Source organism: Triturus cristatus, chromosome 1_1 (assembly GCF_964204655.1).
Source record: "Triturus cristatus chromosome 1_1, aTriCri1.1, whole genome shotgun sequence".
Lineage (NCBI taxonomy): Eukaryota > Metazoa > Chordata > Amphibia > Caudata > Salamandridae > Triturus > Triturus cristatus.
In genome coordinates this window covers 23,409,793-23,481,458 of record NC_140579.1, presented here as the reverse complement: position 1 = coordinate 23,481,458, position 71,666 = coordinate 23,409,793, and the positions used below count along the sequence as shown (strand labels likewise).

At 49.0% G+C, this 71,666-nt stretch overlaps 2 protein-coding genes across 4 annotated transcripts in view; one reads left to right on the top strand and one right to left on the bottom strand.

Moving 5' to 3' along the window:
- The window catches only part of LOC146869197 (olfactory receptor 6M1-like), a 25,895-nt gene extending 24,957 nt beyond the window's left edge, over window positions 1-938 (top strand). The window contains exon 2 of the mRNA XM_085632473.1: window positions 1-938. This exon is cut by the window's left edge and continues 2,335 nt beyond it. The gene's annotated coding sequence lies outside the window, so the exon portion shown is untranslated.
- Window positions 939-34,185: 33,247 nt separating this feature from the next.
- On the bottom strand, window positions 34,186-71,443 carry LOC146869196 (uncharacterized). 3 transcript variants are annotated; one of them, XM_085643099.1, is made up of 2 exons: window positions 69,218-71,435; window positions 34,186-34,851 (listed from the first exon to the last, which is right to left on the bottom strand). In XM_085643099.1, exons 1-2 carry the CDS (start codon window positions 70,616-70,618, stop codon window positions 34,825-34,827), a joined length of 1,428 nt encoding a protein of 475 aa, XP_085499225.1. In that variant the 5' UTR covers window positions 70,619-71,435; the 3' UTR covers window positions 34,186-34,824. The 3 variants fall into 3 exon arrangements, with proteins under 3 accessions (XP_085499225.1, XP_085499231.1, XP_085499235.1); XM_085643105.1 differs by having other exon boundaries at window positions 69,407-71,435; XM_085643109.1 differs by having other exon boundaries at window positions 34,190-34,851; window positions 69,563-71,443.
- Window positions 71,444-71,666: the final 223 nt, after the last annotated feature.

Here is a 71,666-nt window from a genome sequence, read left to right as displayed (position 1 = left end):
GTGGCGAAAATATCACCTCTGTGCTCACATCTTTTGGACATGGAAAATCGCAATAGACAATACAACCTTCGCATATTTAATTTACCAGAAGAGGTTGAGGGAACTAACTGTCGACTATACTTAGAGAACTTAATTCCTGGTCTTTTAAATATCAAATTTCCGGAAAAATGTGAAATTGATAAGGCTCATAGAATTCCTTCACGTCGCAATCCTCAACATACCAAGCCTAGACAAATGATATTTAAAGTTCTTTGTTACCATCATTTGGTTCTGATCAGAAAAGCAGCTAGAGAAATTCCTGCATTGATGGTCAATGGTCACAAAATCTTTATTCATCAAGATTTTGCTAAAGAAACTGTTGCAATACGCAAGGGATTTACTGATCTTCGCCCACAAATAAGAAGCCTTGGATACCAATACGGCCTTTTTGACCCTTCAACAATGCGCATTTGGAAAGATAATTTTTCAAAATCCTTCCAGCGTCCTGAAGATCTGCGACTTTTTCTAGATCAACAATTACAGCAAGCTATGGACACTCACGGCCCTACCACTTGATTTTTTCCTGTATGATCTTCTTTGACAGATTTATATAACTCATAATATTTTGGGCTCCAGCGGTTCCGGCCATGCTTGTAGAGCGTGTGCGCGTTTCAATGTTCATATTTATGTATTTTGTTTGTCTTTTTTACTATGTTTTATTTCTTCCTTTCCCTTTTGTGTGTTCTGGAGCTACTTTCTTCTTAACATTTGTGTCTTTTTCTGACTTTCCTCTTTCTACCCCTTTTCTCTTTTTATTATGTTATGGCTAATATTAAAGTAGTGTCATTGAATGTTAAAGGTTTACGCCATCCTGTGAAACGTACAAAAATGTTGGATTATTTGGGTTGTTGCAAAGCTGACTTTTGTTTTTTTACAAGAAACTCATATAGATGATAAAATCTTAGATTATATGAAGAAAAAATGTGTTGACAATATTGTTTCTTCTCCTGCTAATGGCAAGAAAAATGGTGTAGCTATATTATTTGCAAAAAAATCGCATTGCCAAATTTTGAGCAAAATTACAGATATGGATGGGAGATATTTAATTGTTAAGGTTAAAGTTCATGATTCAAACTTATTTCTATTAAATGTTTATGGCCCTACTGCAGATGACCCTGTTTTTTTGACTAATCTTTCAACTGAGGTTGTAAAAATTGGTAATGTACCTTTAATTGTTGCAGGTGATTTTAATGTCATATCTGATCCTTTATTAGATGGATTATCTCCTACTAAATTCCATCCCCCTAAGGTTTATTTTGCTTTTAAAACATTTCTTCAAACCACTAAGTTAGTTGATATTTGGCGTCTACACTTCCCTACAGAAAAAAACTTTACTTTTTTTTTCTAACCCACACAGTTCTCATTCTGGGATCGATTACATATTAGTCACAAAACAGCTGATTAACTCTGTTAGTACCCCTAAGATTGGCAACATTAACGTCTCTGATCATGCTATGGTTTCTTGTATTCTAAATTTAAATTCAACCTTTACTAACCAGCCTAGATGGAGAATGAATTCTGATATAGCTCTTAATGAGCATAATAAACCAAAGCTCCTCTCTGCCATTCATGATTTTTTTCAGTTTAATCCTGAAGGTACTACTTCATTGGTTAATAGATGGGATGCGTTTAAAGCTTATATTAGAGGGGTTACTATTTCTATTATGGCTCACGAAAATAAGACCTTTAATGCCAATATTAAAAAGCTAGAAAAGCAAATAGCGGAATATGAACGACTTTTTATTAAGTTTAATGATCCTCAATATAGAGTTAAGTTGCAAAAGCTTCGATATGAATTTAATACAATTCTTAGTAAAAGAGCTGGCATTCAGATTTCTAAAGCCAAAGCTAAATTTAGTTTTAATGCAAATAGATCTGGAAGACTGTTAGCGAATTACATACGTATCAAAAAAGACAAAACTCAAATCATCTCTATTCACGGATCCAATGGTAATATTGCTTTATCTCATAAAGATATTGTTAATGAATTTTTGGATTTTTACTCTAAGTTATATGATAAACCTGATTTTCATAATGATTCTTTAGTTGATTCTTTTTTATCTTCATGTGGTCTACCTAAAATTTCTCCATCAGATAAAATGGGGCTTGACTCTCCAATTACTAAGGATGAAATTTTATCCGCTATAAAATCTCTTAAAAAAAATAAATCTCAGGGTCCTGATGGTATCCCGGCGGAGTTTTATAAAGAGTTTGAGTCCCATCTTTTACCTTTACTATTTCAACTTTTTACAATGTTTGGCTCTACGGGAATTACTTCAGGTTCCTTTACTGCAGCTTTAATTATCGTTCTTCCCAAACCCGATAAAGACCCCACTCTTGTATCTAATTATCGCCCTATCTCTTTAATTAATCAAGATTGTTAATTATATGCAAAATTATTAGCCACACGATTATCCCCTGTATTAGATTCTATTATACATTCAGATCAATCTGGTTTTATGAAAAATAGACACTCTGCAAATAATACAAGAACTTTGTTACATGTCATTGATCAGGGTCATGCGTTAACTACTCCTTCAGGAATTATGGCTTTGGATGCTGAAAAAGCCTTTGATAAACTGCATTGGCAATTTTTATTTCATGCTTTATCATCATTTAACTTTGGCGACAATTTTATTCGTATGATTTCAGCTCTATACTTTGCTCCTACTGCTCGTCTTTTTATTAATGGCCAAGTTTCAAATCAATTCTCCCTCTTTAGAGGTACTAGACAAGGGTGTCCCCTTTCACCGCTATTGTTTTTAATTGGCATTGAACCTTTCCTTACCTCTATAAGAAAATGTGATAATATTAAAGGAATTAGTATTAATGAGATTATTATTAAAACTTTAGCATATGCTGATGATGTACTTTTATCTATTAGTGACCCCTTATCCTCATTTCCTTCTTTATTAGAGATTATAACAAAGTATTCTGTGGTTTCTGGCTACAAATTAAACACTAATAAAACGGAATTTTTCCCTTTAAACATTTATTGTACTCCTGATATGATATCCATGAATGAAATTGTTTGGCAAAAGAATAAATTAAAATATCTTGGTATTTTATTTTCCTCATCCATAAAATCTACAATGACTTTAAACTGTAATTTTGTCTTAGATTATATAAAAGATAAAACGTCTAAATGGGCATCACTGCACCTTTCATGGTGGGGTAGAATGGAATCTATTAAAATGAATATTGCTCCAAAAAAATGTTATACTCTTGCCATGATTCCTACTCAATTCCCATTAAAATTTTATAAAGATGTTGATAAACTTCTCTCCAAATTTCTTTGGAATAACAAATCACCTCGCATTAGTTATATAAAATTAAAAATGTCTAAATGTAATGCTGGATTTGGTATCCCAGATTTTTTTCTTTATCACAAAGCTTTTATTTTAAAACAAAGTGCCATATGGTTTAGTCATTCCCTTTTACATAATCCACCTTCTTGGCTCCAAATTCAAAAATCTATTGTGAAGCCATTTCCATTACCAACTCTGTTAACTATGTCTAACAATTCATCATTTTTTCATAAATCTGTCATTCTCAAATCCACTAAAATGATTTTTAATGATCTAGATTCCATTTTTCTATATCCCATGTATAACACTGTTGAATTATCATTATGGTATAGCAATGTCATTAAATTAAATAGGAACATTAGTTTTTTGTTTTCGTGGATTAAGACTGGTATTTTTTATCTTAAAGACATTTATTCCAACAATACTTTTATACCGTTTGAGGATCTACAAACAAGGTTTGGTTTATCTCAATCTGATCTTATTAAATATGAATATTTAACTAATTCAATTTTAGATTCCTTTCGCAAGCTATTCTGACTAATGTTGCAGCTGACTTATCCGTTTATATTCAAACTATATCGATGACAGCTCATGGTGTTTCTATTTTATATAAAAAATTATCTAACACTCTAGGAAGTAACATAAATATGATTGCAACCTTCTGGAATAATGAACTGTCACTTACATTGTCTATTGATACATGGGAAATTATATGGATTAGAAATATATCTGGTTGGTTACCTGTCTCACTTTATCAAACCAATTCCTATATTTTATTTAATTCTTTATGGACTCCATTACTTTTATTCCAGGCTAAACTTCTTCAATCTGACACATGTTGGCATTGTAAATTACACCCTGGCTCGTTACGACATATGCTTTTTGATTGTCCTTTAATCTCAAAATTCTGGACAGAAGTTTGGGATATCATTAAGAAGTTGTTAAATATACATGATGACTTATCATATAAAATGTTAATATGTAAATCAGTTACATTATCACAACCTCTAAGTAATCTTGAATGTAGGCTTTTTGATTTTTTGATTTCTGCTGCGTTAAAATCTATTACCTTTTGTTGGAAAGATGTTTCTAAGTTATCAGTTCATGCTTGGTGGTCATGGGTTATCTTTACAAGAAGAGGTGCTCAGTTATCTTTGCCTGGGGTTAATCATAATTCTATTTCCTTTCACTCTTTTTGGATTCCTGTTGATATTTATTTTACATCGTAAAGGTATATTTCTATCTTGTACCACTTTTTACGGTTCTTATATTAATCGATATGTCATAGTAGCTCTATTTATAGCTTAAACAATAATTTGTTACAAGATGTTTCCCTCCCCCCCCCTTTTTAGTTTTATAAGAATATGACTATTTTCCTCTCTATTGAAATGAATATGAAAATGATATTGTACGTATTGTATTAGATATTTTAGCTTATTATTATTCTTTTTTGTATGTCTATGTTTTGGTTGTTCATTATAAAATTTCAATAAAATATTTTGCACACAAAAAAGAAAATACAGGACAACATGAAGGAAACCCAAGTATCCCCCTTCACTGTCCTCAGCCCACTCTTATCCTCACATTTCCCACCAATCTCCCTCATACTTACACTCCACGGAGTTCCCTGCATATCTTGCCCTCCAGCCATTTTACTCTCTTTTAAATTGTCTCTCTCCTCACTGGTGTACTTCTCGGCAATCTTTGCTTCTTCTCTCCTCTGTGAAACTCTTTTTAGCTCAGTGGAAGCAGCTCCATCCTCTTCGCTCCTCTCATTCCCCTTCACTCCGTGCTGCCCCTCTTACAATGTCCACTCTTGCCCCCTGGGACGCCACCACTACTAATGCCACTGAAGACCATTCTCACTGCCTCAAAATCTTCTGACTGGCTCTTGTTCGCCGATGACGACTCATCCATCTCCTCTATTTCCTCAATGTAAACTGCTGTGCAGTCTTTGGCTGTCCTGTGACTGGACTGTTACGGCCTCCACTCTCCCCTTTGTGCTTGCCAGCTTTGAATTCTTGAGGTTAGGGTCACTCTGCACACCTCCACATTCTCTGTACTGCTCTTGGTAGCCATGCTCTGCCTTGCCCCGATTCCTGTTGTATTGGAAGCAGTTAATCCGCAATCCAGCCCTTCTCACTAAAATCCTGGACCAAAAGAGGACCTGTGTGTCTGTTTCCATGGCCAAGTTGCCACACCCTGTGCCCGGCCAATCTGCCTCATAACCCTAACTCCTTTTCCAAATCAACTGTTTTGTATTGATGCGTCTCCAGGGCCCTCTGTGGCACCTTTTTGTTCGTGGTAGTGGGCGCACTTTTCAAAACCCGTATGCCTCTTCTTTTCTGGCTGGCCTGCCTCTGTCTGCTTCAGCTATGTCAATCTCAAGTCCTCTCCTCCTGGGAACTGTCAGGAACCCACCTGCACTGGGTACTCACCTTCACAGCCTTTTATTCCTTTTTTTTTGCTCAGGGACCCATGAGCCGTACATTCAGGGGCATATCCACTTCTTCGCCACATGTCATAATGATCACCTAGACCCCTAGGAATGCTGTGGTGTTAGGGCTACTTACATCCCCCGGTGGGAGTCTCCTCCACAGCTGATGGCAACTTTTCTGGTACCCTTGTTATGCATACATTGAGAGTTTGAGTTATCCCTGGCATGCTTGCATGATGTAGCCAATGGGAAGCCCATCCACGCCCACACTGTGCCTAGGACCCAAACACCGGGATTCAATGAGGTTGAAATCCTCTCTCATATCCCTTCTACTAACATGGAACGATTGCGCTTGTAGTATTAAGGTCTGTAAGATATGATATGTCCTCATTATAATTGCACTTCACAGTCCAGATGTTTGATTTGCAGTTTTACGCCTATTACGCATCCAGCAGGATGCTCTCTCCTACCTGGGATCACAGGATTGGGCGGACCTAATAGCATCCTATGCACTGGAGACTCCCGAAAAGCAGCCACCGCCCACAGCCGCTTGTATGACTAAACAACTACCTCTTATACAACGAATGCCTAAACCACGAAAATTTATAATTTTTCACATTTCCTGAATTTTTCATATGTTTTAATACATCGCATGTTTGAAACACGTATAACGTAATTTTTTTTATTTTTTGGAAAATTTTCAATTTAATAATCTTTTTTTACACGTGCTGTTCGAGCATGCTTGCCCCCACCAATTGATTGTTCTTACGGTCAGTCAGCGATGCCAAGCCTACTACAAACCTCTCCCTCAAATTGTGCAATTACGCTTATTACTCATGTGGCCAAGATACTCGCTCCCAGTTGTTTCTTTTTCTACTTTTACAACCTTAGTTATGTCTCATCGTGCACTGATCTTATTCACATCACTGTAAAACAAACCAACACTGCCATCTACTGGCCTAACACCCCAAATCAAAACAAACTCTAATTTTTCAACATCGTAATTAAAATCCTGATATGTACAAATGAAAATAACACATTCCCAAATTAATAAAAATATCCCAAAATCATCATCCCAGGGAGGCTCAGGCTCGCCAATTAGAAGAGACTCTAACCGAGCTCGGCTTCTCCCAATTAATTACCACTCCTACTCATACTCATGTGCAGGGACACACTCTGGGCCTGGTCTGGTCCACCATCCCTTCTTTATTACTTAAAGAAGTCATCCCATGCCCCTGGTCAGATCACTCTTGTATTCATTTGTTACATCCCCTTACTGAACGCACAAGGCCACCCACTGCGACCTGGAAGCTCGTGCGCACCTGGTCCAAAATAGAAGGCCAGACGCTTCTAAACGCCCTCCGCGATCTCCCTCCCATAAAATGGGCGTCAGCGGATTTAGAATCTGAGGACGATTTAGAAGGGGGGGTCGCTGCCTTTTCCGATCGACTCTCTGCAGCAATTAACACAGTAGCCCCGGAAAAGAAAATTAAAATCTGCATTAAAGGCAAAGGGGCCCCGTGGTTTTCGGAAGAACTTAGGACTTCCAAACGAGTTCTACGCCAGCATGTACGACTATGGCGGAAACACTACAATCCTCAGGCACTGGCAGACTACAGAAGAGAACTAGCCTCATATAAAAAAGCGCTGCTGCGTAGTAAGGCAATTTTCTATGAAAACAGAATCCTGTCTGCCCCCAATAAACAAAAAGATCGCAGACCACCCCACCCAGCAAGGAACAATGTAATAACTTCCTCACATATTTTTCAAAGAAAATCCAGGACATCCTGATGGAGATCGGCATTTCTCCCTGCACACTTCTACCTAAAGTAGTGGATGACTCACAGGTCATGACGGCCGAGTCCCTTTCCTCCTTCCCACTCCTTGGAATGGATGCCCTCCGAGGCCTGGCCAAAAAGACTAAATCTGGCTCCCCAGCCGACCCCTGCCCGCCTAGGATCTTTAACCTTGCATTCCCAGAAATCGAGCACGACATTCTGGCTCTTCTCAATGCCTCCCTACGCTTAGGGAAGGTTCCTAACGGCTTCAAGGAAGCTAGAATTACCCCCCTCCTTAAAAAACCCGGAGCTGATATATCCAATATGAAGAACTACCGCCCCATTTCCCAACTCCCCTTCCTCGCTAAAATACTTGAACAGCACGTGCTGCAGAATCTTTCCAGATTCCTTGAAGATCACCATTTCCTGGGGGATAGGCAAGCAGGCTTTCGGGCCCACCATAGCACCGAACTGGTAATGCTATCGGTCCTCGACGACATCAGACTAAATGCTGACAAGAAGATGCCTTGCGTGTTGATCCTTCTCGACTTGTCGGCAGCTTTCGACACGGTCAACCACGTCACTCTGCTGGAAAGATTACGCTCACTGGGATTGGTAGGACCTGCCCTACAATGGGTCGCCTCCTTTCTGACAGATCGCACCCAAAGAATCCAGATGGGCGATTGGGTCTCGGAGAAAGGCCCTATTACCTGTGGAGTCCCGCAAGGATCTGCACTCTCACCTCTTCTGTTCAACATATATCTCAGTCCTTTAATCAAGGCCTTATCAGATATGGACTGCCAGATTTTTAACTATGCAGATGACACGCAGCTCATTCTCCACATTGAGAACTCCCCCCATGCACAAGCCGGGGCAAAAGAGATTTTAAGTTTTACGGTCAACTGGATGATGGCAAATTCACTTAAAATTAACCCTGACAAAACCGAAGTCCTGGCAATGTCAGATGACCACAATCCGTGGAACTCCCTGTACTTGCCCCAGGAGCTGGGTGAGGCCCCTGTCCCGATCCCGGTGGTCAAAAGCCTGGGCATCAAAATAGATGACAAGCTTACCCTGGCCAACCAAGTTTCCACGGTCTTTGGCACCTGTGTGGGACTTCTCCGACTGCTAAGGAGACTGTCCCCCATTCTCTCATTTTCTACTATGAGAACTATTGTTTCTGCCATTATCTTGGCCCGGCTCGATTATGCCAACTCCCTGTACATTGGTCTCCCTGACTTCTTGGTTAAAAGACTGCAGATAGCAATGAATGATGCCGCTAGGCTCATTTTCAAATTACCGAGACACACTCGAGCCTCGACTCTTCTCCAACGCCTTCACTGGCTCCCGGTGAAACAAAGGGCTAAATTCAAGGGCCTGTGCATCGCCCATAAAGCCATTTATGGCCAAGCTCCCTCATACATCAAACAGCGCCTCACAAAATACGTACCAGGACGTGTACTCAGGTCCTCCACAGGGAGTCTGCTTCACTGTCCCAGCTTCAACTATGTCTCCAAAGGAGGGAGCGCCTTCTCCTCCGTTATTCCCACTCTCTGGAACAAGCTTCCCAGCCAACTTCGAGCTGAAGACCGCCTTCTCCCTTTTAGGAAACAACTGAAAACCATCCTGTTTGTTGAAGCCTGGGCTTAACATAGCGATCAAGTGCACTGCTTGGATTCTACGCTACTCTTCTTCTATAGCGCTTAGAGACCTTTTCGGTATTAAGCGCTCAACAAATCCAATTTAACATAACATAACATAACATCCTGTTCCAAATTATTTTATTATAATTTCACTTGCATTTAAGATTAATTTTTTACATTTTCACACTTTCCTCTTGTTTATTAAGTTGTTCGTGTGCAGTAGTGGTTAATGAGTTCGTGGTTCTGGTAAAGGTCGTGGTTCAGGATTCCTTGTTTGATACACTCGTTGTTAAGGATTCATTGTTCAGACTGTTTCCCCCCACAGCCAGTATCAGTACAAATCATGACATGGCACAAGGAAATGTTAAAGAAATTATGTCTAGCAACTCAATCTCACGCAAAAACTCTCTAATTCCTACTATGACTTCAGGCTCACCAATCAAACCTGGGAAACAGCCATCGAACACATGCGACATTTTACTAAATACAATACAACGGACCGTTGACGTACTAGAATACCAGTCAGACAAAATGGATCTGCAGTTGTCACTATTAGATACTCTGGCCCTCTTGGTGGGGGGAGTAGACAAAAAACTGGGCCAACTAAACCTTTTAATCAGCAGAGCCAAGCCGGAAGCAAAATTGATCTGCAGTTGTGGACCCATTATCGACAAATTATCATCACCCCCCTCAATTGTCTCCACTCTCATTGACGGCCTGCCACAGCGCCCAATCACAGAGAACTCAAAGGCAATCTCAAATGAAGCAGTGCCCAATGAACCACCGAACAGGGAGCCTTTTGTTGAAAATTCCTGACACTAGCATCTCGATCTGTCATGAAGACAGCCCGCCTTCTAGGACCCCTCCATTACCTAAGGAGCGAACACCGAAGCAGAACGCCAAGCGATGCCGCCAGCTCAGGAGAAAAGGTTGAAATAAAATACCATCTCCTAGCCTCACAAAAGTGTATCCGTTATTCATAACAAAAAGACCACAGCAGCAAACGCAAGAACAAACAAAAACAGCTCACGTCTCCGAAGCTGATTGAATGCCATATCAGCCAAGGGAAACCCACTCTGTGGGAAGCAAGGATAACACAAATAGGACAAAAGTGGAACCACCACCATCGGGGGCAGTATGGTCTTCACTCAGTGGTCAAACTGACTCTAAAGGAAAAAGAATAACTAAAGCCAAACGGAAACAGGACGACAGAATCAATAGCAGAACATCACAACCAATGGGGGCAATGGAGCCCACTACGAACCACTGTCCAAGCCAGGAGTTGAACTCAAACGCTACATTACATTTACCACCTCTACTGGGCGCCGACCCTAATATGCTAACCCTGCAAATCGAGCAGCCAGCTCACACGATCAGCCAGGGCCCAGGTAAGGCATCAGGAGAAATAAACCAAACAAACGATAATGCAATTAGAGCATGTAATGAAGCACAGAGAGCCCCCAATGAGGCGAGGATTGTTACAATTGGGCACTTGGGTCTCTCTTTAAATTCAGATCGAGGCCTAAAAGGCTCAAGAGCCCTTAATTCCTGATATCTCCATTGCATCGACTCCGCAACCTACAAACTGCTTTGTGGAAAAACACTTGGGGCCAAACTCAGTAAAATATTCTCTAACTGACCAAGCAATGAGCTCTGCCATCACTATTTACACCCCAGAATACGAATCAAAAGGTCCCTTCGATATCCTGAACAGAGGGAATATTCTCCAACTCCTAGGCATAAAACCACCATTGAAAGGCATACACTGTGCTGATCTTTCCTCAATAGAATTTGCTAAGTTGGACAAAACACAAGGAATGGAATCCACCAGAGCCACCTGGAGGACCACAAGGATGGCAAATAAAGTCCTGGAAGAACAGGAAACCTTTAAAGCCTGGGAGAGCCAATCCACAATGTTTTACAATACTGGATACCCATTCCCTTTCCTTAACATAACAAGAGAAGAATTTACCCGCAAAAGCCATAAAACTTCGTCCATACTAAGGGGAGCCCGAGGACGGTCGTCTCAAGAAGAACATACATCGAACATACAAATGAGCACAGAAGATAATAATGTAGCTACCCCTGTTCAACTTCGGATCACTAGAACCATTACCACATCCGGTCACTTACACTGACACAGAAATCTAATGAGGGATGGTGGAAATTCAAGTATATTACCTCTGAGGATATGCTCATGGAACATCAACGAGCAAAACAACAAGGCGGCAGACGCTGAATTCCTTGGTTATATAAAAACATTCGACATCATCCTATTGCAGGAAACATGGCAGGAGGAGCCCCTGCAAATAGAGGGATACACCTGTTTCCTCACTCCTGCCTTAAGGAAAAGCAACTATGGCCGTCTATCAGGCGGCCTGGCTACTTGCATCAAAATAACAAAAAATCATAGTGTGCAGGAATTATCTCCTCTACTCCCAGCTGTAAACACCACAAAGGTTCAATTAGACCTCTGCGGGAAAAAGGAGGAGGTACTGCTAATTAATATATACATCAATCCGAAAAAGAAAAAACAGGACTCAAAGACACTGATTGAACATCTTTACCAACTGATGAGTACACACACTACTCCAAATCTCATTCTGTCAGGTGACTTCAATCAACACTTACTAGGTACCACCCCAAATGAAGACATCCAAGCACAATCTTTTCATTGGAACATTCCAACTCAACTGTATATCCCCCAAGGGAAAATAACTAAGGGCGTCCCGGAGCTATAAATTGATCTGGAGAACATTGGCCTAAGGGTGTTAAATGGCAGATTTGTAGACGATTCCCCACCGGCCGCCTCATTTCACTCTGGCCATGTGACCTCCACAATTGACTACACCCTAGTGTCTCTCTCACTTTTCCAAAATATAAAAGGCTACTGCCTAGGAGACAAAGGGGGCAGTGACCATCGGCCTCAGGAAATTTCAATTCATGCACTACCGGATAAATCAATCCCAAATCCAGTTGGAATGCAGACATGCCATACAATAAACCTCAAAAGAATCAAGTAATCTATAGCAAAGTCCAGGGAAGTGCTCATGGTAGCAAAACCGCTATTAAATTAGCTTAATCAAACTACGGGGAACCACATATACATCTGGGAAACCTTTACGGCCACGTTTTCAAATTCCTAATCATTTGTAGTTCGGCACTCCCTGCCCAACGATCCAACAGTAGCAGGGAAGGCCATGAGCGCGCAATGGGCGACCCTGAAAAGTCTAAAAAAAGCCATAAACAAATCATTAAGGACATTGAGGCTTCGCCGGGGGACAAGGTTCTACACCAACAGCTCCGCAAGGAAAAGGCCGAACTTAGGAAATTTAAATGGGATATAAGAAAATCACAAGAAAACGAACTTCCAAAGGAAATAACAGTGCGCGTTTTTGGGCAAAAATAAACAAATTCATGCAACCCGCACATGGTGGTCTAACATCACACATAACAGAAAACAACTGGACATCCTTTTTAGAACATCACTTCAATCAACAGGTTCTTGGATTGAAACACCAGCATGGATAAACAGCCTGTATCTCGATTTCATACTACGACGACTGACGAGGCCGAGGAAATTGAGATCGACGCCGACATGATCAGGGAACAAATACGTAAAGGAAGGAAGGATGGTGCACCCGGGCCCAATGGGATCCTGACAGCTCTTTTTAAGCAAGACCCAGAATACTGGTCAGAATCCCTAGTTCCTATCTTCAGCTCAGCTAGGCAAACTGGGTATCTGCCCGCATCATGGAAGGGCTCTATTATATCACCAGTCTATAAAGTGGGGGACAAAACCCTACCAAGAAACTACCGCTTAATTGCACTACTGGATGTAGAGGCAAAATTCTTTGCGGGGAACCTACTTATTGAATTACAGGAATGGGCAACAGAGCAAAACATAATCCCCCCCCCCAGCCAAACAGGGTTCTGTAGAGATACTGGAACAACCAACCTTTTAGCCATGTCATTACTTATCGACAAAGCAATTTTAACCAAACAAACTCTCCACTTTTGCTTCGTGGATTTTAAGGCGGCGTTTGACAATGTTAACCGAGCTAACCTCTGGAAGAAGCTGGCCCACTGGGGGATTCCTCCATCCCTCCTGAACCTTCTAATAGGATTACATTCCAACACGTGGATACAGGTCCAGCTCGGCAATGGCTCCCACCTGTCGAGGCGCATACAAACAACTAAAGGCCTTAAGCAGGGGGTGCGTCCTCGCACCCTTTCTCTTTAACCTTTACACAGCAGCCTTGACAACAGCCCTTACTGCTTGCAATGCACAAGCCCCCCGAATAGGAGGAAAACCCATTTCCAGCATGTCTTATGCGGACAATGCCGTTCTAACTAGCCACACTCAAGGTCTACAACGGCTACTCAACACATTGCATAGGTGTTGGACTTGGCCCTTCTGGCAGGTTCACCCCGAAACTTTTTGCGTTCTCCTAGCCATTTTTTAGTAACCTGGTGTTGGTAATTTTAGGCCTCTGAGCACTTTAGCACTGGGGTCCTGTGTAAAGTGCGTGCGCTCTGTGTATGTTTTAGTGAGACTGACCTGCCCTCCCATTGGAATGCAGGGGGGATCTGAGTGACCGTGTTAAGTCCTGATGTGAGAGGAGTGCAAGGTCGAGTTTGGTATGTGCAAACTCGTGAGATTGAATGCTGCGCGATGATGTGTGCGGCGTTACGGTGTCTCGTGTAGAAGTGCCACTTCTAGAAGCTGGCATGTCTGTGTAATAAACGTGCAGTGACTGTCTGGCTTGTGATTGGCTGGTGTTTCTGGCTCCAGGAGTCCGGATGGGTCTGCCCCGGTGGTGAGTGGAGAGATCTGCATGCTGATGGCAGGGAGGAGTACGCCTGGGACCTGAATAGGGTTGGGCTTTTCCCCACACAATGCTGGCTCCGCCCCCTGTGGTGCGTCTGATGTCCCTGGCCTGTCCTGTGAATAGGGAGAGGGGCTGAGCAAAACAAAGTGCTCAGGAACCAGTTGCATCTGGTTCGCCCCTTCCCTGCACCTTTGGAGACAAAGGATTCTGTGTATAAAAGAGGGGCCGTGACCCCATGAAAATGTTCTTGTTCTGGATTTGAATCTACCAGGGGCGTGCTGCTGCTGGGGCTCAGGGGAAGGCTTGTCTCCCTGGGCCCTGCCCTGCCCCTGGATGCCTGGAGGACTGTTTGGGACCCTTTTGCTTGCTTAGGTCCCTTGGTTTTGGCTGCAGGTCTTTGTAATGCCTCCAGCGCCTCGTGTGCGCTTCCTGTCCATTTTCCCCCAAGAAGAGCGTGTGGGCTGCACCACGTTGTTGCTGCATCCCGCTTGGAGAGGGAATCCCGGTGTGAGGGATTCCCTCGTGATGCCTCTGAAAGCGGGTGCCCACTCCGCATTCATATTATGCCTAGCGGGAGCCTACCCCGCTTATTTTTTTATTAACCGATACTGGTGCCCACCCCGCTTATTTGAGCCTTTCACGGATGCCCACCCCGCTGCATATTTTTAATCTCGAGGGAGCCTAACCCTCGTTTTCCGCCGAGATAAGGAATCAACACCACGGCCCGTAGGGCCGAACCGAAAGTCAGGCGCCCTTTGCCTGGGACATGGGCGGGGCCTGAAATCCGACCGGAAGAAGGAGGGAGTGCGGCCCGGAGCCTCGGAGGCTCCATGACTAAGCCCCGGGTCCCAGGAGGGGGCCCGGGTGAAGTAAGAAGTGGCGGCAGAGGCCGCCGATGCCGGGGCAGGGCTCCCGTGTGGGGTAAAGAGCTCGCAGATGCCGGACGGGGCTCCCGTAGGGTAGAGGGAGCCCCGTGTGCAGAGTGACGCCCGGAGAAGTTCCTCACGCAGCCAGAGAGAGGCTGCACCAGTGCGGAACAGGGCGAAGCAGGAGATCGCCGCCGTCTGGAGAGCCCGGTAAGTTTGGGCCTCTCCGTTGTGTGGTGCCGGGAAGGCACAGAGTCAGAGCGGCCCCGTCTGATTGCGGGCCGCTCCAATGCTGGGCAGGTGTGCTTTCGAGCCCATGGGGCTCCAACGAGGCGGCCATGTTTATTTTGAGAGCTCGTGTGCTCCAACGAGGCGGGCATGTTTATTTTGAGAGCTCGTGTGCTCCACCGAAGGGGGCATAGTTGTTTGCAGAGCCCCGTGAGCCTCTAAAGCTGTGCATAATTGTTTTCAGAACCCCGTGTGGCTCCACAGTGCTGGGGGACATGTTATTTCTAGAGCCTATGTGGCTCCAACGTGGGCCATATTTGTTTAAAGGCAACAGAGGGGGCAAGTTCTTTTTGTTGGTGCATTTGTCTGAGAGCCCGTGTGCTCCAGTGTATGGTGGGGCCTGATGGCAGCCCCAGATGTGCTCCCCCGAGGCACATTGTCGGTGCCTGGAGCAGTGTAGGGGCCATATTGTTTTTAGAGCCCCAGTGGGACTTGAGATGCAGGTTTAGTGCCAGTGCTTGTTTTTGCTGGCCATCTTTCCCAGCTGCCCAGCAAGTAGTGGGCAGCTGCAACGTTTAGGTCTGCGCAAGAGTGCACACCCTTGACTTGCGCTGCTTAGGCAGCACGCCCTGACATTCTGGACACAGGGCATTTGAGCTCCCCTTATTGAGAAGGCCAGTTGGCCAGGGGCACTGTGAGTTGTGCAGGGCGCCAGGCCCTAATGTGATTTATGATTAGGATGTCAGTGTCTAATGCGGTTAGACTTATAATGTGATTTAGGTGTTATTGTGACTTATATACTAATGCGTTGGGTGTTAGGAAATGTACTGTGTGTAGTATGTTTTGCGCACCCTGTGTTTTATACCTCTAGATATGATTTCTGCATAGGAGGTTGTTTTACCTGTTTAGGTTTATGTTAGGGAGAGTATACTTCCCTGTGTGATGTACGCCCCTAGTGTAATTATACTTAGGAGGTAGGGTCTAAGGCGTTAGACTTATGAGAAATTGCATAATGTGTTTATGCCCCTGTGATGTATACAGGATAGGTTTTATACCTGATTCTATTATGATAATGCTGAGGTCATTATTGCGCCAGTAGTTATTGGTTGTGCTCTACAGTGATAATTTGTGTTACAGTTGGTATATGTTCTACATTTACAATTGGTGATTTGTGCTAATTCTGACAGTGGTCCATGTGGCCCTGTCAGGTGTAAATAATCCCTTGTAAATATTGCCCAGTGCCAGTTGGCACAGTGTATATTGTGCGATTACTATTCTAATGTGTTATGATAATACAAAGGCTATTTTTGATATAACCTTGTGTGGAGTTCCTTTTGTAGTGTGCCTGGGATGTTGTTGGTGTGTGCGTGCGCAAATGCTTAACACATCGCCTCCGGGATAAGCCTGACTGCTCGTGCGAAGCTGCCAAGGGGGTGAGCAGGGATTATCTTTGGCGTGTAACTTCCTTGCCCTGACTAGAGTGGTGGTTTCTGCCTGGCTTTGGTGCAAGCCTTAGCCACCCAGATGTCCCATTTCTAACAATAGGTATGCCGATGAGAATTATCTGAAAGTTAACATCGACAAAACTAAAACCTTGACAATAAACGTAAAAAGACGGTCCCACTCTTGGTTACTAGGAAAAACTGCAATTACCAACTGCGATGTGTACAAGTACCTAGGTGTTATGATCGACAAGGGGGGGCCAATTCACGAATCAGCTCAATGCCATCAAGAGGAAAGGAATGGCGAACGCGACTACGCTAAGACAACTTAAAACAAAACTGACAAGACCAACATTCTCCCCACTTCTCTGTGTTGCGCAAGCAAAAATGCCATCATCAGTTACATATGGCAGCGAGGTTTTGAGAGGCAGGGATGCTTTACTGCTGGATACCACCATGGCAAATACATACAGAGTAATGTTAAACCTACCACCTTATACGTCGCCAGCACAGATTCGGCTCGCGCTTGGTTTAACGAAGCAACTCCCCGCAAGGCGGGGCTCGTACATCAAGTGCTGGCATAAAATTAAGAACTCCGCCACAAATACACTGAACCACCAGCTCTGGCAGGAACTGTGCAGCACATCTACCTCGCCGGCTAAAGCCTACTTGGAGGAATCGCTCGCCATAACGGGACTAGCCGACCTTTGGGAAATTCCAACAACGCATTTGCACTTTAAACTCGTCACAAATAAGGTCATCAAGAAACTTTCTTTCATAGAAGATAAAGCCGCTTTTGCACACAGGAGCCATGCATGGATGACTCTGTCCAGTTACAAAAAAGTTGGGGGGACTAATTCAGTTGAGGAACAACAGGGCCTGGAATTCAAAATACAACAAGCACAACCAAGAGTACCCCTGAGACCATAAATAGAAAAGCATTCACTTAGAGTCTAGACACAGTACGTTGCCTACACTAAAGTTCCACTACAGAACATCATTGCATCATGACAAACTTTTTTACAACTGTGAATCCAGGTATATATAAACTTATTACCATCACCACTAAGATTTTATCCAAAAGGTTATTTTTAATAGGTGAGGTGTGGCTCACTGGTTAGAGGCGGCAGATCCGCAAGCAGAGAATCGGCCAGGGACCAGGGTTCAATTCCCGACGCGGCAGGGTCGTGGACCAGGGTCAAAACGGACTCGATAATTCTCGCCTCGGTACCTACTCTAACCAGGAACACACTCGGCAACTCTGGGCATTAGCTTGCCTCATCTCCACAACGGCCCCCCACATTCGCCGGGGATGCCTGGTTTCACCTTGGAGATACCCAGGAGGGACCATCTCACAGGGATAGCCAGGACGGGTTCCCCAGCGGTCTACAGCGCCACGACGCCTCAGGGCAGCAGTGCGCTTTACAAGACACATACATACATTTACAATTCAATTATTCATAACCATTGCCACTTTTTTATTTCTTTTTAAGAAAATATCATTTTCGTTATTACAAAAATTAAAACACCACAAAAACATTATTAAATCATAATTGATACATAAATAGTAAGATATACACAAATTCTTAACATCTTTTTTGGTCCTAAAGTTGGAGAAACCAGATATTTATCATACATCGGGAAAATCATACATCATTGTTTCCTCAATTGATTTTTAACTTTAACAGTCCAAAAAGTGAGAGGTAAGAGATAGCATTGGAATAAATTGTGAACAGTTATACCGCAATTAATTCATTATATTTTGACATTTCATAGAGTCTCCAAAACTTATATCCTGTTGCTGCTCTTGACCTCGTGCGTGAAGAAGGGAGAAGGTTGTGAAAAGTTGAGAAAGTGTGATTAAACCAAAAAGTACGCGTTTCGACCTTCAAGTGTGAGGACCACAATAATTTTCTAGGAAGGTCTTCCTCAGGGCTGTACTACTTTGTGTAGGACACTAAAGAAAAAAATCAAATAACGATCAGTATGGTACCTACTCGTATTGTCCATCATACTGACTATAAAAGAGAAAAGTGCAATTTGCTAACTAAAATGCGAAAGGCAGAAGGGCAAATCGTAGAGCTTCCATAACTGAAAAGATGGAATTGCAGGTCGCTGTTTGAAGAAACCACTTTGTTCTAAATGAAGGCAGCAGCCGCTGCCTATGCTTCTAAATTTCCGTAAATTAGAAAAAATATACCACCACTGACCTCTTTCTCCATAGATACCTTTACTACCACCCTCCAACAGTGCCCTTCATCTCTCCATAGCCCCTCCCCCTCATGCCTTCCTCCTCGGATGTCCTCACTGCCACCCTCCAACAGTGCCCCACATCTCTACGTAGCCTCTCCCCCTCATGACCTCCTCCTCAGACTCCCTCTCTATCACCCTCCACCAGTGCCCCTCATCTCTCTGTAGCCCCCCTACACCCCATGACCACCTCCTCAGATTCCGTCACTGCCAGCCTACCACCATTGTCCCTCACCGCTCCATAGTCCCTCCACCCATTACCCCCTCCTCGAATTCCCTCACTACCACCCTCCAACAGTGCACCTCATCTTTCTGTAGCCTCTCCCCCTCATGACCTCCTCCTCAGACTCCCTCACTACCGCCCTCCACCAGTGCCCCTCATCTCTCTGTAGCCCCCTACACCCCATGACCACCTCCTTGGATTCAGTCATTGCCACCCTCGACCAGTGCTCCTTATCGCTTCATAGCCCCTCCCCCTATGACCCCCTCTTCGGATGCCCTCACTACCACCTCCACCAGTGCCCCTCATCTCACCGTAGCCTCTCCCCCTCATGACCTTCTCCTCAGACTCCCTTACTACCACCCTAAACTAGTGCCCCTCATCTCTCTGTATTCCCCTACACCCCATGACCCCCTCCTCAGGTGCTCTCACTGCCACGCTCCACCAGTGACCCTCATCTCTCCGTAGCCTCTCCCCTTCATGACCTCTTCCTCAGACTCCCTCACTACCACCCTCCTCCGATGCCCCTCATCTCTCTGTAGCCCCCCTACACCCCATGACCACCTCCTTTGATTCAGTCATTGCCACCCTCGAGCAGTGCTCCTTATCGCTCCATAGCCCCTCCCCCTATAGCCCCCTCCTCGGATGCCCTGACTGCCACGCTCCACCAGTGCCCCTCATCTCTCCATAGCCCCTCCAACTCATGACCTCCTCCTCAGACTCCCTCTCTATCACCCTCCACCAGTGCCCCTCATACCTCCGTAGCCCCTCTCTCATATGCACTTCATTGGTTGCATAGTGCTACTCATAGTGTAGGGTGTCACAGTACTTTACATCGTGCCCACATTATGCAGAGACAATCAATCATACAAGTATGTAAATCAGCCTATAGGGAATGTCGCATAAACCAATGAGGATTACCAGGAGTGGGAATCACATGTCATCCATACTGGTGGGCACTATGTTTTAAGAGAGTTTGGGCTGGAGAAGCACAAACACAGGATTTAAAGCATACGCCAGTGGTGTGGGGACGAGGGGGGGGCTTTACTGAGTAAAATGTATGTCTGCCCTAACAAACTCTTTATAGCAACATTAGAATAATGAAAGACTGGAGAAATATTAACTACACAACAAGAGAAGTTGCAATTCTACCTTTCAGGTTTGTATGCGGCTCTTTGATGACAGCTCATAGGTCACTGTCCTGTTAGGATTGTAACTTCTGAACTGCAAGTAACAAAAGGACCTCTGTAACCAAGGCAGTAACCCACTGAGCTGCCCCATAAACTACAGTTTATCTGCATTTCAAAACTACCAACAGACAAAGAATGGCTCTCCAGCAGGATCATTGATCACCAGAGTTATCTGGACATTTTTACTGTTGTCTGGCATTGGTGTCAAAGAAAGGATTTGTCCCCTTCGCCACGCCCCTATTCTACCTGCACGAGTGGGCAGGGGCACAGTCCACCTTTCTAAAAGGAGATGCGTGATTGGGGGGGGGGGGGGGGGGGGCTGTGAAAAAAAACCCAGGCCCAATCACGCAACTCCTAGAAGAAGAAAAATAACGTTCAGAGGAACGTTTTAAATTTTAGTGGCCATTTTCTGTTGGCCTTTTTAAAATAGCTGCCAGTGGCAGCTAGTGACATTTGAAAGTGGTAAGGCGTAAAGTTATGGATGACTTAAGTAGCAAGCGAGCACGGCATTTTCTTTTACTCTACTTTAGCCTTATTATTTTGAAGACTGTGTAGCCCCATCAAAAGGGTCCCATCACACCCATTTCAAAAGAATCGCAATTAGAACAGGAGTATGTGACCACCTTGTGCTCTCTGCCGAGAGGCCAAAGATGGATGGCTATGTATTCTGAACACGTTTTTGACTGACTGCAGGCACTATGAGAAAAGTGCAGTGGCCTCAGTCTCCGCTCCAGAGCTCTCAATTGTGGCATAAACACATAGCGCTGCTGGTGCGCCTCGATCCAAAGGACAGGTGCCTGGAATCTTGAGGGATCTGATTTATAAGGCGCTATCTGCCACATTTCACGTTTAATGCTGCCATATTATTGGAGGGCTTTGCCTGAGCACCAGTTACATTACACAAGGAGAACACATTCAGTTTTGGTTTCCACACGCAGATCACAGACTATTCCACTTTTCACCGAGTGATTGGCTGTAATTAAATAAAGCAAGTCTGTTTATTAAACGTCTTTAAGAGAAGAGCATTTGCTACAGCAGAGCGGGCACGAACCACGGCTCTTAATTAAAAGAAAATCCTCAAGAAGATCTTAAGCATCTTCTGAAAATACGCCCCTTCCCACCTTGAGGAAAATGTCCTCACCTGGGGGCATATTTACAAGGGCCATATCTCCGCTTTTTGGGCTTTTAAAGCCAAAAAAGCGGAGATAAAAATATTGCCCTATTTACAAGAGGGTGATAACATGCATTAGCGCATGTTAGCACCCTTTTTCCCTGACGCCTCCCTTTGCATCTCTAATGAGGTGCAAAGTGGGCGTCACTGGGCAGTACAACCTTGTAAATATCGCTGATGTACACATCGTGATATTTACAAGGCTGCCCACGCATTTTAGCAGACGTTAGTTTTTGGAGAAATGCAGACTTAGCTATGCTTACCATTGGGGGTGGATTATGCTGACACAACGCTGTGGGTCGTATCAGCAGGGTTATCGCCGTTTTCCATGGAACATCGCTGGAAAACCAGCGATGTTCCATGGAAAGCATCGCTATCGCTGGGAAATTATCGCCATTGCGCTATGCATTGTTAATACAACGCTAGCATGGCGATAATTTTCTGCGATAGCCAGCGATAAACATTTTTCGAGTTAAGAGCGGCCAGCGATAAATATCGCTGCTGCTTGTTAATATGCCCCCAGATGTGGGTAAAACACCGCCTCCAACATTTGAACCAGCAGAGGATCTCTGCTACAGAGGCGCAACTAGGGCCAGATTTGGGGGGGGTGGGGGGGGGGGGGGGGTGAGTCTTCCAGCAATATGCAGGGTGGAGCTGCAGGGGCTCTAAGAAGGGGTGAAAAACAACAAAGCCGCCTTAACACGTAAATGATCTTTTAAAGACCTGTTAAGTGCTTGGGTGCGGCTGTGTGTGCCCGGGAAGCTGTCTCAGCTGCGAGGGCCACGGTTCATGTTTGGGTGGGCCATGCTCATGCTTGGGTGGGCCAGGCTCATGCTTGGGTGGGACAGGCTCATGCTTGGGTGGGCCATGCTCATGCTTGGGTGGGCCAGGCTCATGCTTGGGTGAGCCTGGCCCACCCGGCCCACCCGTTAGAACCGGGCCTGGCTGCCTGTACGGCACCCTCAGACGCACGGCCTGCTTTCCTGGGCCTCCCCCGCCCCCGTGTGTACACTGTACACAGCCCGGGCGCTGCCTCCGATGCAGGGCCTGCTCCTGGGCATGCACTGCCCCTGTGTGTACACTACACACTGTATCACTGTGCACGGAGGCCCTGGTCGCACCTGCGGGACACACCACCTGTTTGGTGTGAAAACACTGGGACGTGGAGGGAAGTGTGCCTAGTAACACAGGTATTTAGATAGCGCCAAACCCCTGGGGTGTCCTGGCACATGTAAAAAACAGTCAGGACATTTCACAAGCACCCTCTGGGGAGAGGGTGGCACTGCCTTCACCACCCTTTGCAGCACAGCTTTAACGTACCTTCAGGGGCTGCGGGCTGCGTACGCACTGGTTGAGCTTTGGCAAGGAAGCGGGTCCCGCTCAGTGCCTCAGCCCGTCTGCTGTCCCAGTGGTCTGGGTGGGAAATTCTTAGCCATCCGGTCCCTGTGGCTCTACCTCGATTTATTCAATATTTCCACACTGAGCGTAAAACCTGACGATTGCACACGCCTGCAGTAGGTGCATTATTCTAATGAAAACGAAACCAGTGTGACCAGTAGGAAGAACATTGAACTCAGCAGCCGGTACAGCTCACTAAGCATGCATGCAGGTTCAAGCCACGCATCCATGCGGTGCTTAAACCCAATGAGCTATCTCACTGAACCTGCAGGACCGCAAGAGCAGATCCTGCAGCAGGCGCGTAGACCACCTAAGCTATGTCTGCGGGGCTGGGGTCAATGCACAGATTTCTGCCGCAGGTGCGTTGACTCCCCCTGCATCACTATCGCTGTAGCAGGTACGTAACTATGGGAAGAAGTCTACTACTACGCCCTAACTATGGGCAGAAGTCTACTACTACACCCTAACTATGGGCAGAAGTCTACTACAACACAATATCTATGGATGGAAGTCTACTACTATACCATAACTATGGGCAGAAGTCTACTACTACACCCTAACTATGGGCAGAAGTCTACTACTACGCCCTAACTATGGGCAGAAGTCTACTACTACACCCTAACTATGGGCAGAAGTCTACTACTACACCCTAACTATGGGCAGAAGTCTACTACAACAATATATATGGATGGAAGTCTACTACTATACCATAACTATGGTCAGAAGTCTACTACTACACCCTAACTATGGGCAGAAGTCTACTACTACACCATAACTATGGATGGAAGTCTACAACTATACCATAACTATGGGCAGAAGTCTACTACTACACCCTAACTATGGGCAGAAGTCTACTACAACACAATATCTATGGATGGAAGTCTACTACTATACCATAACTATGGGCAGAAGTCTACTACTACACCCTAACTATGGGCAGAAGTCTACTACTACACCATAACTATGGATGGAAGTCTACTACTATACCATAACTATGGGCAGAAGTCTACTACTACACCCTAACTATGGGCAGAAGTCTACTACTACACCATAAATATGGATGGAAGTCTACTACTATACCATAACTATGGGCAGAAGTCTACTACTACACCCTAACTATGGGCAGAAGTCCACTACTACACCATAACTATGGATGGAAGTCTACTACTATACCATAACTATGAGCAGAAGTCTACTACTACACCATAACTATGGATGGAAGTCTACTACTACACCCTAACTATCGGCAGAAGTCTACTACAACACAATGTCTATGGATGTACGTCTACTACTATACCATAACTATGGGCAAAAGTCTACTACTACACCATAACTATGGATGGAAGTCTACTACTATACCATAACTATGGGAGGAAGTCTACTACAACACAATATCTATGGATGGAAGTCTACTACTATACCATAACTATGGGAGGAAGTCTACTACAACACAATATCTATGGATGGAAGTCTACTACTATACCATAACTATGGGCAGAAGTCTACTACTACACCATAACTATGGATGGAAGTCTACTACTATACCATAACTATGGGAGGAAGTCTACTACAACACAATGTCTATGGATGTACGTCTACTACTATACCATAATTATGGGCAGAAGTCTACTACTACACCATAACTATGGATGGAAGTCTACTACTATACCATAACTATGAGAGGAAGTCTACTACAACACAATGTCTATGGATGTACGTCTACTACTATACCATAACTATGGACAGAAGTCTACTACTGCACCATAACTATGGATGGAAGTCTACTACTATACCATAACTATGGGAGGAAGTCTACTACAACACAATATCTATGGATGGAAGTCTACTACTATACCATAACTATGGGCAGAAGTCTACTACTACACCATAACTATGGGCAGAAGTCTACTACTACGCCCTAACTAAGGGCAGAAGTCTACTACTACACCATAGCTATGGATGGAAGTCTACTACTATACTATAACTCTGGACAGAATATTGTAATTGTGGACAGAAGACTACTCCTGTACTGTAACTATGGCCAGAAATCTACTACATCACAGTTTAAGTATGGACAGAACCCTACTACAATACAAAACATATAGATGGAAGTCTACTGCTATTCTGCACCTATTCACAGAAGCTTACTGCCATACTGTACCTACAGACGGAAGTCCACTACTATACGGTATTATGGCTGGAAGTCTACTACTATACTGTGACTAAGAACAGAAGTCTACTGCATTACTGTAAGTATGGACAGAGGTCTACTATGTACAATATATATGGACAGACATCTACTGCCACACTGTACCTATAAATGGAAGTCTACTACTATAGCATAACTATAGATGGAAGTCTACTGCCATAACATATTTGTAACTAGAAGACTACTCCTGACGGAAGTGTATTACCATACTGTACCTATGGATAAAAGTCTACTACCGGACTGGGACTATGGACAGAAGTTGACTGTTTCATTGTAACTATGGATGGAAGCCCACTACCACACCATAACTGTGGGTAGAAGTCTACTACTGTACCGTAATTGTGAACGGAAGTCTACTGCCATACCGTAAACGTGGACAGAAGACTACTCTCACACTGTAACTCTGGACAGAAGTCTACTGCCGCACTGTAACTATGGACAAAGGTCTCCTGTTTCACTGTAACTATGGACGGAAGTCTACTGCCGCACTGTAACTATGGACAAAGGTCTCCTGTTTCACTGTAACTATGGACGGAAGTCTACTGCCGCACTGTAACTATAGACAAAGGCCTCTTGTTTCACTGTAACTATGGACGGAAGTCTACTGCCGCATTGTAACTATGGACAAAGGTCTCTTGTTTCACTGTAACTATGGACGGAAGTCTACTGCCGCATTGTAACTATGGACAAAGGTCTCTTGTTTCACTGTAACTATGGACGGAAGTCTACTGCCGCACTGTAACTATGGACAAAGGTCTACTATCATACTGTAACCAGGGACGGAAGTCTACTGCCGCACTGTAACTATGGACAAAAGTCTACTATCATACTGTAACCAGGGACCGAAGTCTACTGCCGCACTGTAGCTATGGACAAGGGTCTACTATTATACTGTAACCAGGGACGGAAGTCTACTGCCGCACTGTAACTATGGACAAAGGTCTACTATCATACTGTAACCAGGGACGGAAGTCTACTGCCGAACTGTAACTATGGACAAAGGTCTACTATCATACTGTAACCAGGGACGGAAGTCTACTGCCGAACTGTAACTATGGACAAAGGTCAACTATCATACTGTAACCAGGGACGGAAGTCTACTGCCGCACTGTAACTATGGACAAAGGTCTACTATCATACTGTAACCAGGGACGGAAGTCTACTGCCGAACTGTAACTATGGACAAAGGTCTACTATCATACTGTAACCAGGGACCGAAGTCTACTGCCGCACTGTAGCTATGGACAAGGGTCTACTATTATACTGTAACCAGGGACGGAAGTCTACTGCCGCACTGTAACTATGGACAAAGGTCTACTATCATACTGTAACCAGGGACGGAAGTCTACTGCCGCACTGTAACTATGGACAAAGGTCAACTATCATACTGTAACCAGGGACGGAAGTCTACTGCCGCACTGTAACTATGGACAAAGGTCAACTATCATACTGTAATCATGGACGGAAGTCTACTGCTTCACTTTATCGATGAATGGCAGAAACTGTTACACTATAAGTAGGGAGGAAAGTCTATTACTATACCATAACTATGTACAGAAGTGTCCACTACTGCACTCTGTGGATGGAAGGATGCCTCTGTACTGTAATTCTCAACGGTAGTCTACCACACTGTGACTATGGACAGAAGTCGACTGCTTCATTGTAAGTATGGATGGAAGTCTACTACCATACAGTAACTGCGGACGTAAATATATATTGCACTGTAACTGTGGCAGAAGTCTACTACCATACCGTAACTACGGATGTAAATATATATTGCACTGTAACTATGGCAGAAGTCTACTACCATACCGTACCGGTGGATGGAAATCTACTGCTGCACTGTGACTATGGACAGAAGTCGACTGCTTCATTATAACTACGGATGGAAGTCTACTACCATACCGTAACTATGGATGTAAATATATACTGCACCCTATCTATGACAGAAATCTACTACCATACTGTACCGATGAATGGACGCTACTACTATACTTTAACTACGGACGTAAATATATAATGCACCGTAACTATGACATAAGACTGCGATACAGCATCTGCACTAGAAGATAATTGATAGCAGCCTCGTAGGGATCTATTTCTTGCATTATGACTTCATCCAGTAGAGTTTACTCAAAGAGTGAATTCTTTACAGAGGCAGTGTGAGTAATATAGATATATAGTGTGCGCTGTGTAATACACCTGTGCAAGGGTACGGGGAACATACGGACTCGATGGTTGAAAGGATGGAGTCACTGAACTAAAGACGCTTGAAGGATTTGCTAACATTGCACAAGATGCACAGCCCCAAGATGGTGCAGAGGGCGCTCCCAGGAGTGTGGACGTCACCAGCTCACTGACTCACCTGCCGCCCACGGAGGATGTTACACCTCGGATTATTCAATGTAAACCGCAGCCAGCTGGGAGCATTTACAAGAGGCCACTGCACGCCCTGTCACTAATTGTCTGAAAAACGTTGCAAATGTCATAACATCTGATTAATAATTGTGGGTGAAGAAAATCATCAAAACCAGACTTTGTGGAGTACAAAAACACAGAGTTGTACTAATTATTTTAGTGAAGTAATTGAAACATATTTAGAGATGTTATTTTGGTTCAGTTCTAAAACCTGCTCGTTGCCCTTTTTACTTGAATTTTTTGCTGTAGCATTTCCTGCAGGCTCTTCTTGAGTAAAATAGTGCATTTATAAAGCCCTGTCACCCCCTCTTAATTTCATATAATGTAGTCATTAAACACCCTCAGCGTATCTCAAATACCAGTCATGGAATTGCCCCCACCGCCCCTGGAAGCCTTAGGGGGTGATGGGCATCGAAGGAGCGCCTAGCGAGGCTGCACCGAAGCGCTGTACATAGAGGTAAGATTGACAATCCGATAGAGTGTACAGCGCCTTGAATCCCTGGAGGTGCATGAATCGCATGTGAGTAGGGTCCACTGGCTGGGGCCTGTGGGGGTGCTAAAACCCGGTACCCGTGAAGGGTGCAGTGTTCATCGTACAAGCATGTCTGGCAGTGGACGTAGGGTTCAAGGCTGGTGCAGCACTCTGTGAGATAGCAAGCGAATGTCTGCCAATCTGGCCTGCACGTCATCGCTTCCAATCTGGCCATGCCCTGGCACCTAGCGATGGACTGCCACCTGAACCCGGGCCCTGGCACCTAGCGATGGACTGCCACCTGAACCCGGGCCCTGGCACCTAGCGATGGACTGCCAGCTGAACCCGAGCCCTGGCACCTAGCGATGGACTGCCACCTGAACCCGGGCCCTGGCACCTAGCGATGGACTGCCACCTGAACCCTGGCACCTAGCACCTAGCGATGGACTGCCACCTGAACTCGGGCCCTGGCACCTAGCGATGGACTGCCACCTGAACCCGGGCCCTGGCACCCAGCGATGGACTGCCACCTGAACCCTGGCACCTAGCGATGGACTGCCACCTGAACCCGGGCCCTGGCACCTAGCGATGGACTGCCACCTGAACCTGGGCCCTGGCACCTAGCGATGGACTGCCACCTGAACCCGGGCCCTGGCACCTAGCGATGGGCTGCCACCTGAACCCGGGCCCTGGCACCCAGCGATGGACTGCCACCTGAACCCTGGCACCTAGCGATGGACTGCCACCTGAACCCGGGCACCTAGCGATGGACTGCCACCTGAACCCGGGCCCTGGCACCTAGCGATGGACTGCCACCTGAACCCGGGCCCTGGCACCTAGCGATGGACTGCCAGCTGAACCCGAGCCCTGGCACCCAGCGATGGACTGCCACCTGAACTCGGGCCCTGGCACCTAGCGATGGACTGCCACCTGAACCCGGGCCCTGGCACCTAGCGATGGACTGCCAGCTGAACCCGAGCCCTGGCACCCAGCGATGGACTGCCACCTGAACCCGGGCCCTGGCACCTAGCGATGGACTGCCACCTGAACCCTGGCCCTGGCACCTAGCGATGGACTGCCACCTGAACCTGGGCCCTACCCCCTATCATATCTCTAGCTCCCTCCAGGGCAGCACAGGGGCAAAGAGTTTCAGAACCAAAGGTGTAGTTTGTATTGGTGCAGTAGGTGCAGTGGAACCGAGGCTCCAGGGGCCCACTAAAGCCAGAGTATTGTTGTGTTGTACAATTCAAACACCGGCCAAGGGGGCCATTTCCTTCATTGCACTAGGGGCCAGGACACACTGGCGACACCACTGTTCAGAACATGAGATAAAATGACAGTGTGTCAGTTGGGCGCTCCCCCTGCGGTAGCAGCAGGGCTGTTTTTAAGCCTCTGTGTGGTAATCTGGTGCCCTCTTGTACTGACAGGATAAGGCAGCTGCCCACATTGGCCTTAATGTTGAACCCGCCTTTACTTCACCCGCCCATAACCAGACAAAAAGTGATCTCATACAAGGGATTGCACAATGTTTGCAGCCTGTGTCCAGGACCCACTGTTTACCATCCGTACCCTCTGATCTCATTGTCTGGCATTTGGAGGTCTGCGAGGGAGGGAAATAGGTGCCTCATTCCAGTCACTCCCTGGGTGGATCTCAGCCACAAAGGAAAGGCTGCTGCCCTCTTTTACTTCAGACTGAGGGCTGTGCTCCCAGAAGCCCTCTGAGAGGGCATCTGTGAGGGTAACATCTCTAGGCACCGGCATGCAGAACACAACAGCAGATTAACAATAATAATCAGCAGCTGGCTGACATAGAAGGAAAGTAGCAGACTTGGTGGCAAGTTTGGAGGGCTGGGGCTAAGTCAGTCAGATGTTAACCTCAGCCTCGCACCTGACGGACTCTTCCCTAAAGGCTGCCATGAGGCTGACCCCCGCCCAGCCCCATGGGCCGCTCTGGAGTCTGCCTTCCATGCTGATCAATCTGCCTCTGATACAAATGTGAACAGTATTAAAAAGATATATTACATGTATAGCGTCATCATATTGTTTATATGGCACTCATAGGTGTCTAGGCACTATATGTACACTGCAGAAATTATGCATAGCTGTGTAATATAGAACTATACGGCCATTAAGGGGCTCTCGGCAGATTGCATTAGATCAATCAATCATAGGCATTTGTATAGCGCACTGCTCACCCGGAGGGTCTCAAGGTGCTGTGGGGGAGGGGGGAACGCTACTGCTCGAACAGCCAGGTCTTGAGTTGCTTCCTGAAGGCGAGATGGTCTTGCGTTGTCCGGAGGTGGATGGGGAGGGAGTTCCATGTCTTGGCTGCCAGGTAGGAGAAGGATCTTCCTCCGGCGGTGGCTCTGCGGATGCGGGGGACGGTGGCGAGAGCGAGGCTGGCGGAGCGGAGCTGGCGGATGGGCTTGTGGAAGGTCAGGCGGCTGTTGAGGAACTTGCGGCCCAGGTCGTGGAGGGCCTTGTGTGCGTGGGTGAGGAGTCGGAACGTGATTCTTTTGTTGACGGGGAGCCAGTGCAGGTCTCTCAGGTGTCCGGAGATGTGGCTGTGTCGGGGGATGTCCAGGATGAGTCGTGCTGAGGCGTTCTGGATCCGTTGGAGTTTCTTCTGGAGTTTGGCGGCGGTGCCGGCGTAGAGGGCGTTCCCGTAGTCCAGCCGACTGGTGACGAGGGCCTGGGTGACCGTCTTCCTGGTCTCGGTGGGGATCCACCGGAAGATCTTTCGAAGCATGCGCAGGGTGTTGAAGCATGAAGACGAGACGGCGTTGACTTGTCTGGTCATCGAGAGGGAGGAGTCCAGGATGAAGCCTAGGTTGCGTGCGTGGTCCGTTGGCTTGGGGGTGGCTCCCAGGGTGGGGGGCCACCAGGAGTCGTCGCAGGCGGAGGGTGATGATCCCAGGATGAGGAACTCCGTCTTGTCTGAGTTCAGTTTCAGGCGGCTGTTCTTCATCCATTCGGCGACGTCTTTCATCCCTTCGTGTAGGCTGGCTCTGGCGGCGTCTGGGTCGCTGCTGAGGGAGAGGATCAGCTGGGTGTCATCGGCGTAGGTGATGATCTTGAGGTTGTGTTGACGTGCGATGGTTGCGAGGGGGCTCATGTAGACGTTGAAGAGGGTGGGGCTAAGCGATGACCCTTGTGGAACGCCGCAGATGACTTCGGTGGCCGCTGACCGGAACGGGGGAGGCAAGCTCTCTGGGTTCTTCCGGCGAGGAATGAGGTGATCCACTCCAGGGCCTTCTCCTGGATGCCGGTGTTGTTCAGGCGCTGTACCAGGGTGCGGTGGCAGACAGTGTCGAACGCTGCGGAGAGGTCCAGGAGGATGAGGGCAGCAGTTTCCCCGTTGTCCATTAGGGATCTGATGTCTTCTGTGGCTGCGATGAGGGCGGTCTCCGTGCTGTGGTTGGCTCGGAAGCCGGACTGCGAGTGGTCGAGGGATCCGTTGGTCTCGAGGAAGGCGGCTAGCTGTCTGTTGACGGTCTTCTCGATGACTTTGGCAGGAAACGGGAGGAGCGAGATGGGGCGGTAGTTCTTGAGGTCGGAGGGGTCTGCAGTTGGTTTCTTCAGCAGGGCACTGATCTCGGCGTGTTTCCAGCACTCCGGGAAGGTGGCGGTGTTGAAGGAGGCGTTGATGATGTCGCGGAGGTGGGGTGCGATGATGTGGTCGGCCGTGTTGAAGATGTGGTGTGGGCAGGGGTCCGTAGGGGATCCGGAGTGGATGGTGTTCATTGTGCGTGTTGTGTCTTCGGTGCTGACTGGGGTCCAGGTGTGGAGGGTGGCAGTGGGGGGCATCGGTTCGGTGGTGGGGTTCGTGGTTGGTGGGCCGAAGCTGTTGTGAATGTTGGCGATCTTGTCGTGGAAGAAGGCTGCGAGGGAGTCGCAGAGGTCTTGCGAGGGAGTGATGTCATTGTTTCCGGCGTCAGGGTTGGAGAGCTCTTTGACGATGCTGAAGAGTTCCTTGCTGTTGTGGGTGTTGTTGTCCAGTCGTTCCTTGAAGGCTGTCTTCTTTGTGGCGCGGATCAGTTGGTGGTGTTTGCGGGTGGCGTGTTTGAGGGCCGTCATGTTGTCTGTGGTCTGGTTGGTGCGCCAGGTGTTCTCCAGGGAGCTGCAGTTCTTCTTGGAGGTGATGAGCTCGTCGGTGAACCAGGAGGCTTTCTTGCTGCCGTGTCTGCTGAGGGGGTTCTTCTTCAGTGGTGCGAGGGCGTCTGCACAGTTGGTAATCCACTGTGTGAGGTTGTTGGCGGCTTCGTTGGGGTCCGTTGAGCTGGTGGGGCGGTTCTGGCTGAGGAAGGTGGTGAGCTGGTCGCCGGTGATCTTGTTCCAGCTCCTGCGGGGGGCTTGTTGAGGGTGGTGGTGGGTCGTCGTTTTACTGAAGCTGAAGTGGACGCAGCTGTGGTCAGTCCACTGGAGATTGGTGGAGTGGCTGAAGGTGACGTATTTGCTCGATGAGAAGACTGGGTCAAGCGTGTGGCCGGCGTAGTGGGTGGGGGTGGTTACCAGTTGCTTGAGTCCGAGGTTGTCCAGGTTGTCCAGCAGAGCAGTGGTGTTGCGGTCCTTGTTGTCCTCCAGGTGGAAGTTGAGGTCCCCCAGGAGGATGTAGTCGGTGGAATTGATGGCGTGCGGGCTGACGAAGTCTGTGATGTCTTCGCTGAACTGTGTGCGTGGTCCCGGTGGTCTGTAGACGAGGGTGCCTCTGAGCGTGGTCTTGGGGTCGGTGTGTATCTGGAAGTGGAGGTGTTCGGCGGAGGTGAAGGTGTCATCGGAGTTGATCGTGATGCGGATGGTGTTCTTATGGATGATGGCGATGCCTTCTCCTGTCTGGTTGACGCGGTCCTTCCTGGTGATTTTGTAGCCTTCTGGGACGGCGATGGCGACGTCGGGCGCTGAGGAGGCGTTCATCCAGGTTTCCGTCAGGAAGGCGATGTCTGGTGCTGTCGAGTCGAGGAGGTTCCAGAGTTCGACGGCATGCCTGTGAACGGAGCGGGTGTTGAGCAGGATGCACATCAGGTGTTTGTTGCTGGGGCTCGGTTTAGCAGGTGCGGTGTTGGGTCGGAGGCCGGTGAAGCGGCAGGTCAGGCAGGTGAAGGGTCCGTGGGTGCGTCTCGGGGTGGCTCGGTAGCAGGCGGTGTTTCGGCCAGCATTGAGTGCGTGGAGGGTTTTGGCGTCGTAGATGTGCAGGGTGTGCTGGCGGGGGCGAGGACCAGGGGGTCTGGCGCTGGGCGCGGTCCAGGCGCAGACGGGCTTACCTTTGGCGCAGTTTCGGCACTCAATCGGTGCGTCCGCTGCGCGGTCGCTCTGGGGGCGTCATAAGTAAGGAGCCGGGAGGGAGGAGCAGCTGGGTGGCGGGAGCACGGCGGCGAATGGAATCACAGGGGGGCGGGGCCGCAGGGAGGCAGCGGCGTGAAATTCCAAGAAGCAGCGGGCAGCGGGAAATTCCCAGGAGCAGCGGGAAATTCCCAGGAGCAGCGGGCAGCGAGCGAAGGAATCTGCAGGCAGGAGGCGGCAAAGGCAGGCAGGAGCGGCAGCAGTGAGTGGGGCGACCAAGCCCTGTGGAGGGCTGAGCGGTTAGAGAAATATTCACTTTTTTCTACGTAATGTATAATAAAAGATTGAAGTAACTTCTTGTGATTATGGGACTTTGAAATCATAGGGAACCATCAACTGAGCTATATATACACATTGAATTTCTTTAGGCGCTGTCCCGGTGAAATTGGGGGTGGGAGGGAGAGAGAACATAAACTAGATGCCCTTCCATCCACAGGGGAGGATTCCCATCGAGTGCAGAATTAAGCCACTGAACTGATCCTTCCAGGACACACTCGCCACGCCTCAGACGTCTGCACAGTTCGAAGAGGCGCGTGGAAAAACAAACAACTTCTGAACGTACTTTCTGGTCTCCCCGAGGAAGATATATTTAAAAATAGATATAAGCCGGGTAGTGTACATCTCTGCTCAAAAAAATTCACAAAATAAACAAAATGAGTCAAAAAATACTAGGAGAGAGGTATTTGTGTAGTGGAGAAAGCGTAGTTAGTATTCATGCCAAATTTGGAGGTAGAGGAGACTGTAATGGTATACTTAAGAGAGGAAAACATGCAGCAGGGTTATAGATGACTGCACTGCCTAGACAAGTCACAGTAAAGTAATAAGTTATTGCCCACCTCAAATGGCCAGCTGCTATATGACCATAAATAAACTTGTTTAATACAGGGGTATGAGAGGCAACATTCCAAGTAAAAAAGAGAAAAGGGTTTTCTGGTATAAAGTAAATACAGCAATTCGGAAGAGACAAAGAGAAGCTTCACGTCGTTGTTTAGTGTTCTTTTGATTTTTATTCACGATGTGCTCTTGATACAAAGCAGCCAACGCGTTTCGCCCAAACAAAAGGCTTCTTCAGGGCTGCAAAGGTCATACAATAAATAAGAGCTGTCAATAGTGTATCATTATAATGAAGTCTTTAATTGGGACTGGTGCAACTAGAGAGTGACACCCTAAAGTGATCTAAAAGTGAAGGATATTGTGGGTAAGTATTGTCCAGGAAGAAGGAGGACCTTGCACTGGACGGTGGGGGCTGTGAAATTCCATTATGCTGCAGTTATGTCTTCTTCGCACTAGTCTGCAGTGCAGGATAGAGGACCGTCACTAAGAGCGTGTGCTAAAGTCAAGGCACAAGATGAGCAGACACTATAGATCGCCAGGGAATGTCGGAAAGGCGTTGTTGGCAGCAGTGTATGCCAGGGTGGCTGGCACCAGGAGATAAGCGAGGTCCGCTTCCAAACGCGGGGTCCACTCGAAGCCATCCCACCCTGCCCACGACTGGGACGCTGCTGGTTCACTTCACAAGCAGCGTTGGTGCACACATCCTGACGTCACGGTGTCTGCTGGGAGGGCCGGCCCGTCGTGCCAGGTCACCATCTTCCTGCCCCGGGGCATTCCTGGAGAGAGAAGGAGAGAGATGTCACGTCATGTGTCAAACCTCTGGGTAATGTTTACTCATAACAGCGATAATGCAACAGCAAACGGCCTGAGAGTTTCTGTCTCATTCTGGCCACCGCGTAACACAAATACGAATTATCTTATGGTGCAGCATATGGAAGTCAGGGCAGCATGAGTGCATATGGTAAGCCGGCTAGTTGGGTGCCATTGTATCTTATACAAGTAACGGCAACTGTGCTAGCCACATGGATGTTGCAGAATTTCAGTCCGTGCCCTTGCTACTTCTTCAAAGTGCCAGCGCAGTGTCAGCGCTGCTCAAATTAATTTCCAATTTCCCTATATTAATTTCCCACTAATTCTGTTTGGGTTCCGGAGTAGCGTGCTACCCGCCAAAAAGCGCTTCAACACCTCATCAGAGGTAGTAGGTGCTATATGAATGCAAACCTTTCCCTCTTCTATCCCTCCACTACCCTTCTCAATCCAAATAACAGATTAACATACTTTACTAGTCACAAGTGATCCCTCGGGGCTCACGTGTGACTAGTGGACAACACTCAACATCCCCCTCTTTCCCTAGACAGGCTCAGAAACTTGTTTGCCCTTCTGATTTTCCCACATGACCATATGAACTTAGAGACCACCGTACCTATTGTTTTAAACCAAAGGTTCTCTAACACCAAAGGAATTGTTCCGAAAATATATAGCACTTTTGGGAGAAAAATCATCTTGACTAGATTGCATTTCCCCATGACACACAGATGTAAGTTATCCCATCTTCAAAAAATCTTTTTAGCTTTATATTTGCGGTGTTCTTGTTTGTGCTGTCCACTTGTCACAGGTACGCCCCTTGTGTTACTGCAGAATAGTCACAGATGAGCCCCTCGTGCTCCTGTTGTGTGCTGTCCACAATTCCCAGGTGAGGCCCTGGTGCTCCTGTTGTGTGCTGTCCACAAGTCCCAGGTGAGGCCCTGGTGCTCCTGCTGTGGCTTTTCACTAGTCACAGGCATGCCCCTGGTGCTCCTGTTGTGTGCTGCTCACTAGTCACAGGTGAGCCCCTGGTGCTCCTGTTGTGCACTGTTCGCTAGTCACAGGTGAGCCCCTGGTGCTCCTTTTGTGCGCTGCTCGCAAGTCACAGGTCAGTCCCTGGTGCTCCTGTTGTGCGCTGCTCACTAGTCACAGGTGAGCCGCTGGTGCTCCTGTTGTGTGCTGCTCACTAGTCACAGGTGAGCCCCTGGTGCTCCTGTTGTGTGCTGCTCACTAGTCACAGGTGAGCCCCTGGTGCTCCTGTTGTGTACTGCTCACTAGTCACAGGTGAGCTCCTGGTGTTACTGCAGACTAGTCACAGATGAGCCCCTCGTGCTCCTGTTGTGTGCTGTCCACAAGTCCCAGGTGAGGCCCTGGTGCTCCAGGTGTGTGCTGTCCACAAGTCCCAGGTGAGGCCCTGGTGCTCCTGCTGTGGCTTTTCACTAGTCACAGGCATGCCCCTGGTGCTACTGTTGTGCGCTGTTCACTAGTCACAGGTGAGCCCCCGGTGTTTCTGTTGTGTACTGTCCACTGATCACATGTGATCCCTGGTGTTCCTGTTGTGTGCTGCTCACTAGTCACAGGTGAGCCCCTGGTGCTCCTGTTGTGTGCTGCTCACTAGTCACAGGTGAGCCCCTGGTGCTCCTGTTGTGTGCTGCTCACAGGTCACAGGTCAGTCCCTGGTGCTCCTGTTGTGCGCTGCTCACTAGTCACAGGTGACCCCTGGTGCTCCTGTTGTGCGCTGCTCACTAGTCACAGGTTAGCCACTGGTGCTCCTGTTGTGTGCTGCTCTCTAGTCACAGGTGAGCCCCTGGTGCTCCTGTTGTGTACTGCTCACTAGTCACAGGTGAGCTTCTGGTGTTACTGCAGACTAGTCACAGGTGAGCCCCTGGTGTTCTTGTTGTGTGTTGTCCACTAGTCACAGGTGAGCCCCTGGTGCTCCTGTTGTGTACTGCTCACTAGTCACAGGTGAGCTTCTGGTGTTACTGCAGACTAGTCACAGGTGAGCCCCTGGTGTTCTTGTTGTGTGTTGTCCACTAGTCACAGGTGAGCCCCTGGTGATCCTGTTGTGTGCTGCTCACTAGTCACAGGTGAGCCCCTGGTGTTCTTGTTGTGTGTTGTCCACTAGTCACAGGTGAGCCCCTGGTGCTCCTGTTGTGTGCTGTCCACTAGTCACAGGTGAGCCCCTGGTGTTACAGCAGACTAGTCACAGGTGAGCCCCTGGTGTTCTTGTTGTGTGTTGTCCACTAGTCACAGGTGAGCCCCTGGTGATCCTGTTGTGTGCTGCTTACTAGTCATAGGTGAGCCCCTGGTGTTCTTGTTGTGTGTTGTCCACTAGTCACAGGTGAGCCCCTGGTGATCCTGTTGTGTGCTGCTTACTAGTCATAGGTGAGCCCCTGGTGTTCTTGTTGTGTGTTGTCCACTAGTCACATGTGAGCCCCTGGTGCTCCTGTTGTGTGCTGCTTACTAGTCATAGGTGAGCCCCTGGTGTTCTTGTTGTGTGTTGTCCACTAGTCACATGTGAGCCCCTGGTGCTCCTGTTGTGTGCTGCTCACTAATCACAGGTGAGACCCTGGTGTTAGAGCAGACTAGTCACAGGTGAGCCCCTGGTGTTCTTGTTGTGTGTTGTCCACTAGTCACAGGTGAGCCCCTGGTGCTCCTGTTGTGTACTGCTCACTAGTCACAGGTGAGCTTCTGGTGTTACAGCAGACTAGTCACAGGTGAGCCCCTGGTGTTCTTGTTGTGTGTTGTCCACTAGTCACATGTGAGCCCCTGGTGCTCCTGTTGTGTGCTGCTCACTAATCACAGGTGAGCCCCTGGTGTTACAGCAGACTAGTCACAGGTGAGCCCCTGGTGTTCTTGTTGTGTGTTGTCCACTAGTCACAGGTGAGCCCCTGGTGCTCCTGTTGTGTACTGCTCACTAGTCACAGGTGAGCTTCTGGTGTTACAGCAGACTAGTCACAGGTGAGCCCCTGGTGTTCTTGTTGTGTGTTGTCCACTAGTCACATGTGAGCCCCTGGTGCTCCTGTTGTGTGCTGCTCACTAATCACAGGTGAGCCCCTGGTGTTACAGCAGACTAGTCACAGGTGAGCCCCTGGTGTTCTTGTTGTGTGTTGTCCACTAGTCACAGGTGAGCCCCTGTTGCTACTGTTGTGTGCTGCTCACTAGTCACAGGTGAGCCCCTGGTGTTACCGCAGACTAGTCACAGGTGAGCCCCTGGTGTTCTTGTTGTGTGCTGCTTACTAGTCATAGGTGAGCCCCTGGTGTTCTTGTTGTGTGTTGTCCACTAGTCACAGGTGAGCCCCTGGTGCTCCTGTTGTGTGCTGCTCACTATTCACAGCTAAACCCTGGTGTTACTGCAGACTAGTCACAGGTGAGACCCTGGAGTTTCTGCTGTGTTCTGTCCACTAGTCACATGTGATTCCCCCGAGGTTCCTGTTGTGTGCTCCTCACTAGTCCCAGGTGAGTCCCTGGTGTTCCTGTTTTGTACTACCCACTAGTCACAGGCAACCTCCCGAGGTCCTTTTGTGTGCTCCCTGCTAGTCACAGGGGAACCCCTGGTGCTCATGTTGTGTGCTCCCCACTAGTCACAGGTGAGCCCCTGGCGTTACAGCAGACTATTCACAGGTGAGCCCTTGTTGTTCCTGTTATGTGCTGTCCACTAGTTACAGGTGAGCTCCTTGTGTTACTGCAGACTAGTCACAGATGGGCCCCTGGTGTTCCTGTTGTGTGCTGCTCACTAGTCACAGATGGGCCTCTGGTGTTCCTTTGGTGTGCTGCCCACTAGTCCCAGGTGAACGAACCCCTGGTGTTACAGCAGACTAGTCACAGGTGAGCCCTTGGTTTTCCTGTTGTCTGCTGGCTCAGTGGACTAATGCTTCCACTACAGGGGCCTGTGTTCGACCTCATTGTCACATGTTCAAATCCCGGCGGGACTACTCAGCCTTTCATCCATCTGAGGTCGATAAAATGAGTACTATTGAGTTGGGTAAAAATAAACTACTGTTATTCAGCGCCAAGATTCCTACGGGTGAAACGTGCGCTTTACAAATACACGTTATGTTATGATACTAGTGACAGGTGAACCGTGGTGTTACTGCAGACTAGTCACAGGTGAGCCCTTCGTGCTCCTGTTGTGTGCTGCTCACTATTCACAGGTGAGCCTTGGTGTCCCAGGTGAGCCCCTGATGTTCCTATTGTGTGCTGTTCCGTAGTCACAGGTGAGCCCTGGAGTTCCTGTTGTGTGCTGTCCACTAGTCACAGGTCAGCCCCTCGTGGTGTTTCTGTTGTGTGCTGTCCACTAGTCACATGTGATCCCCTGAGGTTCCCGTTGTGTGCTTCCCATTAGTCACAGATGAGCTCCTGGTGATCCTGGTTTGTGCTCCCACTAGTCACAGGAAGCCCCTGATGTTACTGCAGACTAGTCACAGGTGAGCCCCTGGTGCTCCTGTTGTGTGCTGTTCACTGGTCACAGGCTAACCCTGGTGTTACTGCAGACTTGTCACAGATGAACCTCTGGTGTGTGCTCCCACTAGTGGTGACCCCCTGGTGTTCCTGTTGTGGGCATCCCACTTGTCCCAGGTGAGCCCCTGATGTTCCTGTTGTGTGCTGTTCCGTAGTCACAGGTGAGCCCTGGAGTTCCTGTTGTGTGCTGCTTACTATTCACAGGTGAGCCCCTGGTGTTCCTGTAGTGTGCTGTCCACTAGTCACAGGTCAGCCCCTCGTGGTGTTTCTGTTGTGTGCTGTCCACTAGTCACAGGTCAGCCCCTCGTGGTGTTTCTGTTGTGTGCTGTCCACTAGTCACAGGTCAGCCCCTCGTGGTGTTCCTGTTGTGTGCTGTCCACTAGTCACATGTGATCCCCTGAGGTTCCTGTTGTGTGCTGTCCACTAGTCACAGGTCAGCCCCTCGTGGTGTTTCTGTTGTGTGCTGTCCACTAGTCACAGGTCAGCCCCTCGTGGTGTTCCTGTTGTGTGCTGTCCACTAGTCACATGTGATCCCCTGAGGTTCCTGTTGTGTGCTGTCCACTAGTCACAGGTCAGCCCCTCGTGGTGTTTCTGTTGTGTGCTGTCCACTAGTCACAGGTCAGCCCCTGGTGGTGTTTCTGTTGTGTGCTGTCCACTAGTCACATGTGATCCCCTGAGGTTCCTGTTGTGTGCTGTCCACTAGTCACAGGTCAGCCCCTCGTGGTGTTTCTGTTGTGTGCTGTCCACTAGTCACAGGTCAGCCCCTCGTGGTGTTTCTGTTGTGTGCTGTCCACTAGTCACAGGTCAGCCCCTCGTGGTGTTCCTGTTGTGTGCTGTCCACTAGTCACATGTGATCCCCTGAGGTTCCTGTTGTGTGCTGTCCACTAGTCACAGGTCAGCCCCTCGTGGTGTTTCTGTTGTGTGCTGTCCACTAGTCACAGGTCAGCCCCTGGTGGTGTTTCTGTTGTGTGCTGTCCACTAGTCACATGTGATCCCCTGAGGTTCCCGTTGTGTGCTTCCCATTAGTCACAGATGAGCTCCTGGTGATCCTGGTTTGTGCTCCCACTAATCACAGGAAGCCCCTGATGTTACTGCAGACTAGTCACAGGTGAGCGTCTGGTGCTCCTGTTGTGTGCTGTCACTGGTCACAGGCGAACCCTGGTGTTACTGCAGACTTGTCACAGATGAGCCTCTGGTGTGTGCTCCCACTAGTCACTGGTTAGCCCCTGGTGTTCCTGTTGTGTGCATCCCACTTGTCCCAGGTGAGCCCCTAATGTTCCTGTTGTGTGCTGTTCCGTGGTCACAGGTGAGCTCTGGAGTTCCTGTTGTGTGCTGTTCACTAGTCCCACATGAGCCCCTAGTGCTCCTGGTGTGTGCTGATCTCTAGTCACAGGTGAGCCTCTGGTGTACCAGCAGACTAGTCACAGGTGAGCCCCTGGTGATCCTGGTGTGTGCTCCCACTATTCACAGGCTAACCCTGGTGTTACTGCAGACTTGTCACAGATGAACCTCTGGTGTGTGCTCCCACTAGTGGTGACCCCCTGGTGTTCCTGTTGTGGGCATCCCACTTGTCCCAGGTGAGCCCCTGATGTTCCTGTTGTGTGCTGTTCCGTAGTCACAGGTGAGCCCTGGAGTTCCTGTTGTGTGCTGTTCCGTAGTCACAGGTGAGCCCTGGAGTTCCTGTTGTGTGCTGCTTACTATTCACAGGTGAGCCCCTGGTGTTCCTGTAGTGTGCTGTCCACTAGTCACAGGTCAGCCCCTCGTGGTGTTCCTGTTGTGTGCTGTCCACTAGTCACATGTGATCCCCTGAGGTTCCTGTTGTGTGCTGTCCACTAGTCACAGGTCAGCCCCTCGTGGTGTTTCTGTTGTGTGCTGTCCACTAGTCACAAGTGATCCCCTGAGGTTCCTGTTGTGTGCTTCCCATTAGTCACAGATGAGCTCCTGGTGACCCTGGTGTGTGCATCCCACTTGTCCTAGGTGAGCCCCTGGTGTTCCTGTTGTGTACTGTTCCGTAGTCACAGGTGAGCCCTAGAGTTCCTGTTGTGTGCTGTTCACTAATCATAGGTGAGTCCCTGGTGTTCCTGTTGTGTGCTGCTCACTATTCACAGGTGAGCCTCTGGTGTTCCTGTTGTGTGCTGTCCCCTAGTCACAGATGAGCCCCGGGTGTTCCTGTAGTGTGCTGTCCACTAGTCACAGGTCAGCCCCTGGTGGTGTTTCTGTTGTGTGCTGTCTACTAGTCACATGTGATCCCCTGAGGTTCCTATTGTGTGCTTCCCATTAGTCCCGGGCGAGCCCCTGGTGTTCCTATTATGTACTACCCACTAGTCACAGGTGAGCCAACGAGGTCCTGTTGTGTGCTCCCCACTAGTCACAGGTGCGCTCCTGGAGTTCCTGTTGTGTGCTGTCCACTAGTCACAGGTCAGCCCCTCGTGGTTTTTCTGTTGTGTGCTGTCCACCAGTCACATGTGATCCCCTGAGGTTCCTGTTGTGTGCTTCCCATTAGTCCCAGGTGAGCCCCTGGTGTTCCTGTTATGTACTACCCACTAGTCACAGGTGAGCCCACAAGGTCCTGTTGTGTGCTCCCCACTAGTCACAGGTGAGCCCACAAGGTCCTGTTGTGTGCTCCCCACTAGTCACAGGTGACTCCCTGTTGTGTACTGTTCACTATTCAAATGTGAACTCCTTGTGTGAAAGCGGACTAGACCCAGGTGAGCCCCTGGTTCTCCTGTTGTGTGCTGCTCACTTGTCACAGGCGAGCCCCTGGTGTTCCTGTTGTGTGCTGTCTTTAAGTCACATGTGAGTCCCTGGTGTGACTGCAGACTACTCGCATGTTTGCTTCTGGTGGTCCTTTTGTGTGCTGCTCAACTAGTTCCAGGTGACCCCTGGTGCTCAAGTTGTGTGCTCCCCACTAGCCACAGGTGATCTCCTGGGGTTCCTTGTGTACCTGCAAACTAGGCACAGGTGAGGTGGGCTTCTTCGTGCTAACTGCTATGTGGTCCTTCAGGTCAAACATGCATTAAAGAAGGTCAGTACTGCTCCTAGTAAGAGAGACTCTGTAGTTCCATGTGGGATGCCCACTGGTCACAGGTCAGGACAGCTCCTAGTACAAGAGACTCTGGGGTTCCGTGTGTACTGCCCACAGGTCAGCACAGCTCCTAGTACAAGAGACTCTGGGGTTCCGTGTGTGCTGCACACTGGTCTCAGGTCAGTACAATTCCTAGTAAGAGAGACTCTGTGGTTCCGTGTGTGATGCCCACTGGTCACAGGTCAGTACAGCTCCTAGTAAAAGGGGCTCTAGGGTTCCGTGTGTGCTGCCCAAGGGTCACAGGTCAGTTCAGCTCCTAGTACAAGAGACTCTGGGGTCCTGTGTGTGATGCCCACTGGTCACAGATCAGGACAGCTCTTAGTACGAGAGACTCTGGGGTTCCGTGTGTGATGCCCACTGGTCACAGGTCAGTACAGCTCCTAGTAAAAGGGGCTCTAGGGTTCCGTGTGTGCTGCCCAAGGGTCACAGGTCAGTTCAGCTCCTAGTACAAGAGACTCAGGGGTTCTGTGTGTGCTGCCCACTGGCCACAGGTCAGTACAGCTCCTAGTATGAGAGACTCTGGGGTTCCGTGAGTGCTGCCTCTGGTCACAGGTCACTACAGCTCCTAGTACAAGACACTCTGGAGTTCTGTGTGTGCTGCCCACTGGTCACAAGTCAGGACAGCTCCTGGTAAGAGAGACTTTGTGGTTCTGTGTGTGATGCCAACTGGTCACAGGTCAGTACAGCTCCTAATAAGAGAGACTCTGTGGTTCGGTGTGTGCTGCCCAAGGGTCACAGGTCAGTACAGCTCCTAGTATGAGAGACTCTGGGGTTCCGTGCATGCTGCCCACTGGTCATAGGTCAGTACAGCTCCTAGTAAAAGAGACTCTGGGGTTCTGTGTGTGCTGCCCACTGGTCATAGGTCAGAACACCACCTAGTACAAGAGACTGGGGTTCTGGTCACAGGTCAGTACAGCTCCTAGTACAAGAGACTCTGGGGTTCCGTGTGTGCTAACCACTGGTCACAGGTCAGGATAGGTCCTAGTAAGAGACTGTGGTTCCGTGTGTGCTGCTCACAGGTCAGGACAGCGCCTAGTGAGAGACACTCTGGGGTTCCATGTGTGCTGCCCACCGATCGCAGTTCAGAACAGCTCCTAGTGAGAGAGACTTAAGGATTCCATGTGCGCTGCTCACAGGTAATGACAGCTCCTAGTACGAGAGACTCTATGGTTCTTCATGTGCTGCTCACTGGTCACGAGGCAAAGCAGCTCCTAGTGAGACAGACTCTGGGGTTCCGTGCGTGTTGCCCACTGGTCAATCTATCAATCAAGCGATCAGCATATGTAAAGAGCAACACTGCCTCCCCGTGGGGTATTGGGGCACTGTGGCTCCATCGAAGAGCCAAGTCTTGAGTCTCTTTCTTTGTGGGAGACGATGTTGAACGCCGTGGAGAGGTCGAGGAGGAAGCAATCAGTGTGGTCTCAGTCCTGTGGTTGACATAGAATTCTGATTGTGACTCAATAGTAGGTGGTTTGTTCCAGGAATTCTGTGAGGTATTGGTTGATGGCTCTCTCAAGTAATTTGGACAGGTAGGGGAGCAAGGAGAATTGTTCGGTAATCTTTATATTCGCTGGGGTCGGTGGAGGCTTCCTTTAGGGGGTGTCTGACGTCTGCGTGTTTCCATCCGAAAGGGAAGGTTGCTGTGGAGATGGAGGAGTTGAGGATGCTGGCGAATTGCGAGCTGATTGGGTTAGTTGTGAGATTGTAGAGTTGGTGGGGACAGGGGTCGGTGGGTGCTCCGGAGTGGATCGAAGACATGATGGCTGAGGTGGTAAGGGCGGTGACCCGAGACCAGGTGGTAATGGTTTGGCGTTGAGGTGGGCAGTCACTCACCCCAATTATTAATCCAATTTCTTCCAGCTGGCATGTATTATTCTTGCGAAACAGTGAACTGGTTAGACCAGATGTATCCAACCAATCGATTGCAAGCTATCCGTAGCTCGCAGACACCTTCAGAGTAACTTGTACCCTTGAGTTCATTTTTAAATAAGCACAGGGTCACACTTCTTTTTAAAGTTAAGGGATGGCTGTGTTTCTTTTGCGTTATTATCATGGGGCTACAGATAACAGGACCTGATAATAAGGAGAGCTCAGTCAGTGTATGACCCAAGCTGGGGCTGGGCACAGAGGTGAAGAACTGAAGTCCTGAGGTATTTAGGGGCATATTTACAAGGCGGCGATAGAAATTTATTGCCGCTTTTGCGGCCGTTTTCGGCAGAAAAGCGGCGATAATTTTATCGCCTAATTAGCAAGGTCACGCTAACGCGTGAAACCTTGCATTAGCGCAAGAATTCTTAACGCCTAGCTTTGCATCTCTAATGAGATGCAAAGTGGGCGTTTCTTCCCTGCCCTGACTGGAGAAATGTCGCTAAGCGACATTTCACCTATCATCAAGCACCACGCTATAAAGCATAGCGACAAGAAAAGTATAACCCCTGTTATCGCTACTTTCCTTACGCCTGCTTCAGGACCGACTTAGCCATGATATCCTATGGAAGGTGGATATCATGGCTAAGTTTGTGGGCCCCTATCAACAAGCTAACGCCACATTTCGTGAGATAATCTCACGTTAGGCAGTTAGCGCTAGGATTTTTATCGCTTTTGAGATAAGCGTTGCTAATAGCACGCTATCTCAGCGATAAAAATCCACGTTAGCTGGCGATAATTATCCTAGCGCTTAGTGCGCTTAGTGATAATTATCACCGGTTGTTGCTGATATGCCCCTTAACTCTTAAATAAAAGTTCCTGTCAACTCAATATTGGAGCATGAGAACAAAATTATGTGTTGGAATGGTTTTAAATGGGAGAAAATTAAAATGAAAGATTACCTTCATGATCAAGTAAACACTTCATTTACATTTTCTCCCATTTCAAAGTGTCATATAAAACATCAGGCCTCTAGCTCCCACTGGCCAGTAGACACTGTTCCATATTTATAACTGAAAAATAAAGCCATTTTATTTTAAGGACAGAAATAGAATAAAAATATTTCTATGAAGCAATGTCTTAATGGGAGCACTGCGGGACCGAGGATGGAAGATTGCGCTGTAAGAGCCTGGAGAGGACAAACTGCTGAAGGAAATTGGTGGGAGGGATACTGCTGAAACCTGGAGGAAGGAAGCACTGCAGGAACATGAGGGCTACAGGAACCTGAAGGGTAGAGGTGTGGAAATATGGATTTTTATGATCAGTTATGTCCCCTATCTTGGACCCCAACGGTTTCATGTATAAATCACAAATACATGTATGTTCCCTCCAGTTCCAGTTATGAAGACGCAAACACATGTGCGTCCACCGTCAACATGTCCTCTTTCAGATCCGCCGTGAATGGGCCGGATATTCTATTCCTAAGTATGAAAGGCCACCGGCTTTATATGGTTCATTTATCCCATTTCACAGTCCAGGCGAATAGGCCCTGATTCTGCCATTAAGCCTTTTCCTGCTTTCTGCCTCTGAAAGCTCCAGTCTGAGCTCGCATCTGTACCCATGAACTTTGTCCTACTCCCTGCGCGGCTAACGGTGCCTGACTCGATCTGTCTGCTTGCCAAAAACTGTATTTCACCTTCAAGATTATCTGCTCTGCTCCGCTCCTCATCCAATGCATTCCTGTCTAGTAGTTTAAGTAAACATTCTTTCAGCTACCGAGCAAAAGGCCCGGCTTCTCTGTCTTTATGCAAGTAATTCATAGCCCTGTTACCATGGAATATTCCTACCCCCTCGCATCTAGTGTAGACACTTAGACGCTTGTACACGCACTAACAGTCAGCATAGTCAGTATAGAATAAGATTCTATCCTAAGAGACCTCTCTTTTTGGATAACACAGTTCTTTAAACATAGGATGTTAGATATGATTTGGGATTAGGTTGACATAACCCCAGACTTCTGTCTCCACATGTAGAGCTAAATGTCAAGTCCCCTTCACCCCCTAGTTGCACGTCAATCACACGTCATGCTGCTGCGCGCGCATCTCTGCCAAGTATTTCTGCTGACATTGCGAAATTCTTTCATGGAACCACCCATTTATGACATCATATCCAATGACGTTCTTTAAGTTACGCCCAGTTACACCTATTTTAGTTACGCATGTATGTTCTTATCTTTGTTATCAACTGTTACGCCTCCTGCATCTGTTTCACTGTAATGCCTATTGTATAAAAATGATTACTTGTCAATAAAGTTTGTCCTTCACTTCCTGAACCTTCGTGGTGATGGAATATGGAGTCCATCAATTCGAATTGATTTTGGAATAAAGCCCGTTCCGAACCTCTAATACCACGGATTCTGCCTCTTATTTTACTGAGCTATTATTATAGATTTTCCGCATCAAATTAAGTCCCGGTAATTAAATTATTTACCACATAAATGGCGCCCGAATAGGGACACTTTCTCATCTCACGCGCCGGATGTGCGTTGCAGGCCCGGTCTCCTGTCACAGCTGGACGGACAACAACGCGTACCCACAGGATTTCCTGTATCTCCCTCCTGCCGAGCGGGGGTAACTGAGGCTGCGATCAACACCCAGACGAGGCGGTGAGAAGTGCGAAGTATCCCGACCAGAGCCTAGCTGAGAGAGCAAGATCCGAGGTATACAGAGGCCCACCAGGTTCCGAAGTTCCGAAGTTTCGAGTCGAGTCCAGTCCGGTCCGAGTCCAGTTTAGTTCAGTTCCGAGGCCTTCCGTTCCGAGCTACCCGGTGAGTACCATTGTCGGGGAGGCGTTCTGACGTGCACATAGGTTGTGCTGGTCAAGACGGGTTTGGGTACACAAATCCGGTCTGCACTGTTTCAGCAGTGTATCTGTACTGTTTAGCAGTATATCAAGTATGTCTAGTATATAATCCAGAATTACCTAGTTAGTGCCGAGTATCATGTTTAAGTGACTAGTTCCTTAAATGGCCATCATTGTTGTTCATTAAATGTTAAAATGTTTTAAATCCGTTCTGCATTTTGTGGTGTGAATGACTGTTCAGTATTGTGTTTTGTTGTATTAAACGTGTTCAGAATTAGGTATCAGATCAGACCAGTTCTCAAAAAATGCCGCTCTTTTCGAAATTAAGACAGATCAAAACTAGAAAAGGGGTACTCGAAGAAGCTGTTCCCATTCCTCCTAGGGACACTCCAGGGTACTTCATGTATCATAAACATGGCCTAGACGCCATATTATTTCTTGATTTATGGGTAGACTACACCAAGGAACTACCAGAAAGTCAGAGGTGGCCCGCAGCTGGGACCTGGGATGCAGATTGCATCGTGAAAGTAGAGGAAGAATTATGGAAAAAGAAAGCTAGACAATCACAGAAAGATGCCATTGAATTATGGCGTAAAGAATCGCATAGACGGACAGAAAAAGCACGTAGACAGGAAGAGAAGAGTAAGGAGAATTCAAATAAAGTTCGAGAAAATCTATTAATTGAAGAAGGTACTCGAGTAAAATCAGAACAAGTAGACAGACAACGAAATACCCTTATGAATGGTATGTATCCTCTTCTGGCCGAAGGATTACCTAAGGCTACTCCAGAGATACCAAAAGACTTGCCACCCCCATTGTTCCCGATAAAAGTACATCCTAAAGGGCATCCCAGAACCGCAGAAGATGTTTTTCTTTCCTCTTATTTAGACGACGCAGCTCCCGAGTATGCTAATGCTGCGCCACATAGACCGCCTGCCGAGGGGGTTCAACGCCAAGACCCTCCTCCGTCTGTACCTCCGCAACAACAAACTCCGACACAAGTTCCGGCAAGCACATCTGTTTCCACAGCTGTACCCACACCTATGGTTGCTATATCACGTTCAACGAATCCTTTCACATCCAGCACCCCAGGCGGTGCTACAGGAGGTGCATCCAACATTTTTTCCACGCCACCCAGAGTAAATAAACTTTCCTTTCAAGAATTAGCCCACCAACGTACGCCCAAACTAGTAACTCCCGACGCGCTTAAGGAACTTCTAATAGATTGTAGATATGACCCGGTGCCCGGAAAAGGGGACGAAATGCTGCTGGCATCATTACGTATCCGACGAGCTGCAATATATTTAGGGAGGCTACCAGGAATGACTACACATTTAGAAAATATATATCACTTTGTCCAGTCAGGACGAGATTCCGAAAGTATTAATAGAGCCTTGGAGTACCAGAAAGTGGAGATACAGGGGGAACTGTTACGTTTCCTCATAAATTGTGTGATCAGAAATCAAGACCGACCAGGGGTAAATCCGGAAGAAATGCAAATTCTTACCACCTGGAGTCGGAATATATCAGAGGGGAGACATGATAAACGATCATGTATAGTAGCTATGTGCCGCAAGATCCGCAAAGAAGTAGAACGAATACACGAAGAAAGATTAGCAGTAGACGAGCCTGAACAAACAGAGGAGGAGGAAGAATTAGAACTACCCACAGGACAGTTAGAAACCATGGCCTATGTAGGTAGAGGAAGATCTTGTAATAATACTAGAGGCTTTACTGATCCGATACGTCCGATACGTCCAGATAATAACAGAAATTTCCAAACCCCTATAATAAAAATAAGGTCCCCCGAACATTCGTTCCAAGCCGCTGACAAATTACTCCGGGAACGAAGGGGTTATCATCTACTCGATTCTATGGACGAACAAGAATTAGCAAGGTCAGCCGTTCATTGGGTTGACAGTCCCGGAAAATATAGTGATGATACATTAGCGCACACGTTTTTGAACCTCACCCCAGATGAACAGCGTTTAGCTGGTATCTATATGATTCAACAACTCCTTATATTATATAAAAGCCAGCACTCCGATCCTGGCCCCTTACCTAATATCTTGACTGAATTACTGACGAATAAATGGAGAGGTGCAGGTACTGTGTTAATTAGAGAAATACTAGAATCCAGAAAGCAGTACATTCTTTTTGTATGTCCCGAACATGTCTCACTGCCCATAAAAGAAAGAACGACGTATTATATGGATAGACAGAATCCCTTAAGCGAAGTGCACCCGATAAAAGGTGATGACAATCAGTTTAAACGTGTGTTTGTATACACACCCATATCTAAAATAGAACTATTAGAAATGAAGAAAGTGGTACCCAGTCATGACAAAGACCCAGCGGGTTTCCACCGTGAAATTAAAGACATGTTGCTCATGGGAGAATATACCTATCCCGACATTATGACAATATTGAAGGTATTAATGCCTGCGGGCATTTACGAAAAACTCAAGGAAAAGGATTGGGAGGTGGGAGACCAGAAGATAGATTGGACAGCATTAGAAAACGAAGAAAAAGCTCGAGGTCCAGGTTCAGGGCTTGGGGAAAAGACCAAAACACTACCAGGTTTACTAGTACAGGTACTGCCACGTTTATTAACTACGAAAAAGGAAGACTGGGGTGCAATCTCAGCCTGTAAACAAAAGCACGATGAGGACACTAGTGATTTCTATGCCCGATTCGAAAAATGTTTTGGTATAAATAGTGGAATAAAAGCAAGTAGCGAATCGTACCCACATCTGTTTGTGACAAAATTAGTTGAAAATTCCTTGCCCCAAGTTAAGAATAGAGTATTGAAATTCGAGAGTACCTGGCAAGGTAACACTCCGTCACAAATGTTACAAATGCTACAGTACCATCACAATAGAATTAGAGAAGAACAAGAACATGAACAAAGACGCATGAAAGACACGAAAATGAAAATGCTAGTTTCTCAGACAGTTCCAGCTGACGGTCATAAAAAGGGTATGACACAGTCCAGTGTTTCAACAGGTCCTGTAAAAGGGACATGCAACTATTGTAAACAGCCAGGCCATTATGTACACGATTGCCCAGTTTTAAAACATAATATCGCCACAGGTAATACAAAAGAAAGACCACGGCCACTTAGACAGGATCAGAACCAACAAGGAGCTCCGCAGCATGCACAATCCATGCCAGCTCCGCAACCATCTATGACAGCTCCACCATCGCAGCCTATTGCTGCTACACCAACAACGACACGACAGATGTACCAGACCGCACAGTATGATTATCCTGATTATCAACGATACTCATGAAACAGCCTAGAGAGGGAAGTTGGCTTACCCCTTATTGAGGTCCCTGTAGATCAAGAAGGACCTTATGTACACAGTGAACTATTAGGCCAGGATAGAAAATTTTTGCTTGATACAGGGGCAAGCCGAACAACGATAAAACGAAGTGAAGTTCCAGGGGCACCCCTCTCAGGCTCACAGAATATTTCCCTTGGCTTTTCAGGAAAACCTATCGTTAATGAAGTATCACAGCCTCTTCCCCTTACGATTGGTCCCTTGACACGAACTACAGATTTATTGCTTACTAAATCATGTCCAGAAAACCTGTTAGGTATAAAAACTTTGAAAGCTCTAGGAGCTATAATATGTTGTTCTCCGGAAGGAGTAAGATTGTTTCTACGTGATTTCAAAGGGCACTATGTGTCCCGAGACATGGATCACCGACTGCAGACTTTACCCACACATTTATGGGCACAAGGCCCTACAGATGTTGGTTGCATGAACATTACACCATATCGAGTCACACTAAAGGCAGGAGTGGTACTACCACGAATGCGACAATACAAGTTACCCCCAGATGCTGTAGTGGCTTTACTGCAAATCATTGACGAACTTATTACCCAAGGAGTGGTTGTGAAAACCGACTCCAATGTATGTAATTCACCGATAATTCCGATTCTTAAACGAACTGATCCGAAAGCCCCGCCAGTATATCGATTGGTTATTGATCTGCGCGAATTAAATAAATGTATTGTACCACAATACCCCGTAGTTCCAGATATCTCTTCATTACTGACAGCCATTGATTCCGAAGCAACATTCTTTACTGTAATTGATCTCAAGAATGCCTTTTTCAGCGTCCCAATAGATCCGGAAAGCCAATACTTGTTCGGATTTAGTTTAAATGGACGAAGCTTTAAATTCACACGCGCACCTCAAGGATTCACAGAAAGCCCCAGCATCTATAGCCAAGCACTGAAACGAGAACTTGACAGTATCCACATGCCAGTCAACACTGCCCTGCTTCAATATGTCGATGATCTGCTGATCACCGCTAGAAGCGAACCTGAAAGTGAAAAAGCCTCACTGACGGTTTTACAATTCTTGGCCGGAAAGGGGCACAAGGTGTCCCCTTCTAAGCTGCAATTCTGTGTCCAGCGAGTTGTTTACCTTGGTCACTCGCTGTCCAAGGAGGGAAGGCAGCTTACACCCGATCGCATCCAGTTAATTGCTAACATGCCAATACCCAAGACACAAAAGGAGGTGCGGGCTTTTATAGGCCTCACTTCATATTGTAGGCAGTGGATCCCTCAGTATGCATTTCTAGCAAAACCACTCATTCAGTTGACAACACAGGAGGCAGCCACATCGACTGTCCTCCCTTGGACTCAGGAACATACACAAGCTTTTGAAAGCCTAAAGAAAGCTTTATGTCAAGCACCCGTTTTAGCAACACCATGTTACAGTAAACAGTTTACACTCTTTGTTACAGAACGCGAAGGTACTGCTTTGTCAGTACTCACACAGGAACAAGCAGGATCACACAAACCATGTGCTTATTTTTCTAGTACATTAGATCCCGTAGCTCAGGCTCTGCCTGCATGCCTGAAATCAGTGGCAGCGACAGCTTTAGCAATCAGACAAAGCGATGCCATAGTGTTAGGACATCAATTGACAGTACAAGTACCACACGCAGTAGAGGTTCTCTTGAACCGAACGCAAACACAACACTTGACTATAGCAAGACTCACTGGTTACGAACTAACATTGTTTCAGCCACACATAGAAATCAGACGTTGTAGTACATTGAATCCTGCCACACTGTTACCCGTAAACGGAACAGACCCACTAGCACATGATTGTATTGAAGTTATTACTATCACGACGAAACCTAGACAAGACTTGACAGACGTCCCATTGTCAGACCCAGACCTGACGTTGTATGTAGATGGTTCATGTATGAGAACAAGTACAGGAGAGCTAGTGGCCGCGTATGCAGTCACAACAGACACTGAAGTCATTGAAACAAATCGTATTAATACCTTGTCAGCTCAAGCAGCAGAGCTCATCGCTCTGACACAAGCCTGTATTCAAGCCACAAATAAGAAAGTCAACATATACACTGATTCACGTTATGCCTTCGGAGTTGTACATGACTTCGGCGTGCTGTGGCGAGAGAGAGGTTATTTAACTTCTCACGGTGCCCACATTCAGCACGGACCCCTCATTCATGCCTTATTAGAAGCAATACATCTACCCGCTGCAATATCAATTATGAAATGTAAAGCTCATACGAAAGTTACTGATATCATTTCCCAAGGCAATGATCTAGCTGACAAAACAGCTAAACAGACTGCTCAAACTCACACATCTGACATGACAAAGACAATAGTTCCGACACCAACACATTGCATGATGGTTAAGGATCCCGCTCTTGACGTAATTGACATACAGGCACATGCTACACCAGACGAAATAAAGAAATGGACTGAATTAGGAGGGATCCAAACGGATCAAGGATGGATGACGAAGGAAAAATCTGTATGGTTTCTTCCCGACTCAATGGTCCAAGTTATCATAAATACAATACATAGTCCTGCCCACTTAGGAGAAAAAGCTATGCTAGACAGCATTCAACACATTTGGTTCAACAAACATTTACGAGCAGCAGCTAAACAAAAAGTCCGTACCTGTATGATCTGTTGTCAGTTTAACCCAGGTAAAAGCATTCCCGTAGAACAAGGTGGATTTCAGCCTCCTGATCACCCTTTTGAAGTCCTCCAGATGGATTATATCCAGATGGAACGATGTCGAGGATTCAAATACGTTCTTGTAGTTGTTTGTGCTCTTTCCCGTTGGACAGAGGCATACCCGGTTTCAGATTACACTGCCCCGACTACTGCCAAACAGTTAGTTCGAGAATTCTTCCCACGGTACGGTTTACCACGTGCTGTCTACTCAGATAACGGCCAGCCGTTCTCATCCGAACTAATGAAACACGTTTCACTTTTGTTAGGATATCAATGGAGATTTCATTGTGTCCGACACCCCGAGGCAGCAGGTCTCGTGGAACGACATAATCAAACTCTGAAAATTAGATTGTCCAAAATATGTAGAGAGAAAGGTGTCGACTGGGTAGTAGCCTTACCAGTTGCACTCTTTTACATGAGAATGGTAGCACATTCTCGAACAGGGCTATCTCCATATGAGGTGATCTTCGGTAGACCACCAAATATGTGGGGGACGCCTATACCACGCAAAATAACTGATGTAGACTGTAATATGCTGACAGATTACCTAGCTTCCTTGATGTCTGCACTACAATCTTGTCGTTCACAGGTAGCTGCAGCCTTTCCCGACAACACCGAGGTGAAACCCCATGACGTAATTCCCGGGGACCTGGTGTTAGTGAGGAACTTTGATCGGAAGTCTCAGCTGGATCCTAGGTGGAAATCGCCTCAACTCGTACTGTTAACCACGAGGACAGCCGTGAAGATCGAAGGTCGAAAAGGCTGGATACATTCAAGTCATATCAAGAAATTTCATGGACTACCATCCGATATAGAGACTAAACCCTGTATTTCCTCAAAGACGGACTCAAAGCTTCCTTTGGTTGAACAAACGAACTCAGAACTATATAGACTAAAACTACGGTCCAATAAGTCAGACAATTTGATTGTTTTAGTCCTCTCCAAGGTGAATCGGTTGAATTTGTCTCTGACATGTATCCTCTGGACCGGAATAGAGAAGGAGATAATCAAATCCAGTTGAAAAAACATGCGTACTGTAAATCACTGCGTAGTCATTGTACAGTGACGTTATTAATTTTGTTTTTCTTATGTCTTTTAATAATCGCTACAAGTATATTGTTGCACATATATTATCCTATTTCTAAACATGTTTACAATGTTACTGCTGAACATTCTTTTAGTGAATTACCCCCGCATGAGTTGTCCTATAGATTTGCGCTGCGCAATAACACTTTTATTAGTATGTTACATCATTCCCATCAGGCTAGCAATGCTACAAATTGTTGGATATGTGGCCGACTCCCTCCCTATCAGAACTATAAGGGAATTCTGCCTCTCTTTCCATATCCGTTTACACACAATGGCTCCTGTGGAGCATGGTTTAGTTTAATTAATTCCCTAGATTCGAATTCCGCGGTTTATCAAGACAACTGGGTATGGGGAAACCTGAACTTAGTTTTGCTTAAAGTCTGTTACCCTAACAAGGAGGGACTTCCCAAAAGAACAGGAACTGATCTAGAAAATGAAGTATATGGATTAGGTAATTTCACGCTTAATCTCATGATCCTGAATGTCGAATCCGAAGCTGCACCAATTTTGCCCGCTATGTCAGTATTTCCAGTTAAAGGTGAATTGTGTATAAGAAAGAATGGCTCCATACACATGGGCCATAGTAAATGCATCACTGTAATAGAATTCAGTGATCAAGGCAAATCTACATTTAGAGCTTCTCGCCATTCCTACTTTGTATGTGGTCAGACTGCATATATACGTCTGCCTCTAGATTGGGATGGTACCTGTTACATCGGATTCCTTTTGCCACCTGTTTTCTTAGCTCCTCCTGATTATCACAGAAATACTCATTTAGTACACAATAGAGAACGGAGAGATCTCCCAATAGTCGACTACACTGAAACAGCATGGGAAAAATACACAGATTTCAATAAAGGTCTCTTTCCCTATATAGGTACAGTCACTAATAGTAAGCTGATACGTAGATTAACCAGAACCCTTGAAGCAGTAGTAAACGAAACTATTTCCGCCTTAGGCAATTTAACAGAAGAGCAGTCTGCTATGCGGATTGTTGTGCTTCAAAATCGTCTTGTCCTTGACGTCATTCTGGCCGATAGGGGCGGAGCTTGTAGGGTCATCGGATCAAGTTGTTGCATTTTCATACCAGAAAATTCGCCGTCAGTATATAAAGCCATAACTCGCCTTCATAAGATTGTAAGCCAGATACACCAGAATCCAGGCACCTGGACTTGGTCCGGTTGGTTTTGGAGTGTATTATCTACCTTTGGATGGAGGGTCCTATCCTTCCTAGGTATTGGCTTTCTCATACTATTCAGTTGCTGCTTATGCCTACAATGTGGACCAGCGATTTGTGGTCTGTGTGCCACATCGTGTATTCCACCACCAAGATTTCATTCATCCCGGAAGAAGAAAGAAGAACAAATGATGCTATATGAACAAATCAACGGATTGATGAAGATTGATATCTCTTAAGGGCAAGTAGGGGACAAGGAGGGAATGTGGAAATATGGATTTTTATGATCAGTTATGTCCCCTATCTTGGACCCCAACGGTTTCATGTATAAATCACAAATACATGTATGTTCCCTCCAGTTCCAGTTATGAAGACGCAAACACATGTGCGTCCACCGTCAACATATCCTCTTTCAGATCCGCCGTGAATGGGCCGGATATTCTATTCCTAAGTATGAAAGGCCACCGGCTTTATATGGTTCATTTATCCCATTTCACAGTCCAGGCGAATAGGCCCTGATTCTGCCATTAAGCCTTTTCCTGCTTTCTGCCTCTGAAAGCTCCAGTCTGAGCTCGCATCTGTACCCATGAACTTTGTCCTACTCCCTGCGCGGCTAACGGTGCCTGACTCGATCTGTCTGCTTGCCAAAAACTGTATTTCACCTTCAAGATTATCTGCTCTGCTCCGCTCCTCATCCAATGCATTCCTGTCTAGTAGTTTAAGTAAACATTCTTTCAGCTACCGAGCAAAAGGCCCGGCTTCTCTGTCTTTATGCAAGTAATTCATAGCCCTGTTACCATGGAATATTCCTACCCCCTCGCATCTAGTGTAGACACTTAGACGCTTGTACACGCACTAACAGTCAGCATAGTCAGTATAGAATAAGATTCTATCCTAAGAGACCTCTCTTTTTGGATAACACAGTTCTTTAAACATAGGATGTTAGATATGATTTGGGATTAGGTTGACATAACCCCAGACTTCTGTCTCCACATGTAGAGCTAAATGTCAAGTCCCCTTCACCCCCTAGTTGCACGTCAATCACACGTCATGCTGCTGCGCGCGCATCTCTGCCAAGTATTTCTGCTGACATCGCGAAATTCTTTCATGGAACCACCCATTTATGACATCATATCCAATGACGTTCTTTAAGTTACGCCCAGTTACACCTATTTTAGTTACGCATGTATGTTCTTATCTTTGTTATCAACTGTTACGCCTCCTGCATCTGTTTCACTGTAATGCCTATTGTATAAAAATGATTACTTGTCAATAAAGTTTGTCCTTCACTTCCTGAACCTTCGTGGTGATGGAATATGGAGTCCATCAATTCGAATTGATTTTGGAATAAAGCCCGTTCCGAACCTCTAATACCACGGATTCTGCCTCTTATTTTACTGAGCTATTATTATAGATTTTCCGCATCAAATTAAGTCCCGGTAATTAAATTATTTACCACAGAGGAGGGCTGCACGGCGATGAAGGCAGGGAGCACTCACTGCAGGAGCCTGGAGGAAGGAAGCACTGCAGGAACCTGAGGAAGGGGTGGGCTGCAGGAACTTGAAGGATAGAGGAGGGCTGCAGGGCGATGAAGGCACGGAGCACTGCAGGAGCCTGGAGGAAGGAAGCACTGCAGGAACCTGAGGAAGGGGAGGGCTGCAGGAACCTGAAGGATAGAGGAGGGCTGCAGGGCGATGAAGGCACGGAGCACTGCAGGAGCCTGAGGAAGGAAGCACTGCAGGAACATGAGGGCTGCAGGAACCTGAAGGGTAGAGGAGGGCTGCAGGGCGATGAAGGCACGGAGCACTCACTGCAGGAGCCTGGAGGAAGGAAGCACTGCAGGAACCTGAGGAAGGGGAGGGCTGCAGGAACCTGAAGGATAGAGGAGGGCGGCAGGGCGATGAAGGCAGAAAGCACTCACTGCAGGAGCCTAGAGGAAGGAAGCACTGCAGGAACCTGAGGAAGGGGAGGGCTGCAGGAACCTGAAGGTTAGAGGAGGGCTGCAGGGCAATGAAGGCACGGAGCACTGCAGGAGCCTGGAGGAAGGAAGCACTGCAGGAACATGAAGGATGCAGGAACCTGAAGGGTAGAGGAGGGCTGCAGGGCGATGAAGGCAGGGAGCACTGCAGGAGCCTGGAGGAAGGAAGCACTTCAGGAACATGAGGGCTGCAGGAACCTGAAGGGTAGAGGAGGATTGCAGGGCGATGAAGGCACGGAGCACTGCTGGAGCCTGGAGGAAGGAAGCACTGCAGGAACCTGAGGAAGGGGAGGGCTGCAGGAACCTGAAGGGTAGAGGAGGGCTGCAGGGCGATGAAGGCACGGAGCACTGCAGGAGCCTGGAGGAAGGAAGCACTGCAGGAACCTGAGGAAAGGGAGGGCTGCAGGAACCTGAAGGATAGAGGAGGGCTGCAGGGCGATGAAGGCAGGGAGCACTCACTGCAGGAGCCTAGAGGAAGGAAGCACTGCAGGAACCTGAGGAAGGGGAGGGCTGCAGGAACCTGAAGGTTAGAGGAGGGCTGCAGGGCAATGAAGGCACGGAGCACTGCAGGAGCCTGGAGGAAGGAAGCACTGCAGGAACATGAGGGATGCAGGAACCTGAAGGGTAGAGGAGGGCTGCAGGGCAATGAAGGCACGGAGCACTGCTGGAGCCTGGAGGAAGGAAGCACTGCAGGAACCTGAGGAAGGGGTGGGCTGCAGGAACCTGAAGGATAGAGGGGGGCTGCAGGGCGACGAAGGCACGGAGCACTGCTGGAGCCTGGAGGAAGGAAGCACTGCAGGAACCTGAGGAAGGGGTGGGCTGCAGGAACCTGAAGGATAGAGGGGGGCTGCAGGGCGACGAAGGCACTGAGCACTGCAGGAGCCTGAGGAAGGAAGCACTGCAGGAACATGAGGAAGGGGAGGGCTGCAGGAACCTGAAGGATAGAGGAGGGCTGCAGGGCGATGAAGGCAGGGAGCACTCACTGCAGGAGCCTGGAGGAAGGAAGCACTGCAGGAACCTGAGGAAGGGGAGGGCTGCAGGAACCTGAGGAAGAGGGGACTCTAGCAACCTGGAGGGACCGAAGTGCCGAAAGAAGGGAGTGCCTGCAGAGGCAGCAGTGATGTACGAACATCAAGCCAGAGAAACGGCAGAAGAAACTGGAAGGGAAGGCAGTTTTGTAGGAACCCTGAGGAAGTGAAGTGCCTCCAACGTTTGGAGGAAGGTGGCGCAACAGCAGCGACGAGGGAGGGGGCGCTGCAGCAGCGACGAGGGAGGGGGCGCTGCAGGTATCTGAATGATAGGAAACGAGTGCTGCACAGGCATCGTATGAGGAGCAACAGGAGCCAGGAGGGATGGTTGGAGGAGAGCTTCCTGAGCGTGTAAGAAGAAGAGAGGGAGTGCGTCAGCAGCCAGGAGGGAGGTAGAAGGGAGTGCTGCAGAGGCATGGGATGAGGAGGGCTTCCTGAGCGTGTAAGAAGAAGAGAGAGAGTGCATTAGCAGCCAGGAGGGAGGTAGAAGGGAGTGCTGCAGACGCATGGGATGAGGAGGGCTTCCTGAGCGTGTAAGAAGAAGAGAGGGAGTGCGTCAGCAGCCAGGAGGGAGGTAGAAGGGAGTGCTGCAGAGGCATGGGATGAGGAGGGCTTCCTGAGCGTGTAAGAAGAAGAGAGAGAGTGCATTAGCAGCCAGGAGGGAGGTAGAAGGGAGTGCTGCAGAGGCATGGGATGAGGAGGGCTTCCTGGGCCTGTAAGGAGAGAGGGAGTGTGGCAGCAGCCAGGAGGGAGGTAGAAGGGAGTGCTGCAGAGGCATGGGATGAGGAGGGCTTCCTGAGCGTGTAAGAAGAAGAGAGAGAGTGCGTCAGCAGCCGGGAGGGAGGTAGAAGGGAGTGCTGCAGAGGCATGGGATGAGGAGGGCTTCTGGACCTGTAAGGAGAGATGGAGTGCGTCAGCAGCTGGGAGGGAGGTAGAGGGGAGTGCTGCAGAGGCATGGGATGAGGAGGGCTTCCCGGGCCTGTAAGGAGAGAGAGAGTGTGGCACCAGCCAGGAGGGAAGTTAAAGGGAGTGCCGCAGAGGCATGGATGAGGAGGGCTTCCTGGGCCTGTAAGAAGAGAGGGAATGCAGCAGCAGCCAGGAGGGAGGTAGAAGGGAGTGCTGCAGAGGCATGGGATGAGGAGGGCTTCCTGGGCCTGTAAGAAGAGAGGGAGTGCGTCAGCAGCCAGGAGGGAGGTAGAAGGGAGTGCTGCAGAGGCATGGGATGAGGAGGGGTTCCTGGGCCTGTAAGAAGAGAGGGAGTGCGTCAGCAGCCGGGAGGGAGGTAGAGGGGAGTGCTGCAGAGCCATGGGATGAGGAGGGCTTCCTGGGCCTGTAAGAAGAGAGGGAGTGCGTCAGCAGCCGGGAGGGAGGTAGAAGGGAGTGCTGCAGAGGCATGGGATGAGGAGGGCTTCCTGGGCCTGTAAGAAGAGAGGGAGTGCGTCAGCAGCCGGGAGGGAGGTAGAGGGGAGTGCTGCAGAGCCATGGGATGAGGAGGGCTTCCTGGGCCTGTAAGAAGAGAGGGAGTGCGTCAGCAGCCGGGAGGGAGATAGAAGGGAGTGATGCAGAGCCATGGGATGAGGAGGGCTTCCTGGGCCTGTAAGGAGAGAGGGAGTGCGGCAGCAGCCAGGAGGGAGGTAGAAGGGAGTGCTGCAGAGGCATGGGATGAGGAGGGCTTCCTGGGCCTGTAAGAAGAGAGGGAGTGCGGCAGCAGCCGGGAGGGAGGTAGAAGGGAGTGCTGCAGAGGCATGGGATGAGGAGGGCTTCCTGAGCCTGTAAGAAAAGAGGGAGTGCGGCAGCAGCCAGGAGGGGGGTAGAAGGGAGTGCTGCAGAGGCATAGGATGAGGAGGGCTTCCTGGGCCTGTAAGAAGAGAGGGAGTGCGTCAGCAGCCGGGAGGGAGGTAGAAGGGAGTGCTGCAGAGGCATGGGATGAGGAGGGCTTCCTGGGCCTGGAAGAAGAGAGGGAGTGCGTCAGCAGCCAGGAGGGAGGTAGAAGGGAGTGCTGCAGAGGCATGGGATGAGGAGGGCTTCCTGGGCCTGTAAGAAGAGAGGGAGTGCGGCAGCAGCCAGGAGGGAGGTAGAAGGGAGTGCTGCAGAGGCATGGGATGAGGAGGGCTTCCTGGGCCTGTAAGAAGAGAGGGAGTGTGGCACCAGCTGGGAGGGAGGTAGAAGGGAGTGCTGCAGAGCATGGGATGAGGAGGGTTTCCTGAGCGTGTAAGAAGAAGAGAGAGAGTGCGTCAGCAGCCAGGAGGGAGGTAGAAGGGAGTGCTGCAGAGGCATGGGATGAGGAGGGCTTCCTGGGCCTGTAAGGAGAGAGTGAGTGCGGCAGCAGCCAGGAGGGAGGTAGAAGGGAGTGCTGCAGAGGCATGGGATGAGGAGGGCTTCCTGGGCCTGTAAGAAGAAGAGAGAGAGTGCGTCAGCAGCCAGGAGGGAGGTAGAAGGGAGTGCTGCAGAGGCATGGGATGAGGAGGGCTTCCTGGGCCTGTAAGAAGAGAGGGAGTGTGGCACCAGCTGGGAGGGAGGTAGAAGGGAGTGCTGCAGAGGCATAGGATGAGGAGGGCTTCCTGGGCCTGGAAGAAGAGAGAGAGTGCGTCAGCAGCCAGGAGGGAGGTAGAAGGGAGTGCTGCAGAGGCATGGGATGAGGAGGGCTTCCTGAGTGTGTAAGAAGAAGAGAGAGAGTGCGTCAGCAGCCAGGAGGGAGGTAGAAGGGAGTGCTGCAGAGGCATGGGATGAGGAGGGCTTCCTGGGCCTGTAAGAAGAAGAGAGAGAGTGCGTCAGCAGCCAGGAGGGAGGTAGAAGGGAGTGCTGCAGAGGCATGGGATGAGGAGGGCTTCCTGGGCCTGTAAGGAGAGAGGGAGTGCGGCAGCAGCCAGGAGGGAGGTAGAAGGGAGTGCTGCAGACGCATGGGATGAGGAGGGCTTCCTGAGCGTGTAAGAAGAGAGAGAGTGCGGCAGCAGCCAGGAGGGAAGTTAAAGGGAGTGCTGCAGAGGCATGGGATGAGGAGGGCTTCCTGGGCCTGTAAGGAGAGAGAGAGTGCGGCAGCAGCCAGGAGGGAGGTAGAAGGGAGTGCTGCAGAGGCATGGGATGAGGAGGGCTTCCTTGGCCTGAAAGAAGAAGAGAGAGAGTGCGTCAGCAGCCAGGAGGGAGGTAGAAGGGAGTGCTGCAGAGGCATGGGATGAGGAGGGCTTCCTGGGCCTGTAAGAAGAGAGGGAGTGTGGCACCAGCCGGGAGGGAGGTAGAAGGGAGTGCTGCAGAGGCATGGGATGAGGAGGGCTTCCTGGGCCTGTAAGAAGAGAGGGAGTGCGTCAGCAGCCAGGAGGGAGGTAGAAGGATGTGCTGCAGAGGCATGGGATGAGGAGGGCTTCCTGAGAGTGTAAGAAGAGAGAGAGTGCGGCAGCAGCCAGGGGGGAGGTAGAGGGGAGTGCTGCAGACGCATGGGATGAGGAGGGCTTCCTGGGCCTGTAAGGAGAGAGGGAGTACGGCAGCAGCCAGGAGGGAGGTAGAAGGGAGTGCTGCAGAGGCATGGTAGGGGGAGGGCTTCCTGGGCCTGTAAGGAGAGAGGGAGTGCGGCAGCAGCCGGGAGGGAGGTAGAGGGGAGTGCTGCAGAGGCATGGGATGAGGAGGGCTTCCTGAGCGTGTAAGAAGAGAGAGAGTGCGGCAGCAGCCAGGGGGGAGGTAGAGGGGAGTGCTGCAGACGCATGGGATGAGGAGGGCTTCCTGGGCCTGTAAGAAGAGAGAGAGTGCGGCAGCAGCCAGGAGGGAAGTTAAAGGGAGTGCTGCAGAGGCATGGTAGGAGGAGGGCTTCCTGGGCCTGTGAGAAGAGAGAGAGTGCGTCAGCAGCCAGGAGGGAAGTTAAAGGGAGTGCTGCAGACGCATGGGATGAGGAGGGCTTCCTGAGCGTGTAAGAAGAGAGGGAGTGCGGCAGCAGCCGGGAGGGAAGTTAAAGGGAGTGCTGCAGAGGCATGGGATGAGGAGGGCTTCCTGAGCATGTAAGAAGAAGAGAGAGAGTGCGTCAGCAGCCGGGAGGGAGGTAGAGGGGAGTGCTGCAGAGGCATGGGATGAGGAGGGCTTCCTGGGCCTGGAAGAAGAGAGGGAGTGTGGCAGCAGCCAGGAGAGAGGTAGAAGGGAGTGCTGCAGAGGCATGGGATGAGGAGGGCTTCCTGAGCGTGTAAGAAGAGAGGGAGTGCGGCAGCAGCCGGGAGGGAGGTAGAAGGGAGTGCTGCAGAGGCATGGGATGAGGAGGGCTTCCTGAGCCTGTAAGAAAAGAGGGAGTGCGGCAGCAGCCAGGAGGGGGGTAGAAGGGAGTGCTGCAGAGGCATGGGATGAGGAGGGCTTCCTGGGCCTGTAAGAAGAGAGGGAGTGCGTCAGCAGCCGGGAGGGAGGTAGAAGGGAGTGCTGCAGAGGCATGGGATGAGGAGGGCTTCCTGGGCCTGTAAGAAGAGAGGGAGTGCGGCAGCAGCCAGGAGGGAAGTTAAATGGAGTGCTGCAGAGGCATGGGATGAGGAGGGCTTCCTGGGCCTGTAAGAAGAGAGGGAGTGCGGCAGCAGCCAGGAGGGAAGATAAAGGGAGTGCTGCAGAGGCATGGGATGAGGAGAGCTTCCTGAGCATGTAAGAAGAAGAGAGGGAGTGCGTCAGCAGCCGGGAGGGAGGTAGAGGGGAGTGCTGCAGCGGCATGGGATGAGGAGGGCTTCCTGGGCCTGTAAGAAGAGAGGGAGTGCGGAAGCAGCCGGGAGGGAGGTAGAAGGGAGTGCTGCAGAGGCAGGGGATGAGGAGAGCTTCCTGGGCCTGTCAGAAGAGAGGGAGTGTGGCAGCAGCTGGGAGGGAGGTAGAAGGGAGTGCTGCAGAGGCATGGGATGAGGAGGGCTTCCTGGGCCTGTAAGGAGAGAGGGAGTGCGTCAGCAGCCAGGAGGGAGGTAGAAGGGAGTGCTGCAGAGGCATGGGATGAGGAGGGCTTCCTGGGCCTGTAAGAAGAGAGGGAGTGCGGCAGCAGCCGGGAGGGAGGTAGAAGGGAGTGCTGCAGAGGCATGGGATGAGGAGGGCTTCCTGAGCCTGTAAGAAAAGAGGGAGTGCGGCAGCAGCCAGGAGGGGGGTAGAAGGGAGTGCTGCAGAGGCATAGGATGAGGAGGGCTTCCTGGGCCTGTAAGAAGAGAGGGAGTGCGTCAGCAGCCGGGAGGGAGGTAGAAAGGAGTGCTGCAGAGGCATGGGATGAGGAGGGCTTCCTGGGCCTGTAAGAAGAGAGGGAGTGCGGCAGCAGCCAGGAGGGAAGTTAAAGGGAGTGCTGCAGAGGCATGGGATGAGGAGCGCTTCCTGGGCCTGTAAGAAGAGAGGGAGTGCGGAAGCAGCCTGGACGGAGGTAGAAGGGAGTGCTTTAGAGGCATGGGATGAGGAGCGCTTCCTGGGCCTGTAAGAAGAGAGAGAGTGCGTCAGCAGCCAGGAGGGAGGTAGAAGGGAGTGCTGCAGAGGCATGGGATGAGGAGGGCTTCCCGGGCCTGTAAGGAGACAGGGAGTGCCGGCATGGGATGAGGAGGGCTTCCTGATCTGTAAGGAGAGAGGGAGTGCGGCAGCATCCAGGAGGGAGGTAGAAGAGAGTGCTGCAGACGCATGGGATGAGGAGGGCTTCCTGGGCCTGTAAGGAGAGAGGGAGTGCGGCAGCAGCCAGGAGGGAGGTAGAAGGGAGAGCTGCAGAGGCATGGGATGAGGAGGGATTCCCGGGCCTGTAAGGAGAGAGGGAGTGCCGGCATGGGATGAGGAGGGATTCCCGGGCCTGTAAGGAGAGAGGGAGTGCCGGCATGAGATGAGGAGGGCTTCCTGCTCTGTAAGGAGAGAGGGAGTATGTGTTTAGGAAAGTGCCGGAAGAAGGTAGCAATACAGTTAGTGTTAGGAGTTACAGATAAAGGGGGAGTACTGGCTCATAGACGGGCACTGTGGCCAGTTACAGCTGAACCATTCCCCACAGGGGTATTTGCCCTGTTTTGCTCTCCCAGCTGCCATTGGCGGTAACTCCTTTGCTTGGTACGATTATTTTTCCCCTGGGAGAAGGGCACCCTATTGCAAGGAGACATTCTACAACCAGATGTCAATATTTGTGTTTGCGATAAAGTGTCACTCAGGGTGTCACACATGAAACATGTGTCACCCTCAAGCACATTTCAAACGTGGATATGTCACTCAAGCAGACGGAAAACTTGTTAGCGCTGTATTTGATACATCAGAGACCTATCTCTGAGATGCAGTTTAAGAGAACATTTTTATGTCAGCAGGAGCTACTGAAGCCTAAAGCGGTGCACATGGTTATGTTATGTTATTTGGTATTTTTATAGCGCACAGCTGCCCCAGCAAAGGGGCGTCCTGGCGCTTTGACAGATGCTATAACATAACACACAATAAAAGAAAAGAAATTAACTAGATACCGGGAACAGGAAGGTTTTAATCGCCTGCCTGAAGGTGAGCAGATCTTCCAGAGCTCGAATGTGTACAGGGAGCGAATTCCATAGGCCTGCCGCTAGCACCCTAAAGGAGCGGCCACCCATTCTGCTCAACTTGAAGCGTGGACAGATGGCCAGATGAAGCCCCTCCGATCTCAAGGATCTCGAAGGCATATAGGGCGTAAGAAGAGGAACAAGTGCCGGCGGCGAAAAAGATTTCAGAATTTTAAAGGCCAGGCACAGCGCCTTGAACTTAATTCGCTGTCTGACCGGGAGCCAGTGCAAGGCCGTGATGGTACCAGACACTGAACAATGTCTTGGAAGGCCCACAATGGCTCGTGCCGCGGCGTTTTGTACTCTTTGGAGCCTAGAGGCCTCCGCTTGATTCACCCCTAACAGCAATGAGCTGCCGTAGTCCAGCCGAGAAAGTATTGAGGCCTGGACTACAAGCTGTCTGTTAGGGGGATCAAAATACTTTAAGACCGGCCTAGTACCACGCAAAATTCCGTAGCACGTGGCAGCCACCTTCTTGGTGTGATCTCTGAAGGTCAGCGCAGAATCTACCCATACTCCTAAATTTCTCACTCCAGCGGCTGGAATAGGAGTGACACCAAGCTCCGATGGCCACCACTGATTTCCCCATAACTCCGCGTGCTTCCCTAGAACCAACACCTCCGTTTTGGTGGCATTCAACTGAAGGCAGTTGGTGCGAAGCCAGCCGGCTACTGCCAAGAGACCCGCACGGAATCTGGGGGCCTCCACCTCAGGGTCTTCACTAAGTGTCACCGCTAGCTGTGTGTCGTCCGCATATGAAGCCATCGTGAGACCCCACTGTTTGACGACACCAGCCAACGGTTTCACATAGAGGTTGAACATTGTCGGGCTCAACGAAGATCCCTGTGGTACCCCGAGCTCCAAAGGATAGGTGGCAGATTGACCAGGTGGTATAGCCACTTTAAAGGAGCGGTCTGCCAGAAAAGACCGAAACCACTGGAGAGCGACATCCGTCACTCCCGCCTCCTGTAAGCGTTGGATAAGTATATGGTGGGACACAGTATCGAAGGCTGCGCTTAGATCTAATAGTATAAGCGCTGCAGTATGACCTGAGTCAAGTACCTGGCGAAGATGTTCCGTGATGTAAAGTAATGCCGTCTCGGTACTGTGTCCTGACCGGAAGCCGTTCTGACTGGAATCCAGAATCTGGTTACGAACCAGATGCTCGGACAGAACAGAGTTGACATGGGCTTCAGTTACTTTAGCGATCCAAGGCAACAGGGAGATAGGTCGATAGTTTTCTGGCAATCGGGGGTCAGAGTTGGGTTTTTTTAGTATCGGAGTGACCACTGCCTGTTTCCATGCCGCGGGTACCGTTCCACAAGACAATGACATATTGATGAGATTCAATATGGGGTCGCGGCACAGCGGGGAAAGTGTATTAATGAAGGCTGGCTTTAACGGGTCCGTAGGAGAGCCTGACTTGACCTTAAGGCTGAACCTGTCAAAGGCCTCAATAGACAGTTCAGGTAGAATGGCCAAAGGCTCAAGATCTGTTGTGACAGGGGTAGAAGCCAGTCGATCCTGGTGGAGTGTGTCGAACCCATGATAGATTTTTTCCACTTTCTCCACAAAAAAGGAGGCCAATTTATCACAGTGCGAATCTGTGCAAATCACCTCTGATGATGATCTGTTTTTCATAAGGTGCTTCAGTACCTTGAAAATCAATTTTGAAGGATTGGAGCTGGTAGCAAATTCATGAGCGTAAAATGCAGCTCTTGCTCTGCAGATAGCTCTATGATAGAGCTTCAACTCAGTGAAGTACCGAGTTTTCAGCGCAGGGTCATAGGAACGTCTCCATTCCCTCTCTGTTTTTCGGCAGGATTTCTTCAATTCTGCGAGAGACACATTATACCAGGGGCTCGGTGTTTTTGTCCGGCCTTTCGACCACCGCAGAGGTATAAGAGAATCCAAGGCATCTGTGATCCAAGCGCAGAACTGTTGATATCCTTGATCCACATTAGTAAAGGTACTCAGAGGTTTTCGCTCTAATATACCGTAGAACTCTTCCAACGTAAGCTTATGCCAAGGCCTTTTAAGAATAGGCCTGTCTATGGGGATAAAAGGTTTATCAAGGACCGGACAGAAAGCTTCTACTAACAAGTGATCAGTCCACCCCATCAACCTCGGTTCTGACAGCCTTAACCCATCTAGAGTGGAAAAGAAGGGGTCAAGAATGTGACCTCCCGAGTGGGTTGGAAGGGTAACGAGCTGAATCAGTTGGAGAGCTTCCAGATCCGCTAACAGGGAACTCACGGTAGTGGAAGACCCATTATCGAAATGTATGTTGAGGTCACCCAAAATATTAAAATTGGCACAGCCGAGTGCTATAGGACTGACCATATCGGCCAGTGCTAACCTAAAAACCGAGTCATTGCCGGGGGGACGGTATACAAGTAGGCCACTGAAAGTAAATTGATGGGAAAATGCGACTTTAAAAATAGCGCTTTCACATGCGGGTAGTTCTGACGGCTTCCATTCCGCCGGAAAACAGGATTTGACTGCCATAGCAATACCACCACCTCTTGTGGTCCTGTTAGAAGTGAAGATGGTATAGTTCTGGGGGAATGCAAGATTCAATATGGCGGAGTCAGAGTCCTGAAGCCAGGTTTCTGTCATTAAAAAAACATCGGGATCCTCTTTATCTATCAGGTCGTAAATAGACAAATGATGCTTTACAAGTGATCTAACATTAAGGCACCAAATACGAAGTTCTCGCGATGCAACATGTAATCGTGTGACTGGGGCGGTATTGTCCAAGGAGCGTATTTTTGTAGGGCTCATGAGAGACCAGCCTTTACAGGCGCAGCTGTATGGGCCAATTAAAGGGTCCACAGGCTTACACGCACCTCCTTTGGACATTTGCCCTATGGCCAGCAGCTCTGACCGTGTATAGGACAACATACCTGCCAGGAGCAGCTAAACAACGATGTGTTGAGATACAGAGCCTGCCCCGCCTCGCGCTGCTTCGACGCGGACGAGCGCAGACGGGCAGGACTCTGGCACGACTCCGGCTAAGCGACGGCGTCCTCACCTGCGCGTCCCGCTGCGCGGGAGAGGGGAGCTTTAAGTAGGCTCGCCAATTAAAGTGCGAGCGCGAGGACGCTCCAAGATGGCGCCCAAAGCTATCTTCCCATTCCCTACCCAAAATGGCGCCCACAATGAGCCACCCCCGGGATCCAGGCCCGCCCAAACGGCGGTGAGGGAGCCGAATTATGTGCGGTAAGAGGAGGGGGCCAAGACCCTGCTAAAATCAGGGAATAAGTGCAGAAAATAAAATTTAAACAATATACAAAACGAGGAGAATTAAAAGCGTTAAAAAGCGCAGCAAAGCGCCTGCAGCAGCGCCAGCAACAGCGTGTGTCCGGTCAAATGAGCATCTGTCAAGGCCTGCCCTGAAGCTAGATTCGCCTTAAGTAGGCTCGCCAATTAAAGTGCGAGCGCGAGGACGCTCCAAGATGGCGCCCAAAGCTATCTTCCCATTCCCTACCCAAAATGGCGCCCACAATGAGCCACCCCCGGGATCCAGGCCCGCCCAAACGGCGGTGAGGGAGCCGAATTATGTGCGGTAAGAGGAGGGGGCCAAGACCCTGCTAAAATCAGGGAATAAGTGCAGAAAATAAAATTTAAACAATATACAAAACGAGGAGAATTAAAAGCGTTAAAAAGCGCAGCAAAGCGCCTGCAGCAGCGCCAGCAACAGCGTGTGTCCGGTCAAATGAGCATCTGTCAAGGCCTGCCCTGAAGCTAGATTCGCCTTAAGTAGGCTCGCCAATTAAAGTGCGAGCGCGAGGACGCTCCAAGATGGCGCCCAAAGCTATCTTCCCATTCCCTACCCAAAATGGCGCCCACAATGAGCCACCCCCGGGATCCAGGCCCGCCCAAACGGCGGTGAGGGAGCCGAATTATGTGCGGTAAGAGGAGGGGGCCAAGACCCTGCTAAAATCAGGGAATAAGTGCAGAAAATAAAATTTAAACAATATACAAAACGAGGAGAATTAAAAGCGTTAAAAAGCGCAGCAAAGCGCCTGCAGCAGCGCCAGCAACAGCGTGTGTCCGGTCAAATGAGCATCTGTCAAGCTCATGGAACAGTGTGACGTGTGGAGGCCGGTGAAGACCAGACTCAGGATCTACGCTCTGCTGAGCATGGGGCAGGAGCATGCAATTGTCTCAGGACTAAACAGGACTGCGAATGACTTATTTTTAAATTATTGATATTACACTTCATATATTTACAATTTTATACACAGGGAGTTAGGGATTTGACCCGACTCACATGATTGTTCGCCCCTCATACCTTTTTTTCCCAGTTATACTCCACGGATCGCACCCGTGGCTGCTGCTGTACCAGAGGCCGGAGCTCGGTCTTTTCTGGTGTGAAGTTATACTCCGCTGATCGCACCTGGGGCCATTGCTGGACCAGAGACCGAAGCTCAGCCCTCTCTGGTGCAAAGTTATTGTCAAGGTTGTACTTCACAGAACTCACCTGGGGCCACTGCTGGACCTCAGTTTTCTCCAGTGTGACGTTCTTCACAAAATTATCCTCTGCGGATCGCACCTGGGGCCATTGCTGGACCAGAGACCGAAGCTCAGCCCTCTCTGGTGCAAAGTTATTCTCAAGGTTGTACTTCACAGAACTCACCTGGGGCCATTGTTGGACCGGAGGCGGGAGCTCGATCTTCTCTGGTGTGAAGGTTTTCTCGTGGTTGTACTCCACGGATTGCACCTGGGGCCATTGCTGAGCCGGCGGCTGGAGCTTGGTCTTCTCTGGTTTGAAGGTTTTCTCTTGGTTGTACTCCATGGAGCACATCTGGGGCCATTGCTGAGCCAGAGGCTGGAGCTCGGTCTTCTCTGGTGTGAAGGTTTTCTCTTGGTTGTACTCCACGGATTGCACCTGGGGCCATTGCTGAGCCGGCGGCTGGAGCTTGGTCTTCTCTGGTTTGAAGGTTTTCTCTTGGTTGTACTCCATGGAGCACATCTGGGGCCATTGCTGGGCCGGAGGCTGGAGCTTGGTCTTCTCTGGTTTGAAGGTTTTCTCTTGGTTGTACTCCACGGATCGCACCTGGGGCCATTGCTGGACCGGCGGCTGGAGCTTAGTCTTCTCTGTTTTGAAGGTTTTTTCTTGGTTGTACTCCACGGATCGCACCTGGGGCCATTGCTGAGCCGGAGGCTGGAGCTTCGTCTTCTCTTCTGCAAATTTCTGCTCAGGGTTGGACTCTATGGAGCGCATCTGGGGCCATTGCTGAGCTGGAGGCCAGAGCACACTCTTCTCTGGTGCAATGTTTTTCTCAACGTTATACTCTGCAGATCGCACCCGGGGCCGTTGCTGGGCTGGTGGCCGGAGCTCATCCCTCCCTGGTGCGAAGTTTCTCTCAAGGTTGTACTCCACAGAGCGCATCCGGGGCCGTTGCTGGATTGGAGGCCGGCGCCCCGTCTTCTCTGGTGCAAATTTGAGGTTCTTGGCGATCTTCACCATGACAGAGAGTTGGACATTGGTCCTGAGGTTCATTCTCGAGAAGGTCTGACCACATTGGGGGCAAACAAAGGCTCCTGTGGGCACCTTCTGCCAGTGGCCGGTGATACAGGCCCGGCAGTAGCTATGGTCACAGTCGATGGCCACAGGGTCTTCAAAGTACCTGGTGCAGAGTGGACAAACCGTCTCGTCCTGTAGCTCCCGAACAGGGCCAACCACAGCCATGGTTCTTTCAGTGGCAGGACACACACAGGAAGAAACTCCCACAGAGGCACAGAGGGATGCAAGGGTCAACTGGTAGAGAAAGGGACACTGAAACTGAGAGTTACAGTCTGCACAAGCACTGAAATGTGGGGTACGTAGAGGGGCAGGACCAGCTGGTTAAGAGTGTGGCACAGACACTGAGTAAAACTGGATCCGGCTGGCACAGAGTGTGGCACAGACACTGAGGGTGCAGGATCCGCTTGGTGAGCGTGTTGCACAGTCACTCAGGGTGCAGGATCCATCTGGCACAGAGCGTGGCACAGTCACTCAGGGTGCAGGATCCGGCTGGCACGGAGTGTGGCACAGTTGCTGAGGGTGCAGGGTCCGGCTGGTGAGAGTGTGGCACAGACACTGAGTAAAACAGGATCCGGCTGGCACGGAGTGTGGCACAGACTCTGAGGCTGCAGGATCCGCTTGGTGAGTGTGTGGCACAGTCACTCAGGGTGCAGGATCCGGCAGGCACAGAGTGTGGCGCAGTTGCTGAGGGTGCAGGATCCGGCTGGTGAGAGTGTGGCACAGACACTGAGGGTGCAGAATCCTAAGACACTGAGGGGTGCAGGATCTTCCGGCTGGCACAGACTCCGAGGGCCACAGGATCCGGCACCTGAGATGGAGGCACAGACACCGAGGGACAGAGTATGCGACACGAGGACCGAGAGGTGCAGAATATGGCCACCAGAAGCACACACCCACCGAGGGGTGTGGCGCCCGGAGGTGTGCAGGGTCCCGCTCTCTCACGCGGCTCAGGCCTCCCTCCCTCTTACACGTCCCGGTGATTTACTGCCTTGTTGTTGCTGTATAAAAAGGAAGGCGTGCCTCTCGCTGGGCCCCGGGGCGGTGCTGGGAAGGGAGTGGGGAGCGCGGTTACATAAGGGCTTCCTCCTTACTCAGAAGAAAGGCATCTGGGCTCACATGGGATTGTTTTCGTGTGCCTCACTGGCACACGCGCAGGTGAGGCCCGCCTTCCACCTGGCGCTCGTCCATGGTAATAACAGCTCGTGGAAGAGGC

What these genes read in the sequence shown, in the direction of transcription:
- LOC146869196 (XM_085643099.1), bottom strand. Translation starts at nt 70,618, where the DNA reads ATGGCTGTGGTTGGCCCTGTTCGGGAGCTACAGGACGAGACGGTTTGT. An exon ending in AGTATAACTGGGAAAAAAAG is followed by an intron (nt 34,852 to 69,217) that starts GTATGAGGGGCG and finishes TTCTCTCTCCAG; the next exon opens with GAATGCCCCGGGGCAGGAAG.